At 32.4% G+C, this 66,168-nt stretch overlaps 6 protein-coding genes across 6 annotated transcripts in view; 4 read left to right on the forward strand and 2 right to left on the reverse strand.

The window, feature by feature from the left end:
- The first annotated feature begins 1,630 nt into the window (after nt 1–1,630).
- LOC133205453 (fatty acid-binding protein, adipocyte-like) lies at nt 1,631–7,028 on the forward strand. The gene is made up of 4 exons (XM_061341273.1): nt 1,631–1,779; nt 3,186–3,358; nt 5,153–5,254; nt 6,831–7,028. The coding sequence occupies exons 1-4, from the start codon at nt 1,710–1,712 to the stop codon at nt 6,879–6,881; spliced, it is 396 nt and encodes a 131-aa protein (XP_061197257.1). The 5' UTR covers nt 1,631–1,709; the 3' UTR covers nt 6,882–7,028.
- Nucleotides 7,029–8,683: 1,655 nt separating this feature from the next.
- On the reverse strand, nt 8,684–21,258 carry LOC133171777 (glyoxalase domain-containing protein 4-like). Its single transcript, XM_061306575.1, has 10 exons — nt 21,095–21,258; nt 18,022–18,071; nt 17,741–17,861; nt 16,405–16,543; nt 15,844–15,894; nt 15,374–15,453; nt 15,107–15,193; nt 14,825–14,938; nt 13,894–13,980; nt 8,684–9,183 (listed from the first exon to the last, which is right to left on the reverse strand). The coding sequence occupies exons 1-10, from the start codon at nt 21,182–21,184 to the stop codon at nt 9,118–9,120; spliced, it is 885 nt and encodes a 294-aa protein (XP_061162559.1). The 5' UTR covers nt 21,185–21,258; the 3' UTR covers nt 8,684–9,117.
- Nucleotides 21,259–22,491: 1,233 nt separating this feature from the next.
- On the forward strand, nt 22,492–28,424 carry LOC133204575 (protein phosphatase PTC7 homolog). The gene is made up of 6 exons (XM_061340328.1): nt 22,492–22,776; nt 25,213–25,392; nt 26,744–26,942; nt 27,485–27,608; nt 27,787–27,922; nt 28,228–28,424. The coding sequence occupies exons 1-6, from the start codon at nt 22,554–22,556 to the stop codon at nt 28,302–28,304; spliced, it is 939 nt and encodes a 312-aa protein (XP_061196312.1). The 5' UTR covers nt 22,492–22,553; the 3' UTR covers nt 28,305–28,424.
- An 11,486-nt stretch (nt 28,425–39,910) lies between these two features.
- Nucleotides 39,911–48,949, forward strand: LOC133204530 (cell cycle checkpoint control protein RAD9A-like). The gene is made up of 13 exons (XM_061340278.1): nt 39,911–40,041; nt 41,234–41,304; nt 41,481–41,627; nt 42,385–42,499; nt 43,548–43,647; nt 44,060–44,166; nt 44,712–44,818; nt 45,104–45,168; nt 45,524–45,661; nt 46,160–46,264; nt 47,393–47,612; nt 48,036–48,107; nt 48,798–48,949. Exons 1-13 carry the CDS (start codon nt 40,008–40,010, stop codon nt 48,918–48,920), a joined length of 1,404 nt encoding a protein of 467 aa, XP_061196262.1. The 5' UTR covers nt 39,911–40,007; the 3' UTR covers nt 48,921–48,949.
- Nucleotides 48,950–52,504: 3,555 nt separating this feature from the next.
- On the reverse strand, nt 52,505–58,981 carry LOC133205259 (N-lysine methyltransferase KMT5A-like). Its single transcript, XM_061341030.1, has 8 exons — nt 58,959–58,981; nt 57,255–57,316; nt 57,009–57,079; nt 56,679–56,782; nt 55,656–55,746; nt 55,192–55,251; nt 53,654–53,844; nt 52,505–53,427 (listed from the first exon to the last, which is right to left on the reverse strand). Exons 2-8 carry the CDS (start codon nt 57,313–57,315, stop codon nt 53,214–53,216), a joined length of 792 nt encoding a protein of 263 aa, XP_061197014.1. The 5' UTR covers nt 57,316; nt 58,959–58,981; the 3' UTR covers nt 52,505–53,213.
- Nucleotides 58,982–60,646: 1,665 nt separating this feature from the next.
- LOC133171641 (protein strawberry notch homolog 1-like) overlaps nt 60,647–66,168 on the forward strand; it is a 30,144-nt gene continuing 24,622 nt past the window's right edge. The window contains exons 1-4 of the mRNA XM_061306426.1: nt 60,647–60,749; nt 61,291–61,419; nt 64,650–64,778; nt 65,403–66,168. The exon at nt 65,403–66,168 is cut by the window's right edge and continues 242 nt beyond it. Coding sequence (XP_061162410.1) covers nt 60,732–60,749; nt 61,291–61,419; nt 64,650–64,778; nt 65,403–66,168 — 1,042 coding nt within the window. The 5' untranslated portion in view covers nt 60,647–60,731. The remainder of the gene's footprint in view (nt 60,750–61,290; nt 61,420–64,649; nt 64,779–65,402) is intronic.

The following is a 66,168-nucleotide window of genomic DNA, read 5'->3' on the forward strand; positions in this document are numbered from 1 at the left end:
ACAGAAACGAAAGGACAAACGATGGACACCTTACTATTACATAATTTCTTCTGAATTTTGATTAGATAAAAATTAGTTTTACTGCCCGGGTTTTTGTTTATAGTTCATACATAAATCACAGAGTATTGGGCAAATAGTAATCTAAGCTATTTCCTTTCTCAATGGGTGCAATTATGGATGCAAAATTCGAATATTACATAATCAATTTGGTGGAAAAACTTCGGAACATGTCAGAAGGTTGTGAGATTCCAGTCCTAATCTGGACAGAATTGCATACATATTATTACAAGAAAGAAACGTAATGATGTAAATCTTATACGGTACCAATTTTGATGCACCAGATGAGCATTTCGACAAATTATGTCTCTTCAGTGATGCTCATGCCGAAATGGAAAATCCGAAATATTTAAATCTAAAAAACAAACTGAAGAGATGAAAAATGGGTGCCAAAGACTTTCAACGACTTTATTAGACAAAGTAGACTAAAGCACTTATACTACTGAAATTAATTACGTACTATCCATATTTTCCAATGCATACCTAAAAATTAAGAATGAGAATAACATAAAAAAAATCTTTAAAAAGACCCTCTATGCACTAAAGGAATTTTTGTTTGTTTGTTTGTTTTTTTTTTTTTTTTTTTTTTTTTTTTTTTTTTTTTGGGGGGGGGGGGGTTGAAACTGAGAAAATTAAATTGTACAAAAGTGTAAATATTGAGCTCATCTATTTCATTTTCAACATAAGATGCCTGAGATTTACCCCCAGAAAAAATATTCTCGGATACTGAAGCATTGATGAACAGAAATCACTGTTGTTTACTCAATGTGAATATACATGCAAATAAAGATAACTATTTATCTTGGCCTGTAAAGAATGGTTAAGAATGCTTTAATTGATTACAAATTGAGGAATACGCTGTAAATTTCAATTCATCTTACTTTAGATCAAAGGGCAGTCTAATTGCGTAAAAAATACCTTAGAATCAAGACTTTTTTGTGTGCAGTGCATAGAGGGTTCTTCAATTCATTTTCTTTCAAGTTCGATTTAAGGACAGATGATACAAACAAAAAATGGATGTCTGGATAGGTATATATATTTTTTTTAACTTATTTTGGTTGTAAATAATTAGAATGACAAATTTCTAAAATATTAAGAAATTGCAAACTTTCTACGATGCTTAAAATTCCACCTCTCTGCAACCACCCTTATTAATCTATACAAATTTTTGTCACTTATAATCGCATCATTGCGAAACTTTGAATGAAAAAATAAAAATCTAGGCGGTCAAACTTATTTATTTTTCTTATATAAACATGATTTAAGTTGTTAGTATTAAGATTTTTTGATAAAGGTTTGTTTGTATCATCTGTCCTTAAGTATGTTATATCTTACATGTAATTCAGCAATATCAGCTGATGGGTTAAATTATTCCGCCAGTAGCACACCTCTATCACCTAGTACCACCCCTGACTCTCTCTCCAGTAGCACACCTCTATCACTTAGTACCACCCCTGGCTCTCTCTCCTCTCTATATTCATAGTGAGTGTGGAGTGGACTTGGATACTGCCCTAATGTTATCTTACTGAATGCCAAACAGATTTTACAGCCGGATCCAAAGCTTACATGATGCCTCCAATATACCAGAGCATATCACGTCTCCAACTGAAAGGCTACAGAAGCAGAAGTGTTTTCTTCTTCAGCAAAGGAAAATGGCAAGCTTAGTCGGAAAATGGAGCTTTGTTTCAGCCGATAACATGGAAAATTATATGGAAGCATCTGGTATGATTGTATTGTATATTTAGTTTTCATTTCATTGTATTAAACGGTCATTAATTTTTTAACAGTAAGAAAAAAGTTACTGGATACAAAACTATCTCAGGTAATAGTACTGTTTTTTTAAAACAAGCTTAAAAACTTTTTTTACAATAAAGATTTTAAACTACTGAGAATATTTCGGAAGGGGGTGTTGTCGGAATCTTAACGTGTACTCGAACTTTGTAATTACAGTTCTGATAAAATTACAGTTTTATCCTAACACCATTACCACCGTTCGTTTCTTACTGTCAAAGGATTAATATCTTTTTTGTACTTCAGTGTTATAAAATAACTATCATATTCTATATATGGCATAACTTGTTACAATTAAGGGCTATAGTACTTGTATAGTGCAGCAAACGCATAGTGCTTATAAATACACCCCAACACTTGCTAATACTTTTCCAGTATAATTAATCTTAATGCATTCGATAACAGGCTAATGTGACCTTAACAGGTATTTTGTCATTCACCCAGGGGCACTGTAACTAATATAAACCTTCATGACACAAAAAGGGTCAAGCGGTCAGTCTTCTCCTATTACAGACATTCATTATTGCCAAATCTCTCTCTCCCTCCTCCCCCCCCTCTCTCTCTCTCTCTCGTTGCGTGCTTAAAAACGAAACAAAAATACATCACACATATGTTTCCAAGATAATATATTAATCAATAATTATACATTTATAATGATCACTGCGAATTAGTTAAACATTTACACGGCCCTCTGTGAGAGAACCATCTGTTCATACAATAAATAACGTACACCGCCAGCACGTGTCCTCAGCTTCTCCAATTCCCTTAGCTACTTATTCCTCTCGCTGTGTCCTTACGGTGGACACGATTCTATAAACTGGAGATTTCGCTTTATGAATAATACTTAAATATTGTGCTAAAACCTCGAGTTTTGACACCGATGCTACAAGGTCAAGTCATGATACATGTATATTCACACTCGATCCATATATATAAACACATTCCAGCATATCGGCCAGTTTTGTTTATATTGATAATCTGTAGATTCCATCCAGCGTTCTGCCTCTGTCATACAGTGGAACCAGACGGAGCTCTCTTCTGGAAAGCTTAATTTAACGTATATATGTATCACATGCTGGACAGTTTTGTCAGGAATTTAATTTCATTCATTTATTGATAACAATAACAATAGTAATATATATATATAGAGAGAGAGAGAAAGAGAGTTCCTCGTAAACATTATTGTCTGGAAATTAATACAAGTTTGGAAAAACTGGGAGGGGTCGTCTTCGTGTAGTGTAGAGTCCTGCAAAAACGCTATATAAAGAACCTAGTAATTCATAGAGAATAAATGTTGCCAACTTCTTAAATATATTTTATATTAAATTTGTTTTCAGGTGTACCAGAAAACTTACGAGAAATCGCTCGTACAAATCAGCCAAATATGGAGATCAGCAACAGCGGAGAAACGTGGACAATCAAAACAGTGGTAGGCGAGAAAATGAAAGATTCCACCTTCAGATTAGGCGAGGAATTTGATTCCGTTTCACTCACAGGACAACCTTTGAAGGTCAGATATGATTTGGTCAAATACTTCGTCTGGCTAAATGAATGTACATAAGCTAAATTAATTATATTTGCCATTTGCTTAGTTTCTGTCTGTAGAATCTAAAGATGGTGTAATTGGTATCTTGCATGTTATAGCTAATGGTTTTAAATTGTACCATTTATATACTATACGTATATAATAAAATTAAACCCATCGGATCGATTTCGATGCAAGACAGCTGCGGGCTTTTGTCAACTTTATTATTGCATTTTTTACAAAACGTCGCAGTTTCCTAGGCTTTACCGCAAACTTTATATTACAGACATTGCAAATTTACATCCTAACTTCTCTGTGCTGGAAGCTCGTTAGTAGGGCTTCAATTGCTTAAGGGTCTTTTTAATTTGTTCACAAATTACTAAACGTAGTTTTATAACAATCTAACAAATAACATCGAATTAGCAACCCCCAAAGCATCCACGAATGTTCGCCTACCTTCAGAGAAAACGGGGGGTAATTAAATTTGGTCCTATTTTTTTTTAATTTTTAACCCCTCCCACCTTCCAGTTTATGTCATTTGAGTAACGTGAATTGCTTGTTGCTATCTGTTCTTCACATATAATGTCACGCGATGTTCAAGGACCCACGTGTAGGTCCCTCCGACGTTTGATAATGTTTGAAAAATTTCTTCTTCAACTCATTATAACCAAAGTTTATATTCTATAGGTGAAAGGAAACAAAACATTTAAAATTGATAGTCTTTCCCCTTATGGACCTGAGGTGTGGGATTAAAACCATTAAGACTACTGGACACCTATCACGTATAATGTAAATGATAATGATTAATTTGTCCTCTACTAAAATTATGATTCACCCGCAAGTCAAAGGTTTAGATAGTAGATTTGGACTTCAAGTAAATTGCATGGTCTAAATAAGGGCAGTGGCTCTTGAAGGTCACCTGATTAGCATGAGTTTCCTTGATATGACCAATTCTGCTGGAACTCTCAAACCATGTAATTGATGAGGACTCTATTTTTACTATCATATTCATGAACCTTGTCCCTAGGTTAGGAGTAGAAAAGAGTGCATTTTGAATACCTGATCCACTTAGTCCCAGTTTGAGCTCTGCATGTGGATACACATTTCAAATAATTGGCAAAGACCAAACAGCTTACTGCCACCTTGCATTAAGTCTGCTAAATGCTTAATAGCTAGAAATAAATAAAAATTTCAACTTAAAACTTTATAATAAGTGTTTAATATATGATTAATTAAGCCCCACAATATGGCCTCTGGACCAAGGGGAAATGAATTAAAATTTTGGTAGAGGATAGCTGTTTGTTATGATCATGCAAACATTTTGTATGCTAGAAAACCAGATGCAAAGAAGATTTTCAAAGATGCCATTTCAAAATATGACCAACTTATCCCAAACCTAGGGTCTGAACCCTAGACCAGGGCCATGAAGTTTACAATTCAATCTTAAAGAGTCAAATATTAATGACATTAGTGATGTCAAGGTGGCTGAAGCCATTTTAAAGAGTTGCTGTGTGATTCTCAGTAGCCATGCAGGTCCATTTGCCATCTTGTTTCCTAGTTGGTCTCTTATTTTCAAAACTTTCTATTTTTTATCAAATTTGGTTTTGAATAGAGATACAGATAATCAACAATTTTCATTTTTTGTACAAGTGTACTTGGATATGTTTTAGGGCAATTGATATACTATTGTAAAACTGCATCCTATTAGCTTTATGCTATGCAGGGTCAAAGTATTTCTTCAAGTACATTGTAGTTTCGTAATGTTCTGTTGAATTTTAGTGCACAGTCACATTAAATGGAGAAGAAATGACAGAAACGCAGAGGGCTGGAGATGTTATTGTCACAATCACAAGAAAAATAGAAAATAATCAACTACTGTCAGTGAGTATTAGAAAATAATCATCTACCATCAGGAAGTATAAGAAAATAATCATCTACCATCAGTGAGTATAAGAATATAATCATCTACCATCAGTGAGTATTAGAAACTTATCATCTACCATCAGTGAGTATAAGAAACTAATCATCTACCATCAGTGAGTATTAGAAAATAATCATCTACCATCAGGAAGTATGAGAAAATAATCAACTACCATCAGTGAGTATAAGAAAATAATCATCTACCATCAGGAAGTATAAGAAAATAATCAACTACCATCAGGAAGTATAAGAAAATAATCATCTACCATCAGTGAGTATAAGAAAATAATCATCTACCATCAGTGAGTATTAGAAAATAATCATCTACCATCAGTGAGTATAAGAAAATAATCATCTACCATCAGTGAGTATTAGAAAATAATCATCTACCATCAGGAAGTATAAGAAAATAATCATCTACCATCAGTGAGTATTAGAAAATAATCATCTACCATCAGGAAGTATAAGAAAATAATCATCTACCATCAGTGAGTATTAGAAAATAATCATCTACCATCAGTGAGTATTAGAAAATAATCATCTACCATCAGTGAGTATTAGAAAATAATCAACTACTGCATGGATATTAAAAAATAATCAACTACTTCAGTAAGTATATAAGAAAATAATCATCTACCATCAGGAAGTATAAGAAAATAATCATCTACCATCAGGAAGTATAAGAAAATAATCAACTACTGCATGGATATTAAAAAATAATCAACTACTTCAGGAAGTATAAGAAAATAATCATCTACCATCAGGAAGTATAAGAAAATAATCAACTATACTGCATGGATATTAAAAAATAATCTACTACTTCAGTAAGTCTAAAAAAATAATCAACTATTATCAGGAAGTATAAGAAAATAATCAACTACTGCATGAATATTAAAAAAATAATAAACTACTGCAATGAGTATTAGAAAATAATCAACTATGTTCAGTGATTATAAGAAAATAATCAACTACTGTCAGTGAGTAATAGAAAATAATCAAAAACTGTCACTGAGTATTTGAAAATAATCAATTACTGTCAGTGAGCATTAGAAAATAATCAACTACATGTACTGTCAGTGAGTATAAAAAAACAATCAACTACTGTTGAGTATTAGAAAATAATCAACTACTGTCAGTGAGTATAAAAAAAACAATCAACTACTGTTGAGTATTAGAAAATAATCAACTACTAGCTGTCAGTGAGCATTAGAAAATAACCAACTACTGTCAGTGAGTAATAGAAAAACAACTACTGTCAGTGAGTATTAATACACATTTGTATTGTGCATTCAGCATTTCTTTCTCACAGATCTTAAATCAAATGAATATTTCTAAAAAAGATATTTGGATGAGATGTAGATATGTTGCAATGGATATGTATTGAACAGAAAACTAAAGACCTGAATATGTATTTTTCTGTTAAAGAACTACACTCTCCATATAAATGTTCAAGTCTTTCCTTTAATTAACAATTCGAACATCCTAGCTCTGTATTAGTACATTATTAATTTTGTTTCATTATTTTTTCTTGTTGCAGACTATGACCATTAATGGTGTCTCTGCAGTGGTGAAATTCCAGAGAGCTTAGGCAATAGGCTTCATGTAGACCATATAATTTCTCTGTCATTTTTGCAATCAAAATTTTATGTGGCCATATAGTAGTGACAGTATAGTGATTTTCTCTGCAACTTTTCTGCATAATATACACATAAATAAAATCTGTCATTAAAAAAAATTCCTCTTTTTTTTTTTTAATTTTGTAAGAGTGGGGTAGAATAAATTACTTTTAAAAATACATGTATCTGTCAGTCATTTAAAAAATTGACAGAAACCTGTAGCATATACAATATGTTCTCTCTAGAGCTTTTCAACATTGCTGAAAAAATCCATCTGGATAGTTCTTTAGTTGAAGAGTTATTTAAGGCTTAAGGTCAGATCACCAAGTGGATATGATGCAGTAAAAATGTTCTAGATATAAAATAAACTTGCATGGAAGCAGGATAGATATGACTGAATCAACAAGAATATACAACATAAGGCCATTATCAGTTCAAAATTTGAGTTAATCATTATCACTTGGTAATGTATAAAAAAAAAGTTTATCTTGTCACTTCAAGTCTTTCTTCAACAAAAAAGAAAATTTTTAACAACCACGTTCTGAGTTCAATAATTCTTAATAAACTTTCATTGGAAAGAGAAGAGCTGCCCATCACCAATGATTTTTTAGGCTCCCTATTGCAAGTTTGGTAAAACTTAATTTGCTAAGAAATCAAATATATGAAGAGTTTACACTTTGTACATGAAGAACAATGGAATACAACAGACAAACCAGAAGTCTCTGAAGTGACCATAGCTCTACTGGATTGAATTTGTAACAGTGACTGTTTAAGACAGGAAGTTGCCTTGGGATTTGTACATTTTTTTAGCTTCATATCTGCAAAATTATAATGAACAACTTAAGGTTTTCTAAACTTGTACCATATTACCAGGTACTCAACCAGACAAAAACTATTGGAGGAGTAACAATCAGAAATCAAGAGCAAAAAGAAAAGTTAACAGAATTATTCATGGATGAATTATTTATCTTAATGTACTCTATCCTACTGATGCAAGTTTTAATTAATTGAAATCATACTGAAGTTCAAAACTGTTACAAAACTGAATACCATTTTGAAAAAATTGAACAGATTTAGACTATTACTAGTAACTTTGGCACACTCTTCAAATACATCAAAAACCAAAAAGACAAACAGATCAAAAACCTTATGTATATGCAACTTAAGAAATTTAAAGTTGGTTGACATGATACCAATGTATTAGCTCTTCTGGTCTCTTACAAGTACTGTCTGACATCCAGCATTCACACACAATTTCTACAATTCAAACCAATTTTTTTTTCGTATGCACATTTATTGAATACAAATCAAGTCATCACAAAGTTTTGAATATATTAAATCAAGTCATCACAAAGTTTAGGTGCATGTATAAAAATTGGTATTACTAGGTGGCTAGCCAGTAGAGCTAAGTCATTTCATCTGACTCATTCACTAGATAAATTACTGAAATCTTACTCTTTGTATGATTAAGTAAACAAGAAGCAGTTTTGTTTTGTTTTTTTATGAAGAAAAGATTAATCATCCAGTTTTTTAATGTTTTTTTCTGTATATCACTTTTAATCACGAGAACTTTATTTTCACGTAGTTACGCAAGGCTGTCTGCTCGCGAAAATTTAATTCTCACATAATTCTTTAATTTAATTCTCTCATTATATCAAAATTTTATAATAAAAGATTGTACAAACAATAGTAAAAATTTGTGAAAATTTTGTCTCGCTTATAAGTAACAAATGACTAAATAAGGTGTTGAAAAAATTTTGTGATCTACAGTATAAAAGAACATGTATTAAAAAACAAAATACAAAGAGTATAGATATGACAGACTCATATCTGACAAGAATTATAGTATCAATCACAGTTATTGGCATTATTTTGGTAAATTCATATTTTAAAAAAAGCAAAAAGGTTTACCCGTATAAAAGCTGAAAAAGAAAACTTCAACTGGATAAATCTATAACAATTAATTGTTAAATGTACAACCATTGTGATCATAAACATGCAGTGTAATTCTCCATTTACATGACTGTATTCAAACTAATCTTGGTTATTTGTAAGTTAATTATCTTTAATAACATTATTCCTAACAAGAATACTGGAAGACTAGACAGAAAATTGCAAATCATACTAATCAGCACATATATCTGCAGAGGAATGCCTGCACTTAAAACATTAACTCCAGAGATCGAGTGTTTATATATTTTACTGTTTTTACCCAGCAGCCTTTGATATGCCCTTCTTCTTAAACCATTCCTCACTTTTATCTGCTGCTATAGCCTAAAGATATAAAAAAAATTTGTAATTTAGCAGTTAAATTAGAAACAAATGTCAAGTCAGAGATCAAAGGATACATTTTGTATAATGAGTTCTTGGATCCACATTTAAACATACAAACCACATGACAAAAATAAAACAGTTAGTACGTCTGCTGTAGGCGGTGATAATTTTGTGATCTATTTTCTCATTACTCCATATGGCAAATGACAGAGCTAATTCCGTGTGGAACAACAGTAAATAACAGAACAGATGACATATAAATTGAGTTTTGATTCAATCACAAACATATTCTGCATACACTTTTATTACACATTCACAGTTTAAAGTACATGTGTATATATATATATTCTTTAGTTACTTGGGTGAACAATTCCTCTCTGTTTTCATCTGATATCTTGCAATCCTCATCCTGAGATGTAGGTCGTGATTTAACCTTTAAATATCTTTCAGATTCATCTATTGAACTACAGTTCAAAAACCCAATCTAAATCAAATTTAGATCATAGCATCTTTAGATAAAAGGAGAGGGGAGGATTAAAAACTGTGATCCTTTTGCTCTTCTCCCCTCTTAAGACCTAAGAAATGTTTATTTAGTACATAAACTGTGTGTTTGATTATAAAAGGCAGTGAGCCCTCTGCCACAATTGTATTTTGATACATGTATCCCCTGAATCAAAGCTAAGGCTTCTGAGTGGGGCCAATTTGATCAAATATTGAACATGGATTTTTTTTTTTTTTTGAAAATCTTAACTCATATGCTAGTGCTGAACAGCTATGCATTATAAAAATGAGCAATGAACATTCTTTATTCAAATCCCCTGGGTCGCAGGTGAATACATGACGGAAATTAAAAACAAGTCAAAGGGTAAGCTATTGATTCAAGGAATTTATGTCCAATGCTTAATGACAGAAGTTTATTTGGGATATCAGCCCTTAACAACTTGCAACAATGCACAAATATGTGACCTTGACCTTTGACCCTTTCACCTCAAAGTCAATTGGAGCATAGTGTTTTCATTATAATCAGTATAGAAGTGAATCTGGAAACCATTTTATATCATATCTCAACTTTTGACCTTGAACTTTCACCTTTTTACCTTAAAAATCAACAAAAATTCAACAGGGCTTTTTTGAGTTCAAAAGAGTCAGCACTTTAAGTTTAATTTTAAAGGTTCAAAGACTATACTAACTGACCTTTGACCCTTTCACCTCAGAATCAATTGGAGCATCATGTTTTCATTATTAGACAGTATTGAAGTGAATCTGGAAACCATTTAATACAGCATATGAATTAAGTGATCTTGCCTTTCACCTTTTGACCTCAAAATCAATAAGTGTCTCCTTAAGTCAATAGAGTTATGATATAAACTTTTTTTTGCAAATCTTGAATACTTTTAGAGATATCACCTGAAAAAAAGGTGAACCATTTCATAACATATGAATGTGTGACCTTGGCTGTTGACCTTAAAATGATTAGGGGTCTTTCTTTAGTTTGAAAGAGTCATTACCTTATTAATAAAATTCACATCAAAAGCTGACAGAAAACTAAACATCATTTGGAAACCATTTTATGCAATAAAATTTATGACCTTGACCTTTTCACCTCATAATCAATAGGGATGGGGAGTTATGATACAAAATTCCACTATAAAAGCTTAAGTATTTTTAATGATATCATCTGGAAACTAAAGTGTACCATTTCGTGACCTTAATGTTTCACTTTCTGACCTCAAAATCAATACATGTAGAGGTCTTCTTCAAGTCATAGGGAGTTATGTTATTTCATTTCAGAAACTTAAGGACTTTTAGAGATATCATCTGGAAATGAAAGTGTTAAAGCACAAAGAATGATGAATGGACAGATGGACAGGATCAAATTAGGAAAAGTTGGGGGACAAATCTAAAAAAAATTATGAATTTGGTTTCTGAGCAATAATAAAAGAATGTGTTGGGAATGGCTTTTCATATTTGCACCATGGGTTGTCCAATGAGATGAATGTGAAATCACAAGGTCAAAGAGCATTACCTCGATCAATTTGGTTTTTGTGCAGTAACTTGTAAATGCTTTGAAAAGGCTGGAAAGTTCACATTTACAGTGGGTTGTTGTGATGGTGAGTTTGATAGGGACGAGTTTTGGGATCAATGGGTCAAAAATTACAGCTTCTATTGTTTAAGATAAAGAATTAAGAACTTGATAATGGTGTAGGGTGGGATATTCAAATCAGCACCATGGGTTGCTCTGATTAAACAGAGTCTGGAATTCAAAGAAATTGCCTTCTGTTGCTAAAAATAGACTTGGTGACTGTGTTATAATTTGGTGAGTTTGACTCTATTTGCAGGGTTGTCCCTATAAGAATTAAACTAGCAGGGACACATTGTTGGATACCCAGGGGTGATCTAGTCTTTTACTTATCACCCATGGGCAAACTCATCGTATGTAATTAATATGCACGGGTCAGGTTCCAGGATTCCTCTCCTGACGGGGTTGAGGGGGAATACCAGAATAACAAAGGGATTACTTCATATAGGCAGAGAAATTCCCCGGCCCCGGGTCTTAAGAACAACCCTGTATTTGGCATTTGCAATATATGACCAACCATTAAAGATATATACCACAAACCAATTTTCATATCACCCACATAGAAGAGCTAATTTGTTTTTTTCAATATTTCTTTCAATGGAAATCCAACTTGTAAATTTTATTTTTGTAAAACATTAAAATAGAACTTTAAAAATGTTTCCAGAAATTTTAATTACAGAAACAAAACTTTATACAATTCTAAAATTTTTGAAAAATTATATTGTACTGTAAAGGTACATTTTTACACTTTTCACCAAATTATTTGGCTTGGTCAAACAAAACAGATATTTGAACTTTGAGAAAAAAATTGTTTGTGTTATTTATAGGGATGTCAATTTTATTTGGACAGCTTAGTCGATTAGTCGGAGGCTTTAGTCGAACGATAGTCGAATATTTGTTGAAATTTAAACTAATTTTTCATGTTATTTTCACTATTTGTCTTTCATAGACTAGTTGTACAATATTTAACCTACGCTATCACCATTATACAACGAATTTCTGAATTATTGTACAATAAATACTGTACATCTACATTTATCCAATGCATTTGTTTTCAAAATTAATGTAATATTTACTGCACATTTTATCTATATGCAGGATATCAAACACTTACATTTTTCCTTTCTTTTTATAACGACAGTACATGTACCCGTTAATTAAAGCCATTTCTATGTGTCGTGTCAGTGACCTTTGGTAAACAATTGAAACGTGCCTCTTATAAAAACAGAGAGGGCTTGTGATAAATTTTAATTATGAGATTTTGTACAATACAATACAATCTTAAGAAGACTGCATGATATTAATATCAGAAAGCAACATCATTTAATTACGCTCATAACTGTCCCCCAATTTACTTGTATTTACAATTTTGTAACAGCTTTTTAATTATTCTTTATGAATGGTTGCATTACGTCAGATCTTATGGAATTGCAGGTTGAAACTTTATAATTTGAATCTACAAAATCAAACAATTCTTGAATGTCCTCTCCATTTACAACAATAAGTGGTAGACAATCCTTGATAATCATGTTTCTGATGGCAACATTTTTCTTTCCGGCTCTGCTTTTTTTTTTTTGGCATTTTGCGGAGAACTTACTTAAGAAAAGTTTCACTTGAAGACTGTGTTTACTACATCTATGTTTGACGGATTTGGCATACGATACATCATATATTTGATGTTCCACTGCAGAATACAAGTTCAGTTTCACATAACCTTGATAACGTACTTTTAACTGTTTTTCTATCCTGAAATCTTTTAAAGTATTCCAAAACTGTAGATTTTGGAGGCATATTTGCTGAACATAAATCGACATACAAATAATTTCATTTGAACAGTTAAACAATACCCTGAGTTTTACTTACGAGAACATTGATCTGTATATAAATGAAATGGGCGAATCCAAGTTTATTACCTTGAATTTAAAATTACTTTCAGGTAACACATTTTTAATGAATAACCGACTAAAGAAATTTTAGTCAATAGTCGGGATGATCGAACGATAGTCTAGTACTCGAATATTCGTTGACATCCCTAGTTATTTATCCTTATTATGACTTGCATACAGTTGAACTTAATTACTGTAGATGTACTTTTTTCCGTGTGGGATTAATTTCCAGTCATAATTTTACCGCGGAAATTTGTCACAGTGTACTAAAGATTCATTACAGACATATAACGACAATTCAAGATATCTGCATAATTTTATACTCGCGGATTGAACAGAAATTGTGATTCCGCGGAATTATGACACTGTGGAATAAAGTACATTTACAGTATCTTGAAGATCTTCATCTCAAATATTATAGATAACTAATCTCAATCCAGTGCCAAGTGTGCAGGTATCATTAGATCAAAATAATTATGAGTTTTATACATGAACATGAAAGCTGAAAAAGCTTTTCTTTTAAATTGTATGTATATACAGGGATCCTTCTTTACAAATTGATGTGATGATCAATTTCTTCAGCAAAAGCATTAATATCTGTATATGATTGTCTGGGTACATTTCTGAATAAATTGGCTCACAATTTGGATTCTGCATGATGGCCAACCTAAGGACATTGAACAAAAGTTAAACACCCAAAAATTACCCTTCATTTAAAATAATTGTTTTTATTAAGTTACCAACCTCATTTAATAGTTTGTCAGCTTGTGGGTCCACCTGGGACAGCTCACGAAATGCCTCATCTCCAACAAAACATATCTCATGGCCATCCTAAATTCAGTCAGAAAAGAACTAAGTGCTACTTCAAACATACCAAAAATGCTCTATAATTCCTTATTATGCATCCAGACTCCAGGAATATGTGCAGTAAAGAACAATTTCTGTCCTTGTAAAGTGAATATTTAATAAGATGTCTCCGAAGGGACTGTGTTTCACAATAGTTCAAGGAAAAAACATGTAGATGTTTCTTATACCTCCCTTTTGACCTTTTTATAACATAAGAATTAAAACTGAGTCCAACAATTTTAGGTTAAAATATGGAAGATTCTCACACGTGGATACCATGTGGTATTGAATAAAGTCTTGATTTAAATTTGTAAACTTAAAGAAAAAAAAAAGAGATCACCAACAAATCGTGAAAATGCTTTCTTTACAAAGTAAGACTACTTCTTTATGTAAAGGAGATTAAAAAAAAAGCAGTATGTTTCAGAAATAGCACTTTTAAATAAATAAAGAAATGCTACTGTTTATCACAGTTATACCTGATACAAAGGAACATGGATCCAGATTTTTTTCTACAAATGTGCAAAAACTCCTACAGAATTAGCATATTGAGAATTTGAATTTTTTTTTTCTTTTTTCTTTGTGTATGCTGTTTTCAGTTACAGCAGTAATATCAAGGAATGATGCCAATTTTCATCCTTAATCAAACTGTAATGGTGAGGGGGGTGGGAGCAATCTGATTAAAATCAGATCTTTGTTACGCTCCCAAATTCTGATGGTCACTTTACAGCGACCATCAGAATTTCGGAGCGTAACAAAGATCTGATTTTAATCAGATTGGGGGTGGGGGTATAATTTGGCCCAACAGAGTGAAAAATACTGAGAATGTTACCGGGTCTGCCAAGATGACAACTTCTACTGTAGCTTTCCCCGGAGTGTCCAGACTAATTAATGGAGTCAGAATGGTTTGATTGGCAGCTTTCATTTTGTCTTGGATCTCAGCTAACTGAAATTATAAATCAGAATATTATCAGTATCTTATGCATACCTGCATAGTTCAGCAATTGATTTAAGACAAATACCTTAACCTTTGATTTCACAAACTCAAGTTATTAAAACTGAAATATAATGTATCCAAACTTTCATTTTCATTTTTTTTAATCACTTGATTTACCTGGACCCTTGGACAGGAGAAGGCTATTCGCCCAAAAGCCTTGGCATGATCTACTTTAGCACCAATATCAACAAATTCAAGCTTGCACTATAATGTAAACAAGATAAGTATTTTATGGCTTACAGGGATGGAAATGCATTGATTTTTACCCACAAAATATCTATATTCATGAAAATTACAAAATATTGGTTGATAAGGGGAGATAATGCTTTTCTGTGAAGTCAATATAACACTTATCAGCATTGTTCTTTGTCATAGTACATGTACCTGATTATCACCATATCCTAAAACAGCAGACTTATCATCTTGGGAATAAATTTTCATCTCACATAAGGTTGACCAATAATCTACAATACAAATTTCAGGCTCTCAAAATAAAAATTATTGATTTTAAAGATAATATGAAACATACATTCATGAAAATTTTAAAGATAGAGAGAGAGAAAGGAAAGGAAGAAGAGACTAGCACTTCCTATTTGTTCAAACAGATTGTTCCTTTTTTTTGTATGTGGTACCCATTGAGACTCTACATACCTATTAAAGCCTGGTTACATGTTTTGGGATGCCAATAGATATTTTATGGTAAAAATTTCCAATCCCTAGATTTAAATGTAGTCTGTAATTCATCACTGAATCAAATGTCCCACCCCAACCCCCCATCCCCCACAATTTCAAAGCACAACTAATAATGTCTGGAAAACTGAACTATGCACAGATAGGCAGATGAATGCACTTACCTAAAGATTTCTTCAGGTTTGATGAGGCTAGTGTAACTTTCTTTACTGGATCTGTTCAATATAAGAAAGGTAAGATAATAATTCCAATAGATATATATCAAAGTTTTTTGAACTGAGAGCTTTGACACCTCTAAACAGTATCTCTTAATCTCTCAATAGTCTCATAATAAGACCTATAGCTCTGTTGATATTAACACCCCATCTAAAAAGTGAAACTATTTTCAAATTATTTTGAAGAAACAAAAATTCTATATATAGCACAGATCCCATGACCCAAGATGCAATTGCAAGTCCAACCCATTTTGCTAATATGAACATTTCATCCCAAACCCTTCCCAAGTAATTGCAATGAAACCAAATTTTTTTTTTTATATGCAACAAAGCCACAAGCTTTAATAAGTGACTCTAACAAGCAATGAAATATATACACATTATGTGAATTTCAATTTTAGACTGCTGAGTGATTGAAATTCATTTCAAAAATTGGTCCTTATGCATATTTCTGTATTAAAAAGATACATCAATAATTCCTAAGCAAGGTGAATTGCGGTTTTCAAATACCTCCATCAGACTGTTTGTCTTCTACAAAAAATTTGTGGCCATCAGGTGAAGTGAGCACATTTTTATTTCCTTCCTGTGTGATTGTGTAGTTATTCTGTTTAGCACTGGCCAATACATTTGGGGACTGTATGGTAATTCCCTGTAAATACATTCAAATCACATACAGACTATAGGTATCGTAATCGTGCTCACCTGAAAGTCTGCACCAACAGATGCATATCAAATGAAAACCATTGTTGTGGTCCATAACTGAGCTGAGACATCCATGATTTAAATATACTTAACGCTGCAGATTAATTTTACTTAAAACAAAATTGTCATTCTGAAGAAAAGTTTGTTTTTTTTTATACATAAGGCCAAGATAAATAAATAGTGTGTTTCCTATTCCAACTTGAGAAAAAATAGGGTAGGTAGGTAGGGAAAACATTTTATTTCATTTTAATATTTTATTGGCAAGCACGCTACCATTTCCCCCGGAGAAATCGCTGTCAAAACATTTCTGATTAATGTGTATAGGATATGCATTATCTGAAACATGGAAGTGAGTGAGATTAGGATTTCTAATAGTGAAACTGGAATAGCTAGTTTACTGCTGGGAAAGATATCTGCAGATAAATTTTTTGGGTCGGCTCATATATTTTAGGGTCGTTCGGGGAACCGGAAACGACACAATTTATTTATCTAGGCCTAAGTATAATGATTTCCATATCCACACATTCTTCTCTGGTACCTGTGTTTACCCATCTGTATTAACAATTTCATTATCACTGAGTCAACTTGCATTCATACATGAATACATGTCTATCAATTTTAGTATCTGCAGATGAAGTCTGAACAAAATATCTTGATTTGTTTCTTTGTACCTGAAGTTAAACATAAAATTAAGAAAAATGAGGTCAAGGTAAGGAAATATCAAGGTCAAAAAATGTTGATGCAGTTGAATAACTCTCATTAATATCAGCATATGAAGTTTGATAAAATATCTTGAATGGTTTCTTTGAAACTGAACTACACATGAATTTAAGAAAAGAGAGGTCAAGGTTAAAGGAAAGGTAAAAATGCTGATGCAGTTGAATAACTCTCATCAATATGTATCAGCATATGAAGTTTGATAAAAATATCTTGAATAGTTTCTTTGAAACTGAGCTAAATGCAAACAAGACAGATGGACAGACAGAAGGATGGGAGGACAGATGGATCGAAGATGGACATGACAAACAATATATGCCCCTGCCATAATTATATAGGGCTTAAAAATGCTTGCTTCCTATATTGAACCATTTCAAATCATAATTATTAATCTAAGTTGTACAGTAAGATTAATTTAGTTCATTACCCTGAAATCATTGCCCATTTGGTAGCTTCCGATGCCATAGTTGTAGGTCAGTTCTACCACAAAATGTTTATCCTCTGGACCATATCCCACCATTGATTTGCTCCATTTACCATCATAAGGCCTAAGAACAAGATCCCAATGTCATCAGTACTCACTTGAGTCACCACCTTACTACTCTTCACTATCACATATTTCCTTACGTTAATGAAAAAAATGAGTTTGTTAATTTTCTGAAAATTAACAATATCTTATAAACAGGTGATAGTTTAATAAGTGTTTACCCATTACAGGCTGCATCACATCCTTTCTCAAACTCTTCATGTCTTAAAATCTGAAATTTAAGGATTTAGTAAGTACAGAGGAATAAGGGTATTGAATCTCACACGAACATCATGCAGTATTTATACAACTGACTACTACAGTCATATTAAAGCCAGAATACTCTGTATGTTCCATACAAACTTCTCATGTTTTTTTTATAATTATTTCTTTTTGTTACAATTAACTAACAGGTTTACAACTTAAAAACAATAACTTTTCTGAAAATGGGTCAATTAATGTTAAACTCAAATCAGATCTACAAGTCTTCAATATTAAGAGACCTATACTAACCAGAAGTCTCTGACAAGACTGTAGCTCTACTGGTTGTACTTATAAAGTAAGATAAAAGTAGCACTTGGACTTGAAACTTTGCAACAGCAATAAAAAGAATAATGATCCTTGGTTTAGTCTCTTTTTGTGGCAAGATTTATTGTAATCAGACTGAAGCTGTAGGAGGAGTAGCCTTTTAAAAAAAATTTTGCAGAAATTTCAATTTAAGTAACTATGGCAACATCATTCATCAAAATAAAGAATACAATAACGGCAATTATGTATCTCAGTGTAGTCTACTTGTATGCCAAGTTATACTGAAATCAGACAAAAAGTATAGGAGGAGTAGCATTTTGAAAGAATTTCAAGAAAAAATTCTATTTTTAGTAACCATGGCAACACTGTTCCAATGCTGGCAATGAGAATTATGTATCTTAGTGTAGTCTACTTGTGTGCCAAGTTATACTGAAATCAGACCAAAACTATAGGAGGAGTAGCATTTTGAAAGTATTTCAAGGAAATTTCTAATTTTAGTAACCATGGCAACACTGTTCATCGAAATCAAAAACCAATATAAAGAATTATGTATCTTAGTGTAGTCTACTTGTGCCAAGTTATATTGAAATCAGATCAAAACTGTAGGAGGAGTAGCATTTTGAAAGTATTTCCAAGAAATCTCTTTTTTTAGTTACCATGGCAATACTGTTCATTGAAATCAAAATCCAATATAAAGAATTACCGTATATACTCGCCTATAAGTCGGTTTTTTGGGAGTTGTATTTTGGACCAAAACTCTTTGTCCGACTTATAGGCAAGTAATAAAAAGACTGGTATTTTAGAGAGTCAATTCCTCTAATAAAAGCTTAAAAAATACAACCGACTTATATATGGACTAACTTATAGGCGAGTAAATATGGTATGTATATTTAGTGTAGTTTACTTGTGTGCCAAGTTATACTGAAATTGGACCAAATCTATAGGAGGAGTAGCATTTTGAAAGTATTTCACAGAAATTTCTATTTTTAGTAACCATGGCAACACCATTCATTGAAATAAAAAACTGATATACAGAATTATGTATCTTATTATAGTCTACTTGTGTGCCAAGTTATACTGATATGGAACCAAAACTGTAGGAGGAGTAGCTTTTTGAAAGTATTTCCCAGAAATCTCTATTTTTAGTAACCATGGCAACATTGTTCATTGAAATCAAAAATTGATACACAGAATTATATATCTTAGTGTAGTCTACTTATGTGCCAAGTTATATTGAAATCAGACCAAAACTGTAGGAGGAGTAGCGTTTTGAAAAATTGCTTACAGACAGACGGATGGACGATGGACACCTTACTATCGCATAAGCTCTTTTGATTTCAGTCTCACTTTTACCAAAGGAATTAATCATGAAAAAGTGAGACTGAGATCAAAAGTGAGCTCGTCTAAGTTTTATGGCCCTGAGGACTGGTCTCTGACCAGTAGAGCTAAAAATCAGCTCATTATCCACAAACACAGCCACAAAATGTCCAGAAATCAGAATGAATAGACATTTTTAATGTATATCATAAGGGCAATCAATTTCATGAAAATGGGTCAATCAACCTGAATCTGGAACTTCCTACATTACTACAATAGAAATACATGTACCACTAAGCATGCCCTGCATGCACTTCCTTGAAAATTATTTTTGTCAAAATTTGATCACTATGTAAAAATATAGTTTCACAATTTGTGAATCTATGATTATAACAATGATATATGGAAATAATGAACAGTATTCAAGCTCAAAGTCCATTTAAGCAATACAAATCAGGAGCAGAGCAAACATGGACCTCTAAAAACATCAGAGGTGGGATCAGGTGCCATGGAGGAGTGAGCATCCCCTGTCGATCGGTCACACCCGCCCTGTGCTCCTTGTCATGATTGGGAAAAATGGAAAAATCTGTAGACAATTCCGTGTATAAATAATGCCCTAACAACTCTTACCTTTGGTTAACAAATGTAAATAATTATAGCTTATGAATGAGAATCTATATTTATTAGCAAAATCTATTGTTAATGTTTATTCACAGACAGATAAACTTAGATTGGTAAATAACTATAGTTAAACTATAGTTTACAACCATTAAATATAGTTTTACAGGTGAAAACTATTATAGTTAATGAATGGTTAATTATAGTTTACAGTTCGTTAATTATAGTTTACAATCAATAAATCTAGTTTATCAACTATTGGCTAATTTTTGTGAATTTGGTGTGCCATACCTGGGGGTCAGGATTCTTAATTATCTCCCCTTGAAAGAAGGCATTTCATCTGACCAAACTTACATCCTCTTCACCCAAGGATGATATAGTTGTGGTAAGTTTGGTTGAATTTGGCAGAGGTTTGCAATCTTTAGAAGAAATCAAAAATGTGAAGAGCTTACACACAGACAGACAAACATATGGACAGAAACTAGATGGACACCAGACAAAATCTGATCAGAAAAGCTCATTTGAGATTTCAGCTCAGGTAAGCTAAAAAAAATTATAAAAACTTACTTGTTCATGTTGTTCTAGATAGTATTATATAGAACTTTATATTCTTTTTAGAGAATTGGTCAGATATAGCTAAAGGTATAGCTTACATACACTTCTCTGAAGAGAATAAGCATTAAAGTGCCAGTGTAAAACAGCTTGTTGTACGTCACTGTGGGTGAAAAAGACTCGAGGACATTTAACAGTGTTTAAAATGTGTCATGGCTAATGCAATCTTAGACTACTTACTTGCATTCCTAACACATCTCTGTAGAATTTGGCTGTTTCTGTTCTGTTGCCAATTTTAAAAACAAAGTGAAGAACCCTTCTGGATGACATATTTAATATGTGTCCGTGTCTTATTAGTTATTTGCGTGTAAAACAGCTGTAGAGTCAGGCAATGAGGCATGCACACTGTCTTGTTTACATTAAGGCGGTCCTAGTTAATTTCATTCCATCGAAGATTTGGCACCCAAGCTTCATAACAAATGACCGCGTTCGATGACGCTAAAGATGGCTCTTTTGTGCGACGATTAGTTTAAAAATTAAAAATGTTATTAAAAAAAATATTATGTCCACAAAATACATGTGGTCGATACTTTTTTTTTATTGAAAATTATTTATGATTTTTTGGACTTCAAAAAAAAGAGGATCATATATTTAAAGGTGAACATATTGAGTTTATCTAGTTCATTTTCAACGTAGCATATTTCTCCAGGAAAAATGTTTGAAAACAATGACAAATCTAGATTTAAAAAGTAGTCATATTGCAGAGTTTATTTGATAAAAATTTGTCAGAAAGGACATTTCATTTTAAGAGAATAAAAGTCCATTTATATTTTCTGGTTATTAATGCTGTGCACAAGTTTATTTGTATTTGTGATTGATGTACATTCTTCATCTGATACTTTTTTAAATAAACATTACAATAATACATTTTATTTTAGTATCCTACGTGTCGTTTGCTGATTTTTCTTTGAAAATTAAATTAGGTACATGACTATGATAACCAGTGTCCATGTACTTATTTTAAAAGAAAAAAGAAAATCAGAAAACTGTTATAGTCGTGTACTTATTTTAATTTTCAAAACAAAATCAGTTGCAAGTTAATTTAAGTTATCATGGTTAATAATTGGTTATATACTATCTTAATCCCAAATTAACTTCTTACCACCACTTTTTTCCCTATTCTATGTTATTTTTTTGTGCTTTAACTAACTTAATTATCATTCAAGTATATATACTAGTATATAGGTCCCTGATTTTATTTATTTAATGTATTTAATTACTGTATTTATTTATTTATCTAATGTATTTATTTACTATATTTATTTAGTTCGTTAGTTATATTACATTTTTTACGAACGTTGAACGACGAAGGTCTCGAACGCACTCATCACTCATGAAATGTGGAAGAGTCATTGCTCCTTGTTCTTGTAAACGATCAAAACCTCCTCTCGGATACAATTAACGTTTTTCCTCTGTTAAACAATTTTAGAAAAATAGTCCATAAGTATACACATTTACAAAATGTTTTTTAGGGCTAGGGACTTGCTTTATAGTGGATTACGTCCCTTTGGATGTGTTTTGCGTCACTAAATAAAGATGGAAGCCACCAGGACAGGACATCGCATTTGCTGGTGTTTTTCTCATAAAAACAATGGACATGGTGTGTTTTAAGACGAAATGAATTATTATTAGTATTGTCATGGCCTCAGGATTGCTGGGAAGACTCGCAGGGCTATCCAGAACGTTTTTTGCAGGACTTCACACGGAGTTGCAGTTGAAAACTCGACCCACGGAATCTTTACACTTGGTGACAGGATCATCAGGCTTTTCTAAGACAATTTCTCAATCTCCAACATTTAAACAATGGACTTATGGTGATGATGCATATTTTGTGGCCAAAAATAGAACCGCTGATGTTATAGGTACGGGATTTTACATCATGTCATTGAGATGTATACATTGACCTTTTCAGATTTTTGTGCATCCTTTGTCCATGGTGTCCTTGTATTTCATAACTGATCCTTTTGATATGAACGTATTTGGAAATGTTTGGGGTTAAATTTGATGTGTACAGAAAAACATAAATGTGAGAAAATATCAAGATTTTGGATGGTTGATGAAAAACAGCTGAATCCAATTGTTTATAAACATTCTCCCGAATTTTCTCCACACAGCCAACATTTGAATGTCATACACTGAATTATATTCATTTGAATTTGTGGAATTTCAGAATTTTTTATCAAGATGAATTCTAAGAATAGATCATCTAATTGTTCGAGTTTTAGCAATTTTGGAAAAATCTTTAATATATACTAGATCTATGTAGGTCTACAGTAAACCACTAAATGACCATAAGTGAGTCATAATTGCATTTTTTACATTGAATTTATATATTTCATTGAAAAACCAATTTTTATTAAAACCTATTTTGAGGTCAATTTAAGCTCAATATTTCTATGATTTTTTTCAGTGCATTATGCAGAATTGTTCTAATTAGACTAATTTTCTTGTCTTAAAATGCTAAACAAAATACACTAATCACAGTGAGAATAATTTATGAAATTGTCAAGATAAAATTTTCTAACCTCAAATTACTATGATTTCTTAACAAATTGGAGTTGTAAAATTTTTATTTCACATTTCACATGTGATATCACCTAAATGCCTATTGATAAATTTTTTTGAAAATTAGGTTAAGAAACTGCACAGAATTTCACATATATAAAGCATTGAATCATTATTTTTTGAAAGATGTATATAGTCTCGTAACTGCAACAGTGTGTGCAAACAAATTGAGTAACGCGCATTAGTGCATTATGAAAATTTGTTTGCACACACCGTTGCAGTTATGAGACTTTATCTTTCAAAAAATAATGATTCAATGCTTATATTTACATTTTTTAACTCCTTGCCTTGACTGCAAATCTGATTTATATTTCAAAATCCCTGTATTATCCTTTGGGTAAGTTACAATTAATGGAAGAGCCATTGCAACAGCCTCTGTTTAATGTGAGCATGAATTTTGATTTTCGCTTGCAATTCCATGGCGTTCGACGTTTGTGATGTCAAAATAAAATGCATACTTTAACCTTTTGACCCCCTGTCCGTGTTATAGTATTTTGAATGCCGTAGCTTTCCTAACACTTTATAAGCAAAGTACATGTGGAATGTAAATATTTTATGGTATTTTAGTCCTATAAAATGAACAACAAATAACACTGCAATAATATTTTAGAAAAATGCATTTTTAAATGAAATTATATAGTTGAAAAATAAGATTATATGACTCACTTATGGCCATGAGCCTATAACAACATAAGGCTATTCAACCTGAATCAGAGACATATTAAATAAAAGATTTACAACTGCCATTCACAGGTTTATTCACTATGTTACTGGCCCAGTATTATTCTTAAAATTACTCTCAGGACTTTAAATTTATGGTTTTATATTTTGATCAAAATTTAATTAATATTAATTCTGCTATATGTGGGTGTATGATAATTTGTACAGTTTTAAAACTATACATTGATTTATAAAAGCAAATAGATCCATTTTAAGTTTGATATTTTAATTAAAGCGGTCAATGATTGAAATATGGCTGACCATGGCTGGGTCACTTTTTTGCAGATTCCTCCTTTGTTTTTATATTAAATAAAAAAAACCTTACGAAAATATAACATTCTTAATAATTTTTTGATATGAACAAAAAGGTTTTACTTCATTATCCTTGTTAATATTAAAGGTTAATTGGATTTAAACAGTGCATCAGGTTTAGAAAAGAGCAATGAAAGGTAAAGTTTAACATGGTAATAACAGGCCCATCACAAATTGCGAGATTTCCTTGCAGTTAATCTCTGTTATTCATGTCCCTGCCCTGAATGGAACATAAAACTCAGCAGATTATGTCTAATTTATTTCAAGGGTGCTTTGATTAAGAAAGGATATCATGCTTCTCATCCCATGATGATTCACAATTTCTATTCATTGACAACTTATTTTTCTGTTGTTTTCTGTTCCATGTTTTTCATGTCACTAAATTGGTTTTTGGATATATTCTTCCATTCACATGACATAATATATTGTACACACAACATAATTTTATAAAACTTTTTTTTTCGGTCTATGTGATTATATATTTACAAATTTAGTACTTTGTTGCCTTGTTAACTGTTGAATGATCGAAAAGTAAAAGCTGGGAACCTTCTTCCTCAATTATTGTTGTATTATTAACTAACTATAAACTAAATAACTAACACACCTTAGATTCAGACAGCAGAATGCTTATACCTGGTATATTAAATTCATTTCTAGGTATGACTGTGTTTGTATGTATAAAATTTGATTTTTGCTTTTAGGGGTAGCTGATGGTGTCGGAGGATGGAGAAATTATGGGATAGATCCCTCTGCGTTCCCTAGATCTTTAATGGAAACCTGTGAAAGAATGGTGAGAGAAGGCAGATTTAATGCTCATGCTCCAGCCACTGTCATCGCTGCAAGTTACTATGAACTCCAGGAAATGAAAACACCACTAATAGGTATTGTTGTTTATAAGGAAAGCTTTTAAATTGCCTGTTTTTACCATGTTTACAGGAATTTGAACACCCATTATTCTCCCATTCAAAGAAAACTAGACATATCACTTTGTAGTTTAAAATTATTTAAGAACATATGGTTTGTTTTCTGTTGTGGAAGTCTTTTCCTTAATACATATCAGGACTGCTATTGTCTAAATACACTTTGAATGATTAAATTTTACAATGTTTGATACAATTGCCAAAAAAAAGTAAATTGAACCAAAAAAAAAATAACAAGAAAACTTTGATTAAAAAGTCTGAATTAAACCCCCTCCCCTTCAAATCTGATCCCTTACAGCCCCAAATTTGGTCAGTTTCATGCAACCAGATAAGAATTAAGACTTCACAAAAATACAGAGTTCTAAGCATTGATTATAATTATTGAGTATTTCAATGAATTTGTTGGTCCAGTTTATTAAAAATAGAATAAATGGTATCACTAAATTATTTTGAAAACAATGCTTATCCAATTTTTGCCTGATTTGAATGAAATATTCTCATTCAACATCATAGCTTCAAGCTGTCATTAATATAGGAGTTATAAATGCTACCAATTTCTGAACTACTGTACACAGAGAAATTTTCGCCCCCGTTTTATTTTTGCCTCTTTCACCCTTCTCACAGGTGGGCGAATTTAAAACGGGGCGAATTCAAAGAAGATAGTATAATTTCTTAAACAGAACTGCAATTGGGCGAATTTAAAATGGGGCAAAATTGTTTGCAAGTGTGAAAGGGCGAAAATAAGATTGGGCAAAAATAACCCTGTATACAGTAGTTAGATCAATTTTGTTTGAAAGATTTGAGGTGTCAAAGGTCAACTGTGTCATGGATCTCCCATCAATTTATCATACAGGTCAAATAATCCAATATTTTAAGTACTTTCACGCACTTTATATGAATAATTTATACAGATAAAATATAAACAATAAACTGTCTTTGTTTGTTTATATGGAGATGATCCAATGAATGGTTGCAATCATTGCAGAAAAAATAACATCACTTACACAGGTTATGTATTTTTTTCTGCAATATTGCATTTTTTTTTATCTCCATGTAAATATAAAAAGCAATATATTGTTTAAATGAAGGCACCAACAAAAAAAATTCATAAAATTTTATTACCTTTCATATCGAAACAAATTTCAAAGGTGAAATAACTGTAACAGTGACTGAGCATTTTTTTCCAAAGAGACTGTCAAAAACTCAGACTTTTAGAGTACAATTTCAATGAGACATTTCTGGTTTAATAATATGGTATGTCTGTTTCTTTATTTAAAATTACTTGCAAAGTTTTGAAAACTTTACAATGTAGGTAGCAGTACAGCTTGTATTGTGGCGCTGCATAAAAAGGAAAGACGAATATACACAGCTAATCTAGGAGATAGCGGGTTCCTCCTAATCAGAGATGACAAGGTTGTTCATCGCTCACAGGAGCAGCAGCATTACTTCAATACTCCCTTCCAGCTTGCAGTGGCCCCACCTAGCCAGGCGGGGCTTGTCTTGAGTGACAGGTGGGTGGGTGTAAACTGATCTACGAAAACTTAATCTGCAGCTAGAAAAAATAGGAGTTGTCAGTGTCACCAAAATGGGGTTTCAACCGTTTCATTTTAACACTCAATTTCTTCTTTTTGCATGAGACTTGAGGGTTTCATTTGTAAAACCATAGCTTCTGCAATAAAAGAAAAAAAAATATTTTTAGTGCCAAGTATTATTTTTTATCAAAAAAAAATGAGAGACTTGGTAATATAAAAGTAATGTCATTGGCCTTTTGGGTATGTCAGCAGTGCTACAAAGATTTCCATGAAGATTTTCTGAAAATGTACAAGGCTTTTGTGAGCTCAAAATTTTACTACAATACACAAAATTAAAAGTTTTGAAAATATGTTGAGGGCACCTTATGAAAATGAGGTGTTCCAGTGTAAGGTCATTTGTCATGAAAAGACAACTTTGTTTTCTTGAGCAGATTGGTCCATCTGCCTTTTATTTAGAATTTATTGTAATATCAATTTAATATAATATTGAAGTGTGTGTGTTTTTTTTTTTAAATTTCCAGCCCAGACATGGCAGAAAGTTCATCATTTGATGTAGAAGAAGGGGACATAATTTTACTAGGAACAGATGGTCTATTTGACAATATGAATGAAGACATGATTTTAGACTGCTTAAGTAAAATGAAGGTATGATTCACTGTTAAATCATAAAATCATTGTTTTGTCTCCTTTCACTGATAACTGGAAGAAAAAAAATTAATTTATCATACTTGGAAGTTTTGTTCAAAGTTGCTCAAGTTTACCATTAGCAACAAAGAGAAAAATGATCTGGAGCTGTGTATCAGGGTATTTGATTTCATTATAGGATCATAGAGACTCTGAAGTCAATGTTCAGCGGACGGCACATCATATAGCAGAGGAAGCGTATCAACTGTCATTTGATCAAGATTACTTGTCACCTTTTGCTTTGTCGGCACAGCAAAGAGGAATAGATCTCAAGGGTATGTTTTACTGCAGAGATTTTATTGCATCATTTGTATTATATATCTGATCTGTGTTATCACACCATCTTTGTTTTATAACTTAAGAGTCAAGTTAAAGTTTTTTGTCACATACAATTTAATGTATTCCTATTTTGCTGAAATGTATCCTTCAGAAATATTGATTGATTAAAATATTCATAATGCTAGGCCTGTTTTTCATGAAAGTAAAAACTCCAATATCATAGAGTTTAGTTCAGTTGATTGCAATTTAAATATGCGGGGAATACACAGTCCTATTTTAATTGAAAAGGTTACTTTTGCAGGAGGGAAACCAGATGACATCACCGTGTTACTAGCTCGTGTGTCGTCCTGTTCTAACGATCAGAATGTGGAAATATGAAATAATTCTTCACTGAATGTGAGACTGTGATTTTTTAGCTCTGATGGTCCAGATGAGCTTATGCATTGGTAAAGTGTTTTTTTTTCTGTTTGTCTGTATGTTGGTAGTCAGTTTTTGAAAATACAATTTTTGTTTGAATTGACAGAAACCTGTCACAAAACTTGATTATCTGTTATAGATACTTAATTCCATGCATCAAACTTTTATCATGTTGAATGATGTTGCCACTATTATTGAAAATAGAATGAAAAAAAATTCTGCTGAACACATTGTAATATTTTGTTCATTTAACAGAGTGTTTTTATTTTCATACAAAAATCATATAAAGGGAAATTTTATAAACCTCTGACACATGTTTTCTCCCATTGTTTTAATTTTAGAATTCTCAGAATCCTCTTGTTGAAAGCATTTCTTCTTTATCGTTTCCATGCTGAAGTTATTTTCCCCACCATATCATTTTATTCAGATCAACCATTTCATCATGAAATCTTTCAATCCACATTTCATTTTGCTAAAGGTGACAGAGAGCTACGTTCTGATATATTTGACTGTATAATATATGTACAGCTACATTTTTGCTGCAGATTATTTTCACTGTGTTCAACTGTGATTGAAGATGTGCTGCAATTATATTAACTTGATATACTTCTAAGGATAAATGTATGTAAGAAAAAAAAGGGCATATTCATAGCAGATAGAGAATGGATTTTGTTTCAAAAATCTAAAGAAAAGAAACTTGAGGGAATTGAAAATTTGTAGGTGGTACTCGGAAATTTTCACCAAATGCATTCAAAATGTTTTAAACTAGCCCTATTAAAGTTTTTTTTCTTCTTTTCAATGTTAGATTTAGACTTCTAAATTTATGCACCTATGAATAAGACACACAAGATGTAAACAATCATGAGTCATTTATAGTTTTCTTGTAATCTGAGTTGACAAGATTTAGGTAGTCATTTAGGTTTTGTCTTTTCTTTAAGCTTAGACATTACCTATATGATAATTGAGAGAACAAATATTTTACAGAATGAAAGTAGAAAAGTGATAGGTAAAAATTTAGTTGCATGCACTGATGATTTTTTTTATCAAGAATGGTGGTAATCACCAATAATACAAAATTCACTAATGACATAATGTATTATTTTAGTGGATGACTCTCCATCAATTAATGATGAATTCTAGGGTTGTCAGTGAGAAGCTTGTTTACGGTGTACTAGTCTCTAGGTCAGATAACAGAATACCGATATTGTTACCCTAGCTGTTACCCAGGAAAACATACATCTTAATTATTTACTTAATTTTTTTTAATATTAAAATGAATAATTAACAGACAAATCAAAGTTCCAAGTAGACATTAACAAGTAATTACTGGTACAATTAGAATTATGGCCTACTGTTCAAAAACTTAAAAGGGAAAGTTTTCACAGAAAATTAAAGTGCTTCAGGGATCCCACCACCCAAATTTAAATTTTGGAAATTTCTAAAATAATTAAAAAATTTACAAACAGATAATTGTACCAGGTGACTTATACATGTGGTTCAATAAAGTGAATTATTTATGTATACATACCCCTTTATTATAAAACAATAGAAAATGTATTTCTTTGTCTGTATGAAGACTGCAGTAAAAGGGATAAGTATCTGTATCCAATGTACTTATACAGCAGGCATAAAATGAAGAAGCCACTTTTTTTCTGATTGAGTAACAGGGTACTAACATTATAGGTACTGGTGATTGCCTGATTGGTTCCAAGATTTTCATAGATTTCTGATCAATTTGAGAACCCTATTAAATTTGTATCATTTTTTAATCATTGATTGATTGATGAAATAATACTCATTCTGAAGTTTACTATCAATATTGGATGATCTATTGCTTTCAATCAGTGACATGCTGTATTTTGTGTTATTAGTGGACATTGTAACATTGGTGATTTATAAATTACAACACAATTATATGTATATCAAAAATGCAAAGAAAGACACACGTTTGTGTTAAATTGTATATTTGGGGGAATTTAAATCATTTGTAATACATGTACATTGATAAATGAGCCATATCATAAACAAAGCCTCATCTATGTATGAATTGATATATATATGTATTATGTATGGAACTTAAGTGTGGCATTACCTGTGATTTTCATGTTTGGTTGCATGAAATCAGTGAGGGGAAGATGTGAATTATTGTTTTATTATTTTAAACATTAACATTTTTTTTTTGTTGACTTTATTCATAGCAAAATGTTTAAAAGCCTAGAATAGAATCAGAAGTTTTTGTTGCTGTTTTATGAAGGAAGGGAATCCATAACCAGGACAAAAATGCAGTTTGGATGCTACGAGTTGTGTCTACTTTTGTTAAAACAAAATGTATTTAGATATTCTGTTGTTTAGGATTGTGTTTTGTGTATGTTTCTGTGAAATGTTTTTTTTAAATGCCTTTTGTAATGCAGCATTTCTAATTTTGTACATGCATGCTCTTTTTTTTTTTCTTTTGGTTGTTCAGATCGAAGTATGTAGGTTTGGACAAGTATTACATATAGCTTTAATGTGGTAAAAGATATGAGAATTTTAAATAAGACTGAAAACTCTTGACAAAACAATCCTAGTCATCCTAAGGATTCCCCATTCTTCCATCTTTTCTCTTTGCAGTCTTTTTTTTAAAGAGATAAAAGTATCCATTCAAGACTTAAGAATATGCATCACCAGTAAATACGTATACATTGTACACTTAAAAAGTGTTAAATATAAAACCAACCTTTTAGAAGATCTTAATTTTTACCAAGAGACATATTTCTCAGTGTTTGGGATGCTAACTAGCTTGTTCTACAATGCCAAAATATTTTGTTTTCTATGAAAAGGCATTGACCTTGCCATCTTGGCATTATTATGATAGGTTGAAATTAATGCTTCTCTCGACTTGTCAATAACATTCAGTCTAGCATATATAATTAAATCAAGGAAGAAAAATTAATGGATACAAGGCAAAAAAGTTTTTTTTAAATGTCAGAAACTTTTCCATTAAATAATTGACTTGTAAGCTTTCTCTGCAGTACATGTATATTTATTGGTTTGCTGTGCACCACTTCAATATTGAAATATAAATTGATCATTGTCCAAGGCAAGTAGTCTATTTTGAGTTCATCATTTTTAATCATTGGTTATAGAATATGATTGAATAGCCTATTGATTGTAGCAATGTGTCAATGAAGCACATATTTATAAGTAAATAAACCACTGCCACAAAGTTACTTCGGAATGAAAATGTCAGATTTAATTTACATGAAAATTGTATATGAATATATTAAAAAAAAAAAAAAATAAAGAAAAGAGAAAAAAGTTAATATAGAGTGATCACCTGTTAAATATATATAATGATAATTAAAGTAATTAATGTATGATATTGAATTGCTTGCATAATAATAATTATTAAATGTTTCAAATATAGGTCCAATATTATATTTAAACAAGTGAGCTTGACATTTGTTGCATTGCTTCTCTTGTCAGAACTCTTCTTTAGAAGAAAACAGGAAGGGTAGGCCAAAGACTGAATGAGAGCAAGGAAGATTTCTGTAGCGGTATTGATTTTTTTTTCTGTGTTTTTGATTGTTCTCAACTGGACACTGCTTGTTTAAAACAAGTTTCTACAGAGAGTTGTTGCCAAATTTTGTAAAATGGTGACCTTGAAACATTTTAAATACCTAGTACACTTGGCAATCAAGTTTGTTGTTAAAAAGGTGCATAAAGTCGAGACCAGTACTGGTACTATACTACCCTTACCTCAGGTACAATGAAGAAGTAAAGAAAAAAACTATATACATAAGATAACCACCAAAACAATTGTTTCAAATTGTCTTTAAAATTATATAAACATGATAGAGATTATGAAAAGAACAGGGCAAGTGCATAGAAGTGAAATTTGTTCCAAAATAATTCCAAAAACAAAAAATAAGACAACATACCAAAAAAAATCAATGCATTGAATGTTCTGCATAATCTCTTAGTAAAAAAAAAAAAGGGGAACAATTTTCTGTTGAAAGGCCAGAAATGGTTAGGTGGAATGGTTTTACTTCAGCCATAGTTTGATGTTTACAACTAAAATCTGTATAGACATGTAGTTAATAAGTACAGTTCTTCAAAAACTTCAAAAGAGTATATACTAGATGAAAGGAGACAAGTCCTTAGTATTAGGATTAATCGTACCAAAAATACTTCCAAGAATTAAATATTTGATATAGTAATGCTTTGTGGTTCTCAAATTAATATATATATATATATATATATATATATATATATATATATATATATATATATATATATATATATATATATTATATAATTTTAGAATAGTTAACAAATTTAAAAACTGAGTTATGAAAATTTTATACATTCTCAAACCACGTACCGGGTATTTTTTCCGAACTTTGCGACTACTTGAAATTGATTTCTATGTTCCAACAATTGATGCAACTCAAAGTGGGCTATTTGTCACAAAAATGTGCATATGTATTGTAAAAATAGTATGATATGTGTATTTTATTTGTATAATCTGGTAGAACTGATACATTCCTGTACATATTGTATATATAAAGTATGAGAGTTTATTGAGGGACTACTGTACAAGTCTGAGGTCTGCTGTAGACTTTATATAAGGAACTGTGCATTTGTCAGGTTAACAACCATACATGTGCCATTGCATTATGCTTTTTTTTTTTACATGTAACTTAGAGATGATTAAATCATTCAATTGATCTTAATCTTACACATGGTTTTTTAATTTATTTGTAAGAGAATATGAATGTTTAAGTACAACTGCATGTATATGTGTGAGTTTTATTGTGTCAGTATGTTTTTGTTTTGTTTTCAGTTTGTATTTTATGGTATTAGCGCTTTCGAGACATTTTATATTAAACACTGCAGCGCTATACAATTAATGTATATAATGATGATAATTATAACCATTTCAAATATTTTACTTTGATATTTGTGATATTCTTAACAGTAAGAAATTGTACACATTATTTTGATTTGAGAATAATCAAGTTTTAAAATATTTTTTTCCACTTGATTTTGATAAAGAAATATCAATTGTCATCACAAATTGACTTGGCAGGTATGATTGAACCCAGTTGATGCCTTTCTATTCAAACCTGTGTATTTGATATACATTCAACTCACTCGCAAATTCAATGGATAAACACTGCTCTGTCATGTGAGTTTGTGACAAACAGTAATTGTAATGGCAAATGGAAACATTTAAAAAGATGATATGTAAAGTTTCTTCAGATATTATATAATCTTACTAGGAGGAAGTATTGTCCATTGTTTTATTCTGCTTACCTAAAAGAACTAGTCAAAACTTACTGTCTTATGAGGAAATAACAACTGTGTATTTGTCTCTATGTATGGTTGGAAAGTTACAAATAAATCCAGGAATTCTTTATCCACTTATTTATTTATCTTGGCTAAGAAAGAATTGATTTTTGTTGCGTTTAGGGCAAGAGTATTTTGTGTCACTTGACGCAAAGGATCATCAAAGGATGTTGAGTGCCTGTCCGTCTCTCTAATGTGGGTTGTGCATCGTCTTGTTGAAAAAAAAAATCTTTTTTTGCCAATGATCCAGTTTTGGAAAAATGCATCTTTAGGTAAAGGGGATTGAGTTTTTTTTCAATGTAAGGTCATATTGCAATCAGAAGGAGGAACAATATGAACTTGTATAAATGTGTTATGACAGGCATTTACAAAGGTATAGAATCACACATCGTGGGAAACCCACGACCAATCTTGCATAAGCGTATGTGAGATTAGTCGTGGGTTCCCGACGATGAGAATCACAGGGACAAAATAGAACTTATACATGTATAATTATATGTTTCCTTATTTGTTAAAGTTCTCTGTGAATAGCTATAGTAGAATACAAAAATCCCATTTCATCACCTTTCTAGGCCAGCCGTATTTTTTAGCTCAAGTGAGCTTTTCTGATCACTTGTTGTCCATTGTCCGTCCGTCTGTCAATTTTTCACATTTTCGACTTCTCAAGAACCACTGGGCCAATTTTAACCAAACTTGGTACAAAGTATCCTTGGGTGAAGGGGAGTTTAAATTGTTAAAATAAAGGGCCAAGTCTCCTTACAAGGGGAGACAATCAAGAAAAGACAAAAATAGGATGGGGTCATTAAAAAATCTTCTTCTTAGGAACCACTGGGCCAAAAAAGCTGAAACTTATGTGGAAGCATCCTGGGATAGTGTAAATTCTAAATTGTAAAAATCATGACCCCAGGGGTAGGACGGGTCACAGTAGGGAATCCAAGTTTTACATTGAAATATATAGGAAAAATCTTTAAAAATCTTCTTCAACAAGTTTTACATTGAAATATATAGGAAAAATCTTCTCAAGAACCACTGGACCAGAATAGCTGAAACTTATGTGGAAGCATCCTGGGGTAGTGTAGATTCTAAATTGTTCAAATCATGACCCCCGGGGGTAGGGCGGAGCCACAATAGGGAATCCAAGTTTTACATTGAAATATATAGGAAAAATCTTTAAAAATCTTCTTCTCAAGAACCACTGGACAAGAATAGCTGATACTTATGTGGAAGCATCCTGGGGTAGTGTAGATTCTAAATTGTTCAAATCATGACCCCCGGGGATAGGGCGGGGCCACAATAGGTATTACAAGGGGGAAATCTGGTAAAGAACAGCATGGCCAAAGTTACTCAGGTGAGCGATGTGGCCCATGGGCCTCTTCTTACTTCATGTTCTTTTTCATATCAACTTTTACCAACATCTGTTGGGTTAATTCAACACCGGGGGGGGGGGGGGGGGGTAGACAAAGTCTGTGGTCTTTTTAGGCAATAACAGCACTGAAGATTGCTCTTTTAACTTAATAGACAAAGAAAAATTAATGTACAGGCATCTGTATACATGTATACAGATAGCAGAATCTCATTTTGGTTCTGAAGGTGATGGGGCAATAATAAATACTGAAATAAAGCTAGAAAATAATGCGAGGGGGCTCAATGATATTGCAATTAAAAAGGGAAGGATTGAAAATTCCATACAAAATCTATAATGCAGAAGACTCTTCTCCCCCTCCCCAAACAACAACAACAGGGTCATGATAAGAGGTGTGCCAGCATTCTCGGGTAGTGGTGATTAATAACCCCACCCCCCGAAAATAGAGGTTTGCTCTATATGTATAAAAAAAATCTTTATAACAAAAACCATACATAGAAGTTTATAAATAAATATTTTATACACACCTGGAGCAAGTCCCTGTGCACCCTCCCACTACCACCATATATTACAATCACAACCCTCCATCCCCCACCCCATCATGTATTACAAGCCTAGAAAGAGCCTCAGGATATGAAATCATGTGTGCAAGTCAACTTCTCAGAAGTTGTTTGTGTGTTTCTCAATCACATTTTTATAATGGTAGTGCATATTATAACATCAGTGTATATAACGTACATGCAATTTTGTTCTATTTTGTTCTAAAGTTTCTTTTTCTGATTTTTAACTTTTTTTTTATTATGGTTATTTTTTCTACGATTTTTAAATCGTCAAAATAACGTATAGAATGTCTTTTTTACACTCATTTGCGATTTTAAATGCGTTGGTGCGATCATGCCAAAAATCCTTTCCAGTCTAGACAATAATAAATTTCACTGATGATTTTGCAATGCAACCAATGGCAACAGCTTTGAGGGATGGATCTTAAATTTTACAATTCAATTTGTTTATTTTAACAATTAACATGATTAAGGGCCCTCGAGGGAATTACAGAATATATGAAGATATCGTGCATTTTACACCTCACATGAAATTCAAAGAGTATATGAACGTACTATATTTAGCCCCCCCCCCTTTCCACACACACACACACACACACCCTCACACCCTCACACACACACACACACACACACAAAGGAAGTACCAATATACATGAAAAGGGCGAACACAAGAAGATTATGGAGCACAAGATTAATATATACATGTATTAAATATTTGTACCTATCTTCAAATATTTGTACCTATCTTCAAATGAATTGAAATGAATTGGAGATAGCTTTAATTCAATTATACCTATCTTTAATTCATTTGTAGGTAGGTACAATTGTGTTGAAGATAGGTATAACTAAATTGAAGATAGGTATAAATACTAAGAATTGAAGATAAGTATAATTGATATAAAGATAGGTGCAAATGAATTGAACCTAGTCTAGGTATAACTGATTTAAACCTATCTTCAAATCCTTTGAGGAGCTGTATTAATTGTACCTATCTTTAACTGAATTGTACCTCTTCAAATGGTTTAGAGATAGTATAATTCAATTGAACCTATATCTGTTATTAAATTACACCTATCTTTAATGGAATTAAAGATAGGTATAATTCCGTCGAACATATGTTCAATATTTAAATATAGGTTTATTTAATTACATCGCGACTTTAATTCATTTAAACCTATCTTTAATTCAATTATACCTATCTTAATTAATTTGAAAATATGTTCAATTATTTGAAGATATGTAAAATATATTTGAAGCTAGGTTCATGCAAATATTTGAATATATGTTAATGTGGCGTTCCATATATAGAAGATAGTACACGGAATTGGTTACTATGGTGGAGTAGAAGTGGTAAAATTTTTTGTTTTGTTTCGTTTGGGTCTTTCTTATCGAACGTCAATTGTTACCTAAAGACACGTCCATTTTGTCGCAATACTTTTAAGACACCTCACTCTCTGCGACTAGCAACATTAGTTTTGTTGAAATGGAGATTTTATGAAGTTAGAAGAGAGAGTTAGAGAGACTCCCCGCTTCTGTAAAACTAATGCATTGCAAGGAATATATACATAATTATGAATTTATCCTGTTTATTGAAGTTATCACATGTACCAGTCGTGGCGTCTCCATATGAGTGAAAAATTCTCGAGAGGGACGTTCAACAACATACAAACAAACAAAAATGTACCAGTCGAGCACGTGTTTATTCGGTGTTTATGTAGACTGACAATCTGATTGGCTATTGTATTTATAGAATACCTGTTTTACAGGTATTCGAATGAACAATTTCGTTGACAGAGTTTTTTCCCCTTTCTGGAGAAATGTCATTATGTGACAATCAACGTTCAAAAGAAAGCCCAAAATGTCCCATTCAAACGGAAAATTTTACCACTTCAATGCGCTTCATTGTTAGTTCTGTCACCACCTGTCAGATAATTATGACTATACTTGTCAAATGTTTCTGTCAGCTTGTAAGATATTTATGTCACCTTGTCAGGTCTTTATGTTGATTTGTCAGACAATAATCATGGCCAGGAACTCAGTATCTTAATATATAAGTATGTTAATGCCACTAACTGTCATCTACTTGTCTCAAGTCGCTATACGTGTCCAATGTAAACACAATCATCTAGCTGACAAGTCGATCGGCATAATTTTTTGACAAGTAGATATAATTGCCTGATAATTTGACATTATGGCGGCATATTTCTGCCACGTACCATTTGTCAGGTGTTTTTGTCAACTTGTCAGATGTATGTTTGACTTCTGAGATGTTTATGTCGACTTTTCTGATTAGTTTGTCAACTTGTCAGATCTTTATGTCGACTTGTCAGATAATAACCATCATGACTAAGAACTGTTTCTTGTTATTAAAGCATGTTAATGCCACTAAGTGATATTTACTTATTATAACATCTGACAAGTCAACATAATTTTCTGACGAATCAACATAATTTTCTGACGAGACATGGCCGTAGGAACCGGGGGGGGGGGGGGGCGTGCCCCCCATTAATTTTGCCGATATATAGATTACTATAGGAAACATAGATACTGTATACTTGTGCTCCCTCAATAAAAACGACTGATGACCTTTTGTTTTATTTTGCTTGTCAAGGAATTTTTGGTGTTGACGACCTTTTTTGCTTGTCAGAAAAATTTTGGTAGTGTCCCCTCAACTGTCACCTGAAAATGTATGGCTGTGCCCCCCCCCCCCCCAACTGAATTTGCTTCCTATGGGCCTGCGAGAAGACATTATTTTCTGACGAATCGACATTATTTTCTGACGAATCGACATAACTTTCTGACAAGTCAACATAATTATCTGACAAGTTGACATAACTATATGACAAGTCGACATAATTATTCAAGGTCAACTTGTCTGATTTATGTTGACTTTTATGGTGTTCCTTTGGGGCCACTCGCACCTTCGCCTTTAGGGCAAAGATGCGAGAGTGCGAAGTTGCGAAGGCGAAAGTGCGAAGTTGCGAAAGTGCGATATTAGCATCTCCCCTTCGCACCCTCGCCTTCGCGCTTCGCCGTCGCATCTTCGCACTTTCGCATATTCGCCCTAAAGGCGAGAGTGCGAAGGTGCGAGTAGCCCCAACGGAACACCACAGACTTTTCAAATAATTATGTAAACTTGTCAGATAAGTATGTTGACTTGTCAGATGATTATGTCAACATGTCAGATCCTTATGTTGACACTTCAGAGAAAAAAATTGTCACCTTGATGACACAAACTGGGTAAAGTCACGTTTTCAAGTTAAAATTCTATACACGTGAATTAGTGACATGTCAACATAAAGATCTGACAAGTTGATATACAATGTAATTTTGATAAGTCAACAAAAACATCTGACAAGTGATGGTAGAAGTATGCCAAAATAAGACATTAATTTTTTCAAGTCAACAATTATCTGGCAGGTTGAAATAATTATCTGGCAAGTTGACATAATTATCTGATGAGTCGATATAACATCAGCCGAGTTGACATAACATGTTATAAGTCAACATATAACTATCTGACAAGTCGACTTTTCAGATGTTATAAATCAACTTATCAGATGTTATGTCGACTTGTCAGATTACGTTGACATGTCAGATAATGATGTTGACCTGTCAGATAATTCTCAGATATCTATGTCAACTTGTCAGAGCTAGAAGTATTGTCAGAAAAATCTATTATCAACTGGATTGCACAAACTTGGCATTGAAACTTTTTCATGTTGATTTTTTTAACACGTGAATAAGTGACAAAGTCAATAAAATAGATCTGACAAGTTGACATAATGATCTGACAAGTTGGCGTGATAAACTGACAAGTTGACCTAATTATCTGACATACAGTAACCGAACTATGCTACCATATAGATCATGATGAAATGTAAAGATAATGAACAGTAATCATTCCCAAAGTCCATTTAAACAATACAAATAACGAGCAGACTGTCAGAGCCAAGACGGACCTCTGAAAAAAAAAAGATGGGTTTTGGTGCCTTGGAAAAGTAAGATACATAATATCTTCAAACATTTTTTTTTCTTTTTGATGTCTAGATTTATTAAAATTCAACTCGTTTGATTTCAAAATTTCATCTTGTTTTAAAATCATGTATGAAGATGTTGCTGCAACTCGCAAAACCAAACGTAGCTGCAAAACTGTAGCGTTATGGTTTTATATTTTAGTCTTTGACCATAACGTTATGGTCAAAGACTCAACTATAAAACCACAACGCTACAGTTTTGCAGCTATGTAAGCAAGAACCTGGAAGTTAGGTTTTAGAGTACGACTTCTCTAATGAACGAGCTATCTTGATACCAATACAGCACCTCGATCCCGATGCTAATACAGACGATAGTACAGAGAGACTTTTGGGAGGGAAAAGCAACAATATTAAAGTGTTCCTTTAGATTAAAATGAAGTGTATTATTCCTGGTGTAAACATCAAAGGTACTTATTATAATAATTTTCAGTGTCTGGTGTAATTCATCAAGACTTTGACTGAGTCAGTAAACATGGCCAACTGGCCAGGGTAGTCTCTTTCATTTGAGAAGTAGCCATATGAATGAGCAATGTATTTTACAGCAATTCGAAGACATCAAGGCAGAGTGTATACTAAGGATTTATTATCTAGCATTCTGTAACAACGACCATGTATAACTTGGATCTTCTTACACTATATGCATTGCAATCACAACATTTGTTCATTTATAACTTGCAAGAAAAGATACTAAATAATTGCTCTAAAAGGCATTGATGACAAGCGGTAAATATAGTACTGACGACTCTTGACTCTCTAAATTTTCTATGGATATTTTTCATACTGCTGTACAGAAGCTCTACAAAAACTTCATACTAGCATTGAAATACATTCACACAGTCATAAATGTATCAACAATGTTACCTATAATATGATAAATCAAGAACTTCGATCTCTGACTCCTGATTGTTCCAGATTGCAATTTTGTAATATGTTGACGGTGCGACCGTTAAGACGAGTGCAGATACCTATTCAGTTTTAATTTACATCCGTCTTCTCAAAAAGCATGTGACATTTGGTATGTCTAGACCCTGACTTCACAAGCGACGAGATACAATTCACAAAGCATTATGGGACCACAGGTTACTGTGGAAAAAAATTCATTTGGATCAATGTGCAAAGTCCGAATTTTCTCTTTGCCCAGGCATTGCTTTAAGAGCTCGCAGTGACAAGCGTCACTTTGCGCCGCTCACTGCACTCTCTATTAATGTTCTTAATTTCACCAAATAGAATCACATCCGACTTCTTAGGCATATTTTCTATGCCATAGTAAATGCACATACTTAAATATATCAACAATGTTACATATAATAATGTCAACTGTCCAAAAGCAGTAAAATTTAGTACTAAAGATATAAATGTAGAAACCAAAAACCAGACACTGATTCATCGAACTGCTCAATTTAGTTAAAAAATGCCATCATTTTTAATATTTTGATATTTTCATACTTAAGTGAATTAAGTTCAACATATTTAATGTGCCTGAAAAGTTTGAACCAAATCTGTTAAGCAGTGTCAGCAGTATGTTCTAGATTTACCGCATGCCACTGCATTGATTTTGTAAATTCTTTTAAATTTTATCCATATCTTTCTTTTTAATAGTTTTTGGAAGAGCAATTCATTCATTGTCAAAAATTGGAGAGGAATTATACATAGAACCTCTTGCTCATGGGGTATGTATTGCAAAATTAAATCCTTTAAAAAAACAATGCTTTTTGCTTTTATTTATGAGAAAACTTTATTGTAAACATTATATCATATATATTCACTTATGTTTACTCCCTGGTTTCCATTGGGACCCACTCTCAGTTATTGTTTTTTATTATAATTTTATCTCTATCTGTTACAGTTGGCCTTAAGGACAGTCAACTCATCAAGGTCAGCATATGCTTGTTTCCTGTTTTTCCCAACATTTTTCCAGCACTATGATGATGGGACACCAGAAATTTCTTCTCAGGATAGCGAGGACTCCATCAGGTGCAAAATTGCCATGAAGGTCTTTGATTTAGATTTTACCATAAATTTTAATATTAAGGCAATTACCAGTATCACTATATAACAAGCACAGTTTTTCTTTTGTATGTTTATAAGACCACATCATGCACTCCTTGATTTCATGAATATCACAGCATTTTATACACTGGTGTTAATTTTTGACATAAAGAATACATGTACTTTGTTTCACTAAGAATATTAAAGTATGCTATTAAGAATAAATATATCTAAGATATTTAATATTGTGTGTTTATTATTAAGAATAAAGTTCATAAGCAGTGCATTTAATAGTGTTTTATATATACCGGTATACAAATGATAAATTTATATAGTACTGGTAACGATGTTACTTATACAAAATGTATTTCAGGTACCATTGAACATATTGTGAAAAAGGATGATTTAAGATCTATAGAAAAACCATCCGAGTAACCGGTTACTCGATCGGAAAAGTAAGCGAGTAACCGGTTACTAAAAATCGTCCGATTTGACAACACTAGTATTTTTATATGTCATTAGTAAATTTGTCCAAATAATGTCATTAAAAAAGATTTTATCTTCTCTAAGCTGCATGCCCAATCTAGCTGAATCAGTTTTTTAAAATACTGTTTGGAGCAATCATATTTTTAAGAAAACTGCAATGCAATGATACAAAAAGGAAGATAACTGTTGCTTAAGTTTCTCAGTTTAATAAAGTAATGTTAAGAGAACTGAAATTATATGCTTGTTTGTTCAGTATATTTTTAACTTTTTTTCAGTCTTGTTTGATTGTCTTCAAATCAATGTCCAATGTGGAGAAGACCGTTGAGAAGTGCCAAATTACTCTAAATATGCAAAAGGCAAGACTCATCTTCAAACTGTATTGCAAACATGGTATGTTAAAGGCTCTAAATTTTTCCAAATGATAATTTTAGTTTAAAATACCTGTACGAATACAGAAGCCGTACAAGTAAGCCTTATATGTATTGTATTTGATCTTATATAAGAATCTAGATGACTGTGGTTATCAGTTCTCGATCAGTTGTATTTAAATATTCTAATGAATACCAAAATGTTTTATATGAAATCCAATTTTGATTTTCTCTAGCCAAAATAATACTGAGTTGGCTTATTGCTGTTTATTTTATATGTAGTAGTTCATCATGAGCTGCATGCATTGATAGTATTTTGAAAACTTTCAAAATTTTGATCTCTTCGGCTAATTAGTATAATCTAAATGAACCATTTTTATATGGCGTAGACTCAGATTTGATAACATCATGGCCTTTACAGTTATTCTATAAGAGGGCTGGGACGATACAACTTTTTCTATATTGATATGTGTCACGATATTTGAGCCACGACACAATATGTATCACAATATGTTGAATTGGTTATATGGGTTTTTTTTTTTAATTGAAATGAAGAAAACATTTCTTCACAAATAAGAATGATTTATTCAAAGGAGTTGCATATCTGTTGTAAAACAAAATTATTTTACATAATTGGTGTTAATTAATCATTATGTATTTCATATTTATATTTATATTTAGCATATTTATTTTACATATTAAACCCAAAATATTAAGTAAACAAAGAAAAACATAAGTCAGAATTTTTTTGCGATATTTCTTCATACGCATCGATATGCGTATCGTCCTCACACAGAATCGAAATTATCAATAACTCGATATATCGTCCCAGCCCTACTCTGTAAGGGCCATGATGTCATCAAATCTGAGTCTACATACCATTTTAGGTAAATTAAAACTCCAAATTGAGGTTTAACATGTAGTAATTAAAAAATGTTGTACTATTTGCATGTGAATTTAAAAACCATTGAATACAAACTTTTTTTTCTTTCAAACCATTAATTGTGGATAAGGATATACCAACATGTTTAAACTTTCAAGAGAGTCAGACACAAAGGCTTTTTTTTCAGGAATTGTGAAGACACACAATTTAGCTTTCATAGAATGTGAAACATTACAGGCAGTGTTCTCAAAAGATATGTGTCCAAATCAGCTGACAGCACAACCAAGGTAGGCTTTCTGTGTGTGGCTATTTTGAGGGAATTTCATTGCCACAGTTTGACTAAATGTGTAATACATGTATAGATCTCAAGGTGACCTGTATAAAATCTCCTGGAGAAGCTTTTTGCTAAGTTAACTTTTCTGGTATGCTGTACCAAATTTTCATAATTGTTTCAACTAAATCCAATCATTTTCTGTTTCTAATATTGTTTATTTAGGCTGTATTTACATTATAGAAACTGTTATTACTGTAAGCTAAACATCACATGTATCCATTACAATCTTTAAACCTCAAGTAGCAGATCAGAAATATTTAACTTGTTTGTTTTTTCTCAGTATTAATCAAAATTTTCAAAAAAATTCTCACCCACATGTAAAAGTATTTTAATTGCTAGATTTCATTACCGGTACTCTGTTATAGACTGCTGTGTGATACAGTGGTGAACTTCCAGTCAAATCAGGAGGAGGTCACTCTGATTGTCTCCCCTGAGAAGATTTCATTAAAGAATTATACTGATGATGAGCCAGGTGAGAGTATTCATAGCATAAAGTCAAAGTTGTTGGAGACATTAATTTAATTTAATTATAATTTGTATGAAAAATGTATAAGCTTTAGACATGAGTTGCTAGAGTTATGCTTGTTGCCTGACATCAAGGATCTTTTCTGAAACCTTGGTCACTCACATGGGCCAATGATGTACTTTTCATATTGTTCACATTTCTGACATAGTACTGCATAGGGTAATCCTAGGACTAATTTAAGTTTCAGAAAGTGTTTGTGAGAAAATGACCAGATAATACATGAATATATCATCCCTTGTTCAAATAAATGTAAATTATGGTAAAGGAGAAGTATTAATAATTATTTTGAAATAGTTTATATTTAGTCCATGAGAAGATAAAAATTTATACTTTCTTGATTGAATACACAAATGACAAAGTGTCAGTCATAGTCTTGTTTTCAGGTATTCAATTTAACCAATTCTTACAATGTCAAGTAAGTCTTCTCTAAGAGTAAAACAAATGCAGCAGCCACAGTAAACTAGATTGTATTAAAATCTTATGAATTTCAGACCCTACAAAAGTAGTCCATACTGTCCTAAATCTAGATCCAGATGAATTTGAGAATTGTCAGATAGGAGTCGATACAGATATCACCTTCTGTCTAAAGGAGTTCAGGGTATGATGGCTGGTATAATGATCTCTGCATGCAGATTTGTCTTGATTTAATTCAAGAGAAATTTATTTTCATGCTAAAATCATGAGAAGCCACTTTTAAGAACTTTTAAATGAAGTAAATCATATATCTTTGTACAAATATACTTTGCAAACAAAAAAAAAATTAAAAACAACAACAACAAAAAAAAAACAAACAAACCAAAACTGCAGTCCATTAGAATAAGAATTAACAAAGAAAGCATGTTAGGGCAATGTTTTTGAATCACAATTCTTTTATTCCTCACAGGCAGTCCTTGCATTTGCAGAAATCACAGCTATGCCAATAAATATCAAGTTTGAAACCTCAGGAAGGTAATTTATTACATATCCTTTGTGTGTGTATATATATTTCAGTTTTTAAACATAAAACGTAAAACATTCAATGAAATGTAAGCATAAACACTGAAGTTTTAACAGGATAAATAAATGTTGTACCCATCTCTTATCTGCAACTCCTCCTATACAACTGAATAAAATTTAATGAGACTTTCAAATAATCTTTATTATGAAGTGCCAATGTGCACATTATATTTTATGTTCTGATTGGACAGATATTTGGGGTTTTATGTAGCAAAAAATGGACTTTGCCATTGTACTCATATGGGAGTGGGGGGTTTCATTCTGTGAGCTCAGTGCCCATAGTACCTCTAGTTTATTAATATTTCAGACCAGTGGTGTTCAGTATTGATGCTGACAGTGCTTTTGAAGCTAATTTTGTGCTGGCAACTTTGGCAGAATCTCACTCACAGTCGGGAAATTTCACTTCCCATACAACACAACAAACACTGCAGAATGGAGCATGCAGGTCAGATTAAGTTTCACTTTAATTTCACAAGGATTGTATTCTTCTTTGTTCTTTGAAGTAATGTTATGTTTATTGACTACAGTGGTTACATATTTTTGGAGCTTGCATAAAGTAAGTGCATATTAAGTATAACAAAACACAGAACAAATTTAATATATTACATAATCTTTGTTAAAATTGAGGCCCCCCGAGGCTAGGATAGGGTTACAATAAGAGGTCAGCATTAAATATTTGAATTAAAGGAAATATTTTAAGAAATCTATGAAAGAACAAAACTGTGTAAGTGTCCACAGGTAGTGTAGATTAACAATTTGTGAAAGCTGTAGCCTCTGATGGGGGGGGGGGGGGGGGGGGGGGGTAAGAGTACTAACTTAATAAAGATAAAAGGTGAGCATTGTGGCCTGTGGGCCTTTTCTTACAGCTGTAGTGTGAGGTTGAAGACAAATCAAGTTAAAACTTTTATGCTCTGATTACATAGTGTAATATATAATTATACAGCTCTGCTTTGAGGTCCCATTCAAGAAGAACAAAAAAGTCACAAAGAGGTCAACATCATATGAACCAATCAAACAACAGCAGTGACTCGCATCTTAATGGGCACAGGTACTAACGAAGCTGTCAATCAAATGAAAAGAACTAATAATTAAAGATCAATATTTTTTGTAAGAGCAGACCAATTAATTTTTGTTATGTCATTTCAATATGTACCATTTCCATTTTCATTAACCATGCAAAATTTGAATTTTTAACTTTGAAATTTCTTATTTAATACTCAACCAATGTTACAACAAAAACGTGACTTTAAGTAGGGCTGGGCAAAAATACCAATATTCCAGTATATTGCGGCACGATGACAAAAAATATGATATTGCAATACATTTTTGTAGTACCGATATACCGGCAAAATGCTTGGACTCAGATTTCTATAATAAAAAAAATAAAGTATATGTTGTCAGAATCATTTGCGATCGTGCCAAACAGTAAGGCAAAAGCTGTTGCAGTGGGTGCATTTTGATGCATAACTGTATATAAATCAACAAAAAACTTTTTCTTCATCATTTATCATAGTTATTTACATTCTACGTGTAAATGGAGGTTATTAAGATAAGAAAATACCACTTTAATTTTCGTTGAAAATATTGCAATACATATCTCAGTACAGTTAGAAATATTGCAATATATTCCAATACGAAATCTCTAGGCAATACCCAGCCCTAACTTTAAGTTTATCATCTGGACAGAGAACATGCAAGTATTTTTTATCAAAAGGATGAACATTACAAGTGACACCCAATCCTAGTCAAACTTTGATGTGCATTACCTACTGTACATTATATTTAATCCTGCTTTCTCCAGTCATTAAATGTCAACGGAGATATAAATAAATAATCCAAAAGAAGCAAAGATAATGAGAGTAGAAATGGTAGTGATTAGATGACTAAGATGGCAATTTTATGGACACTGACACATCAGACTAACTTATCCCTTCACCTCAAAAAGTTACATACTGAATAGGTGGAGATAAAATACTGGATAAAATTGTTTGACATATATACTCTCTGTTGAACAACAGTATTATAATATGTAAAATTTATACAACCCAATCATTAATATAAAAGTATATACATGTATTGAAGAGATGAAAGAGAAAAAGTTGTCTCTCAGGAGAACATTGTGGCCAATGAGTTTATTGTTTAAATTCATTTTTTGTTTTTGTACATCACTGTACAGAAGTGATCAAGTGAAATCATTCCCAAAAGAAGATTTTGATGATGAGATACAAGTACCCAACATATTAAAAGCTGCTGGAAATTCATCAACTGAGAAAAATGACGCAGACAGAGTATTCCATGCAGAAAGTGTGTTTGCCAGACACAGCAATCAAACCATGTCACAACAATCTACATCGAGTAGTTATAGAAGTCCTGTCATACCTAACCAATTACACAAGGTCAGAATTGTCTTTACTGTGAGAATAAAATAGTAAATTTTCTCCTTTTCTCAAGATCACAAAGCTACATTATCCAATGTAAGTATCCAAGCATATGTTTGTAAACTTTTTTTTACGTCAACTCACACCTCCAAAATCTTGATCGGTCAAGACTGAAAATCACTTGTGTTAGATAAGCATTACATGTATGACATATAAGGAGAGAATAAGCCATATCTAAAAGAATGTGGCAGAGTAAATTAACATCACGTATCTATACTAGTATCAGCTTTAATATAGTTTATGGCATAACCTTTGTCTTAGTGTGGGATCACATAAAAGGATTTCAGAAACATTTTTGAAGAGAGAGAGATGCAACTCAGATGAGCAGATGAGCATTGACCACGGGCCTCTTGTTTATATATTTTCTCCATTCTTTTTTAGAGCATCCTTGAAGATGTTGATATGGATGATGAAGAAGATGAGCCAGTTCCTGGAACTCCACCAAAGAAAAAAGTAAGAGGTTTTTCCTCTAGAGTCTGTAATCTTGTGAGGAAAAGTAAATCTTAGATTGAGTGTTATGTAATCTATTATTGTTTTATAATGCTATGATTAGACACTTTCATACATAAGTTTGTCTCTTTATCTAATGCTCTACTCCTACAGTTTAAGTCTGATTTCAATAAATCTTCATACCATGAATTTTAAACAATTATTTTCAAAGTTTATTGATTAGTTATGATTGATTCCCAACACCACTGTACATGTGTATATACAATGTACAGTTAAAACTATCTAATCCAATACACACTTGGATGCAGATTTTGTGTCAAAATAGACATGGTGTTGGATTTCACAGTGTATAGAGAATAAAGATGATAGTAAAAGTGGAATAAAAATAAAGATCGGAATTCACAGCAAAATGGATTGCACAGGTGTCAAATTAGTTTTTATATGGTTGTAAAATTGTCATCATTTAACAAGAGACTTGACATACTTTATTGTAATTTTAGTAAGTATATGAACTTATTTTTTCATATAATCATTGCAGGCCTGATACCAGTATTTCTTAAACCTATTATTTACATACGTAATGTATATTTTAAAGGGGGCTAAAAATAATGCAGGTCAAACATGGTACATGATATTGAGAAATTTTATATGCACCCGATTCTTTTATAAGTATTTGTTTTGTTTTACTTTCAGTTTCGGTCCATGTTTTTTGGCATGTCACAGGCCAGCAGTACAGCCTCCCAGGGTACTCAGGGAACCAGGATCCCCCCAAATCCCCAAGTTCTGGTGGAAGACACTGATGAAGAGGATGATTGAAATTGTTATGTCATTAACTTTGTTTTAATAAAATATTTGTTATACATGATTACAGATTAAAGTATCGTCTGTGTTATGAATAGTAGCATTTACATATTTAACTTAAATTGATAGAATTTATCCTTAGGAAAATTGAAAATTTTCATTCAGGTGAGCCTAACAGTCCATTAACCTCATTCAAAATCTTGGAGGATAGTATAAGATCGATAGGTTTTGGAGACACTGATAATAGGTCAAGATGTAATGTGTCACAGCTTTGCAAAAATTTCTTCTACACTTTTATGAGAACTGTTGTGCATCACAAATATTTTCCCAGAGTCACTTTTATAATACTGTAATATTCTGTTATGAAGAGCTTGAACTCCCTACATATTAAACACCATCTTAGTTTATCACTATTTACTAATATTGCTAGTATTCTTGTAACAGAGACATGTATGTGCCTCTGCTGGGGATTGAACCTGGGGCCTCTGGCTTGCCAGTCCAGTGCTCTACCAATTGAGCTAAAGGGTTAACCCACTAGCTCAAGCTTGTAGGAAGCCGTGTATCTGACACTACCACATTCTTACAGCTTGCACACAAACTGTCGGGTGTTTCACCCTCACACATTCCAAAAAACCTGAAGGTATTTATAAGTTACCAAATTGAAATGAACAAGTCAGTGAAACGTACAAATGTTAATCAGATGCAGCATTCAGACCATGCATTAGACTAGGTATCCATGGATACACCAAATGTGCCTGTTTGTTTGGTATACTTCTTGTTATGTACAGGGAACTCACTTCAATACATACTGACTTTGACTTTGCTTGTGCAAATTAACAGACAGCTAGATAATCAGACATGATTGGAGATTACCATCCTCCACCCCTACCAAAAAAAAAAAAAACAACAACAACAACATTGTTGCAAAGAGGAGGGATAATATTCATCAGGTGTCTCTTCCCCAACTTTTCTTCAGTTTGCAATCTTGTTAAAGTATTTTATGCTGAAGAATCCATCAAATAAGTATAATATTGACTGAATTATAAAAAAAACATTTTTGCAAAACAATTTCAGATCCAAACAAATCTCTTTTTCTTCACTTTTTATGTACAGATCACCATGTAAAGTGAAACACAATTCAACAGTCATCTAGCTGACAATAGAGATGTACAAACAATGATCTCCCATGATTTTCCAATGGCAAAATTCATTTTGTGTTTTTATACTTTTATTTAATGTTTTACACTACCAACATACAAGAGGCTCATGGGCCACTACATTCACCTGAGTGACCTTGGTCCTGCTGTTCTGTAATCCCCCCCCCCCTTTATTCCAATGAAAAATTAATTTTGAACCAATATTGTGGCTTCACCTTAGTCCCATGGATTTATTATGAAAATGAACTTGAGTCCACACAGCCTGGGGATATGACTTGAATGGGCTTCCTGTTATACATGTGTAAATTTGATTCCCTGTTTTAAAAAAAAAATATGAATCTACACATCTTTGAAATATTGATACATCAATATGATTTAGTGTGGTCTTGACTCTCTTGGAAATTTTTTTTTTTAATTTCAATTTCACACAACACACCAGTAAAAAGAGCCCAAGAGCCTTAATGCTCACCTGAGTATAATAAACCTTGTAAAGGATCCACAGAATACACACTTGCATTTACACTTTGTCTGAAAGCTCATCTTTTCTGGTCCAGTGGTTTTTGAAATTTTTAAATTTTCACTATTTCATAATTATCTCCCCTGAAAAAAAGGTGGCCCTTCATTTGAATTTCTTTTACCCAACTATACTCTGTGCCAAGTTTGACTGAAATTCACAGTGGTTCTGGAGAAGGATATGAACTGAAATTCACACAGTGGTTCTGGAGAAGAAGATGAACTTGTGAAAAGTTTACAACGTGACAACAATCAAGGACAGATTTTGATCATTAAAAGCTCGTTATAGCCTTTGGTTCAGGTGAGCTAACAAAATTATTTTACTACCTAGTGGATCACTAAATAACCAGAGGTTTCTGATAAGATTCCACCTCTGTAGAGACTTAAAACAGTCCTAGGGAATTGGAACACATATACATTGACATTCCTCTCTGAATTTTCTGTTGTCAACATATTTACATGTACTCTCAAAGCAGAGAGGAGCATCTATGTGAATAAAGTTGTACTAAAATTAGACAAAAAAATGCCTAAGACTAGCAATATTTTGCTACAATTTTGACCAACTTATTCTGTAAAACAGGAACACGTATACCAAAAGTCTCTGATGAGATGGTACCTTTATAGGTTGCAACCCATAGTGCTCTATTGAAATAACTACTACTGAAATGATAATTTCAATAGTGGTGAGAATGCATTTCAAAACTAAACACACATGCAACCACTATTGAAATACCAAACCACTATTGATATAATTATTTCAATAGTGGTTTAGAAGGCATTTCAAAACCAAACACACATTGCAACCACTATTGAAATCACATCCACTATTGAATTAGTTATTTTTTGAAGTTCCTAAATCTCAAAGTACATGTACTCTAATGCCAACTTTATAAATGCAAGCTTCAAGTAATTATGTTATAGAATCGGATGTTTCCTCCTTGATCTTATTTGGGAAAGTTAAAGTTCAAATACATGTACATGTAGTTATAAAAACATTTGTAATGTTGGAAAAAAAGGACTAAAATGTATGTTTCATTTTATCTCAAAAAATGCTTTACACTGAAACATGAACATTTCCTTTTTTCTCCTTCAAAGTTGTAAAAATAACTGAAAAACAGCCATTAAAATGGCCCACTTCTCACTAATTTTCCAACAATTTCAGTGCTCTCAACCTAACATTTATCTACACACTCTCTCCTATAACATCCATGCCAACATTCATGGACAAACCTACATAACCATTATAGTTAATTAAGCAATGCTACTACTATGAAAGAGCACTTCCAAGGAACTTTGTCAAGGCATTATTACAATATGGGTGTTATTTCAATAGTGGTTGCAATAAAGTGTTGTTTTTGAAATGCATTCTCAACCACTATTGAAACAATAATTTCAATAGTTGTTATTTAAAAGTGGTTGCAATAAAGTGTTGTTTTTGAAATGCATTCTCAACCACTATTGAAACAATAATTTCAATAGTTGTTATTTAAAAGTGGTTGCAATAAAGTATTGTTCTTGAAATGCATTCTCAACCGCTATTGAAACAACAAGTTCAATAGTTGTTATTTAAAAGTGGTTGCCATAAAGTGTTGTTTTTGAAATGCATTCTCAACCACTATTGAAACAATAAGTTCAATAGTTGTTATTTCAATAGTGGTTGCAATAAAGTGTTGTTTTTGAAATGCATTCTCAACCACTATTTTTGAAACAATAATTTCAATAGTTGTTATTTAAAAGTGGTTGCAATATAGTGTTGTTTTTTTTTAAATACATTCTCAACCACTATTGAAACAATAATTTCAATAGTGGTTGTTATTTCAAAAGTGGTTGCAACAGTGCAGTACTTACATGTATTTACATTTGAACGTGAAACACATTCATAGAAAAAAGACAGGCAGAGACAGCAGGTTAAATAATGCAAGTCAAAGCTTTTCTCAAACAAAATACTTTTATTGGAAAGAAATCAAAAACATTGAAGTCCAAGTCCCAACCAAATATTTCTTTAGTATTTTAATCTTGATATCTTGAATCCTCAGATATCCTAAAGTTTTTTCTCACTTCTACATTGATGGAGTTCAAGATAAATAGGTTTGACTGCAGTATTTTGAAACAATGAAATTATAATTCATCTATTTTTAATATAAAGCAATTTTTGAGAATTGTTAAAGATAGGTGAAAAAAACCAGGGCTCTCGTAACATGTTAGGGATTAGGGCCAGGGCCATTAAAATTGGTAAAATGAGCAACCTTTTCTTTTTTTTTAAGGAAAATCATTAAAAATAAACACATTTTGGGTTTCTGGTAGTTGTTAACAAATAAAATTTTGCTGTGTAATACCCAGAAACATAAGTAGCAAATTCCAGAAAAGTTAAAACAGAAAGATGATTGGAAAAAAGAAAATTCTAGCCGTCTTTTCTTAATCCTGCCATTTCTTGATGATGGTGAAACATGTACATGTATATATAACAGATATCAGTTTATTCACCGTGACAACATGCAAACACAACTGTCAGAATAACAATAGTATTACATACTGCTACTTAAATCATGGACAGAATCTTAACAAAACAATTTTAATGGAATTCAAATTACATTTTAAGGAAAAATTCATTACACAACCATACTCTATATAATCATTGCTAAAATTTTAACCAAGGATGAGATTCTAGGGATTCCTTTTTCCTGTCCCCATAATCATATAAGAGTTCCTCTCCTATAGAAATGTCTCTGGAGGCCACAAGCATGAGATAAGGGCGGTCATTAATCTCTGTCAGCTTTGTGTGACAGTTTCCTGCTGTTTTACTGTGGTTTATGAGACGTCCTAATCTTCCACTTTCAGCTGTGGCATCAATGCTAAAATGAAGACAAAAGTTTCATGCATTAATTTTTTTTCTTTCTTTTTTTTATTTTAACAGATTTGACACTCACAACAGGCCCTTGGGCTACAACTCTGACCATAGCTTTTTCTGACAAATAATTGTTATATTTACATTTTTTTTTTTTTGCTTGTGAAAAAGTATCTTGATATGTTTCCTTCCACAAAGTCTTGTCTTGTATTTTAGCAAATCAGAAAAATTACCAGTAGTGTCTGTTTTTGTGAACAAAGTAGTACATGTAGCACCCAAATTTTGGATTTTCAGAATACTCCTTTTCTCGTTGTTTTGCTGTGGAAAGGTCTATAAGGTCCCCTGCATATTCCACTACAAAATCCCCTCGTAAAAACTTCCTGGTGGCAATAACTCCTCTGCCTTTTTCTCCTAAAGTAGCAACCTACAAAGAATTTCAAAACCAGTTACTTTATTAAGAGTATGTCAATGTGCACACTCTATCTGAAATCACTCAAAGCTAATATATACCACTCTCTTTTTTTAACATTTGAAAACAATTGTTCCTTAATAATAGATCAATCATACTCTAACTCTGATAGAGATGATGAACAACCTGTACCCAGGATTTTCATATTTCACAACAAATCAGGGAGACTTGATCCTCCCACATGTACTCTTAACGCCTACTTACACTCTCACCCGTAAGAGGCCACTCATGGGAGAATGTCAAACTGGCCACTTAATATAGGTGGCCTCTGATTCAGGGTTTCAAGTCGATGAGTAAACTTGGAGTATTATGCTATTCTTACACACACCTAGTTCCGCAATTTTGACATGTTAGCAAATTATATGTTATAAAATTCAAATGTAACCCATTTTAATCAGTTTACATAGACTTCTCAAAAAGTCCATGTTACTATCAAGTGCAATTTCCTTGATGTTTGGTTGAATTCTTCAAGACATGTACATACACTATGTGTACATCTTATTGACTTTTGCTGAAAAATACATCATAATACAAATTTTATTGAAATGTTTATATACATGTACTAGCATAAGTGTTAATTAAAGACGGCCATCTGATCATGGTGACAACCTCAAGCAGTTTGTTATGAGCTAAATAAAATTTATATCATGAACATATTCTTAAACTGTCTTTTGTATATAAAGATTAGTTTAAAACCTTTTAATGAATCTATCTCAAAGCAAGCAAAATTCAAAATAAACAAGTAATTATGTATGTCATTATCAGACCAGTTGTTTATGTATGGCTTTGTCCATACAAGATCAGATCTTGCATGTATCTGAATCTATACACTTTGAGAGGAATCTTTAAGCTCGATCTCTTCTGGATCAGTGGTTCTGGAGAAGAAGATTTTCATATCACCCTACTTTTGCCTTTCTTTGATTGTTAGTCTTTAGATGGGGTGGGGTCATTTAAAATGTTCCTTCATTTGAAAGAAAATAACTTCTATAACCATCACCAAGTACACTTTGTGCCTCAATTGGTTGAAATTGGTCCAGTGGTTCCAGAGAAGAAGTCACGAATGTAAAAGTTAAAGACAGAAAGAAGGAAAAAGAAAAACTTCAGACAGATGGTCAAAGGACATCTTATCATCACATTTAAGCTCTTATGGTCGAAAAATGTTACAGAACTTGAACTTCCTCACTCCTGAATTGAAAAATTCAGGAATTGCTTCATGGACACTATTTTGCATGTGTAAAGTAAATTGTAAAATACATGTGTAAAGTGCCTTTATGTACTGAGCCATAGAAATTTCTACATTACCTCTAATCCTTCCTCCACATTATTTAGTATCTTCTCTTCAAGTTCTGCCCTTTTTTCTTTCTTGAAAATTGAAATTGAGAGAATATCTCATTTTTCTTCAATTGGTGCAATTAACACAAACTAGTAAATTATAAAAGCATATATATTGTTGGTTAATTGTTCAGAATTCACTGAAATTAAACAAAACAAAGGTGGTCACCAAAGTCACACAAATATTTTCAACAGTAATTTTCTCCCAAGATTTAAATTAATTAAGTGGCCCCATTGTTTTTGAGGGAAAAAAAGTTAAGATTTTTTCAGTAGATTTCTATGTATATACTGTATATATCAATTCTTCAAATGGAATGAAAAGTTATGACATGTGAGAAATCTTAAAGTAGATTGAGATTATAAACGTAGATTAGCAAAATTAGCACAAATCCAAATTAATATCCCCCACAAATAACAATTTCTTCATTCCATACCTCTATTTCTGACTTAGGTTTGCGACAACTTCTACGTACTGGAAAATAATCAGTCAATAACTTGTTGTCTAGGCCAGTTTCTATCAATTTTCTAAAGGACAAATAAAAACTGTTCATTAATATGTTTAACTCATGATAAAATATTTTTAGAATACAAAATAAATTTATGCTTTCTCCCATGATATACTAAAATGAAATTGTAATTAAATACTGTAAAATCACATATTTTTGTGGGGTCCAATTTTTAGGTTTGATGAAAAAACAAGCATTCTGAGAGTACTGCATTAGCAATACTAGTCCCCTACCGGCAAGTGTAATCTGGTTCCCGTTAAGAATTGAAAATGCCATAATTCTGTCAAAAATCAATGAAGCGGAACGAAATGCAAATTTGATCTATAACTAATCAAGGTAAAGTCACATACAAAAAATCAGCTCAATATCTGAAAGCGTTTAGAAGAAAATTGCGGAAAACCAAGTGGGACAGACAGACAGAGGGACAGACAGACAGACGGACGGACAGACTCAGAGGAAACCTATAGTCCCCTCCGGTTTCACCAGTAGGGGACTAATAATGGTTCGTGGGGATTTTATTTCATGGATGAAGAAGTGCTTATTTGTTATTTGAAATTTTACATTTCATGGAGGACATGAATTAATGGGTCTCTTCTTACCAAGAACACAACAAAAATTAACCCCCCACAAAAATTAGTGATTTCACAGTATAACAAATAATCATGTCTAGAACATAAACTTTATCTTTCTATACAGACTCACCTAGTGAATTAATTTGGTTGGCATTTGGGTGTATTATCATAAGACAATGTGTCACCTAACTTTAAAATCCACAAATTAACAAAATCTTTTACCTCAGACTCAAATTTTTATTTCGCAAGAAAGCCTGTCTAGGCCTGCACTGCATTATCACACATTATATTGAATCCTGGTATACTCCAACACATTTTCTCCCTTTTCTATTACAATATATTTGGTTTTGACACTTGTTCTGTTCAACACACATCTTACTTTTTTCTATTCATCCTGGCCCTTGGTGAATTGACAGTTAGGACTGGTTTGCCTGTCTTGTTGATTCCTTTCCTATCATTACAGGGTGTTCCATTAGAAGTCAACTGAAATAATTCAAAGCAGAACAGTAGTACTTTGCATTCACAAAATAGAATTCAACTAATTATTTTTTCATTTTTTCTTCATCAGATTTTTTCTTCATTTTATCTGTTTGATACTTGACCATTTAATTTGAAACATTGCATTTTGTCAAGTTTGCCAAAGTTGCTTTAAAAACCAGATTTAAAGTATTAACAAATCACTTTTAAAAATACTGATAACAAAACTTACATTCATTTCCACTTTACATGGGGTGAAACACTTGGAATCAGATGTATCATTTTCCACACAATTCTTCTTTCCTTTAAAATTGCATCAACCATTTAGATAAATATATCAACCATTTAAGGATTTATCTTATTTTAAATGTGCAATATCTTAGTATATATGAGATACTGATGTTACACAGTTATTATCATTTTTACCATGCTACACTCTGAATGTTGTTATCAATTAATAAATGAAAATATCATATACCTGGACTGGTAAAGTAGGCTGTGATTTTAGATGAATCTGTTTTGTCATTGGAGTTCTCCATTCTAAGTAATAGAAATTTAAATTGGGTACACATAAACATCTCTTCCTGCTCATCCAGATTTTCTGAAAATCTAAGTTACTGTAAAATGGTTCATGAGGCAAAAATATGGCAATAAGACAGGTTTACTTGTCTGTGACCAGATAGTATCTGTTGAAGTGTTCAGGGGCTCTGGGTTCAAAAGCTGGTCTGCTCTTATATTTCTTCCTTTCTGTTACAGTTCATGTTGTGCCATGTCCTAGAATGTGATGTAGAAAATGCAATGGACCAGCCCATGATTTTATTATCGAACCCAGGCCCCCTTGATCTTAGGTGACAGGTGCTTTACCTGGCAAACTATCCAGTCACAAGCAAATGAATTTGTTTGACCACCATATTCCTCCGTCCCAGCGTTTTTTTTTTTTTTTTTTTTTTTTGTCCTTATACATGTATAACTGGTACCAAGAAAAAGTACCATTCCCAATGCAGAAAAACATTAATTTTTCTTTTGCCCCGGTAGGACTTTGATAAGTAAGTCCAGGGGAGGTGAAAAGCACCAAATGTAACAGTAACAAAGAGAATGCAATAGACCATGACAAGTGCTCGGGTAGGGACATTTTAGCAGAATTTCTGAGTGTACATTGTGAATGGATATTTTAGCTAAAGAAAAATTGGTTACCTGTAAACTAAAAGTTCAATGGACAATATAGCCAAGTTTGTTTTTTTTTTTTCAGTAGATAATTTTAATTCTTTTTAAATAATCAATGTAAAGTCATCAAAAATTGATCCATGGTCATCACGTTAATGACTACGTTTCTGACTCTTTTGGAGGTTTTGATGCTGAAGACTGGAATTCACTTAAATTAAACTCACTAATTCTTCTCAAAATCCTACTTCCACGTCCCGTTGGTGAGAAGGGGGCAGCAGACTTAGTGTGGCTTACTGTAGAGATAAATATGAATTCGACTTAACTCTCCAGTCCCGCTAAATGTCTACATCCTATTTTAAATTCCTTTAAAACGTCTTATATATCTTCCACTAAAACGTCCACAAATTTTCCTCTTAAATGTTCCTTTCTTTGCTTTAATGTCCTGTCAATCTGCTAAAATGTCCAACACCAAGGTGTTCTTAAGCAGCTGGGCTATCTGGCTAGGAGCTAAATCTGACTGACACACAAAAACCTGCCTGAGATAAAAAAAAAAATGCTGATGTCTGGAGGAAAGGACATTAAGAGGGAGGAATGGGGGGGGGGGTGTCGGTGGCCAGATAGCTTTGTTCCTCAGTAGACCACATGGGCCCATATTCAAATGCTGGTCTGGTTTTCTGCATTTTCTCCCTTCATGCTACATTCCAAATACCTGTCTTTTCACATGAATATCCCCTTCTATTTCGCTGAAACATGTAAATCTTGCAGAATATAAGATTACAAACAGTCGTGTGATGCTTTTACCAGGGACGCTATACTATCAACCAGGTTTATAGCTATCTATGTACTGATGTAGGTCCCTGATATTTCACATACTGTCTAAACAATAACATGCAAAAAGAAAAAACAATCGTAGAGAAGGAAAAACATAACAAAATTTCATTTATGTTATCTAGATATTTGTTTGAAACTAAATAAAATGTAGAGTATGTATGAGAATAATATATTCTTGTGTTCAAACCTTTTCCTATGTTTTCAACTTCAAGTCCGCGAAAGCTTCTGCTACACATAACGCTATTCTGATTGGTCAGTTTCGGGGAGGTATAATGTGCTGATAGTATAATGTCCTGGTTAATTAATAACATGATCACATTTGAACCGTTGTAAAGTGCCAGAACAATTTTCTTTTAACTGATTGTAATCCAGATACTTATTTTCTATAAGATTCATGAGAGAAAAAGTTAAAAAAAATTATTTTGTTTCTTTGACAGGGGTATAATGTCCTTATTTTGGGATACATAATGACCGGATGGCTTAAAGAAAACAATGTTTAAAAATATATAAAATTGATATAAAAATCAGTCAAATAAAAAGAACTTATTTTTATTTTTATTTTTTCCCTTCTACTTTTTTTTTTTAAATTTTTATATATATCTTATTTTATTTTTATTTATGAATCAACTAGATTTGTGAGCTCTGCAGCTCACGGGTCTGAAAACCCAGAAAGCAAAAATACGGTTTACGCAGGCAGACTATAATTTTTGATATACTAATTTGAATGGAGAGAAAAACGGAAAACAGATTTTTACATAGGAGACAGAATCGGTGAATAATAATTAAAATTTTGATTCTTCAACTAACCTCTTATTTGACTTATTTAATGAATGAGTTCGGATAATTATTTTAGTGCAGATGAAAATGAAATATAAACAAGAAATGCAGAAGAGACACTGATATAACTTTAGCATACATGTATATGGAAAACTTGTTGACCAGGAACGGATCCAAGCGTGTCCGGGAAGAACAGGTTAGATTGAAAGAAGTATAAATAATCAAATCATTTTAACTATCATAAATTAAATTCATACATGCTTGCCTCCCCCCCCCCCCGTAATGAAAGCAATGATTATATTTGTTTAATAGTAAAAGTCGCTAGTTTTACAAGATAAATAAGTTACTTATAGATTTAAATGAAATTAAAATAATTCTACATGCAAATTTAAAAAGAAGAAGAATACATGGCGGCAAAATAGCGAATCATACCAGACAAAAAGAATTCCAGAAGAAATTCCCGATACAAGATATTTTTTTTTCTCCTTCATCTGTACAAAAATTTGAGGTATTGTCGTAGTCGAAGCTGTTATTGTTGCCGATAATATGGAAAAAGAAAAATCAAACTTTCCACTGAGAAAGTTTTTTTGCAAAAAGCCAGCATAACTTATAAGTGGTTAAGAGAGACATAAATAACATTATTAGTCTATGTGAATCTGGGAATTTTAACCTCCAATGTATATGGTAAATTAACTTTTATCGAAAATTATCTTAATATAAAAATTACAAAGCATTCGTATAAAAAACAGTTCTAATCCGGGATGTTCGAGTTTATATACCAGTAAAAAGGCTTTGTTTGCCTTTGTTTGTTTGTTAGTTTGTTTTTTTTTTTTTTTTTTTTTTTGTGTGTTTGTTTGTTTGTTTGTTTTTGTTTTCGTTTTTTTTTCTTTGTTTTTTTGTTTGTTTGTTTGTTTGTTTGTTTTTTTTTTTTTTTTTTTTTGGTTTTGTTTTGTTTTCTTGTTTGTTTCTTTGTTTTAAATCCCAGGAGTACATTCTGTACTTTGATTCTATATCGCACCAGTCGGAATATCTCATTCTTTTTCCATACTGAAATGTGTTGTAATGAAAATACCCGAGAAGGTACGATTACTTAGCACACGTCAGAGACGGAATTCTGGGAAATTTATATGATGGTGGATTGCGAAAATGCGTTGAAACGGTCTGCGAACTTCTCTTGCTAGTGATGGCAAATGAATCGAATGTAAGAGGAGAATTTCCTTTTAAGTAAATTTTGTGTCAAAATCCATTAATTTACTTTGGATTATTCAGAGGTTTAATCACAATATGCCCATAATAAAAGCTAGAATTTTGTTTTTAATTTTTCTCACCGGTCAACCTTCCTCGTTCATGATCAAAAGTTCATTTAACAAAGTAAGAAGGGACAGGTAAAAGGGAAATTGGAGGAAGGTATAGAAAGGGAGGGAGAGCATGAGGAAGTAGGACGAAAGATGGACGGGGAAGGAAGCCCTGCCCACTCCTTAACTGAACATGTATTCTGTAAAGATTTTCATGAAAGTAAAAGTACATGATATTGGTTGTTTAAAGAGCTAAGGAAAAGTAATATCTGACATTAGTAATTTTAATTTTCTGTGTCATAATGGAGATGAAAATAGGATCTGACATTAGTAATGTTCATTTTCTGTGTCAATGGAGATGAAAATAAGGATTTGCAAGTGTACTTGAAGAACAGAACAGAATATTTATTGAAGAAGAATGAATTTTACATTTATTGCTATTTTCAGAACGATTTCACAGACATATTATCAGCTGCATTAGATGAATCGGGCATCACAGGAGATTTTGAAGATGAATTTGATGAAACAAGCTCGTTTTCTCACCACTCTGTGTATCCAGGACAATCTCAACCAATTGTATGTATAAACAATTACAATCTACAGGCCTTTTTAGTCTTATCAACAACATACTGAAAGGTTGATGTAAATATTCTTTTTCTCAGAAACTGGGAAAATTTATTGAAAGAAATCTGAATTTTAGCGAAATTGTTCCAAGTTACATTTACTATTCGGTCGCTAAATGCATGGTTTGACACTAACCGTAACCCGCTAGCATACATGCCAACTTTTGAAAATTTCCTTGGGGGAGATTGCGCGTTATGACATTTTCCAAAGTTCTAAATTTGCGGCATTTTGTCGTGAAAATAAGTATTTTTGTTTTTTTTAAATATCAGTCTAATACCTTCAGTGATTCATTTTGAAAATGGTTATCATGGGTCCAAAGGACCCCTCTTAATGACAACAATGAGTCCCGTGCCAAAATCAATGCGTCCAAATCCAAGGGTACCGTATATTAGATGTTACAGAGGAAATTCTGGTGAAATAAAAAAGGGTATTGCACGAAAGTGCAAATGTTTTACTGTAGTTGTGAGTGATTTATACTTTTAGTCTTTTACTATCAATTGTCCAAGTAAGAATACACGATTTTGTGTCATAAAAATAATATATTGTCCACTGTGCACTTTGGTTCTATTTTTAGATCGTACATACGATCTCACACATTGTATCAGTCATAAAATGCACAGAAGCAGAATGAAGTAAAAAAAATTAAGAAGTAATAATGACAAATAGTCAGAAATAAAAATTATTAAATTTTATACTTCTTAGCTTGTAAGGAAAAAACGAAAAGAAAAAACCAATGATACAGGTTACAGCTTAAATACAAAGGTATAGTATTCGCTTCAGAAACGTTCCACGGTATAGACATAATCAGTGATAATCGAACTATGCTATCTAACTTTCAAATATTTTCTGATAATTGCTTTTAACTGCAGTTGTGAAACCTGACCTGTTGTTGGCAACCTTATTCCTGTTAAAATCGTTCATGCATATCGCTTAGCACGTGGATATGATGCAATCGGTCAAGTTTTGAATCAGGTTATACTGAAATAATTTAAAATAGTACATGTCCTTCTATAAATTTATTGCGTCCATTGGGATGCACATTTATTGAAATAATGCGTCCTGAGCAAAATTTGTGCGTAATTTACGCAGGACGCACACCAAAATGAATCACTGTACCATGTATCATATATTATCACTACTTCATAGTGTTTTCTCTATCAACTTCAACAAAAACACAATATTATTTGAAATTTAAAAAAGAAAATTTTAATCAAAATTATTTAATATGATAATATAAAGATAAACATTACCCCCCTGCCATATGCAATGTCATACACATACAGATTATTACATGGATAAGGATGTTAAACTTAATTACAAATAATCTATTTTGCAAGTTACTAAAAGAGTTCATGCAGTTACTGTTTTTGTCTATTGGTAAATTACACATTTTATAAAGCTACTAAGTCACAGACAAATAATTTGTAATTTTTTTTAAATCAAAGGGAATACTAAAAAGAAGTCACTTTTAATGTTTTCATACAAAGTCTGTAAAAGGCATGGTACGTCTTCTCCTTTCTAACTTTTTGTGAACCACTCCTGGAATTCTGCTTAAAAAATCTAACGGTTTTTACTTGCAGACCATAGTGCCTATGTTGCATCTTTTCAAATTGGATTTTGGCAGTGTCTTTTCCATGATCAATGACGTAGTTCATAATTATAGTGAGAAATGCTGTATTTCCTAAACTTGAAAACCTTTTATTTACAGCTTATACATATATTGTCAAATTTTGCGTAAAGTGTGAACTCGTCACAAGTTTGTATCCTGTTGTGTGTATTTCTAAAATTTCCACATCTGGCATGATTGTCTAGGTTAATATACACTGTTAATGAGAATTGGGAGCAATAAATACCACAGTAATGACTGGTAGCACAGTTGACACCTTGTTGATTACCTGTTATCAGCGGCAATTAACAGATATCTACCGATAAACATTCAAACTGCCATCTTTTTTTCACACAGAAATGTGGTATTATTCAAAGCAGATCGGTAAAAAATCTGGAATTCCTAAAAATCGGTAGAAATGGGATTAAAAATTATATTGGTAGACAAGCGGTAGGTAGGGTTAAAAATTGGTAGACTCCCAAAAAAATCGGGAAAGTTGGCATGTATGCGCTAGCCCGGGACAATTGAAAATTGAGGTCGGACTACCAAACAAGTCATCATGCTTGTCCTGCGATGCTACTGGAAATTTAAATACCACACACTCGCATAAAGCAATTGTGTAGATTAATTTTAAAAAGTACAAATCAGTTTTTGTTAGCGAGGTGTAATAACGTTTGAATCATCGTCAGATAACTGTCAACTTTGTTACTGCCCAATGTTGTTTTGGTGCGACCTATCAAATATCTTTGAATTAAAGTGTGGTTTTCAAAATAAAATGTGGAATCTTTCAATATGGAAAAATGTCTTTACTTACATTTGTAAAGTAGCATAGTTTTGCCCCAAAATACAAGCCAGAATGCAGGATTTGGCATTTTATTTTCAAAAAGTTGTGGGTTAATTGACCCCCGTCTACCCCCACAAGCAGTACCCTATCATAAAAATGGACAATCACCAGTCCAAATTTACTCCTTCACAAAAATGATAGCTAATTTTTATTTCTAGTTGCAAAATAATTATTTTGGTCACAAATGTGACCGTTTTAGTCGCAATTTGGAGCACAGTGAAAGCAGACATTTTCTTCTGTCTTGAAGTTTTTCATCCAGTCTAACAAAGAGCTATCACAAAGTTCTGAGAATTTTCAGTATCGATCAGATGTATACTGATTATTATGTTGATATGTAGAAAGAATAGTCATGCATGACTTTTTTGCATTGAGAAAATTAAAAATTAAAGGACAGGTACTTGAATATTTGAATAATCCAAAAGTATACAGCAGCTGAGAAGTCATTCAAAATATAGATTTATATACTACTGAGAGCTTGTGAATTTCAGATATGTTCTGCTTTTTATTATTTTGACGTGGAAAGAAACATAGTGAAGTAATCTAATGAAAGAAGAAATAAATAACTTCCTGCTTACTAAAAGTTTCCAGGTGTTGATAAAAACTTGCCTTTAATTTTTACAATAGTGGCATATGATCTGATAGTTGAGAACCATACATTTCAAATATGGAAAAGTTTCTTTGTTGACATGCCAACTTGGGAACTCATTAAATTTTTTATTCTCTTTGAAATAGATATCCAATCATGTATTTAATGGAGGGATGCCACAGACAATTCCTATTCCACAACAAATTGGAGGCATCAACTCCACAGCATTCAATCACCCTATTCCACAACCAGGAACCCCTTTTCCAAGTAACCAGGTAGTAATTTAATAATCCCTATGTTTATTCTTATTCTCACATTAATTTGCAAGTGTGTTTGTGAATTCAAGTTTTTCACAAAGAGTCATAAAAATTTCGTGAAGACTGTCAGACATTTAAACTGAGTTCAAAATCTTGTTAGTTCAAACAAACATCTTTCATCCCAGATACTTTATTTGGATTATACCATGTTGGTCATATGGAATAATTTGCTCAAAGAATTTAATGAACCAGGTGACCTTTTATCCTCAGGCTGAGAGGACCAGTAGTGTCGGACTCTGTACTCACAGACCCTCAAATAAAAGTGGGGCTACAACTTTAAAAACAAAAAGCAGGGCTACAATTTGTATTAAAGCTTGATATCAAGTATCAGCAAACTATAGATTGTTGGAAGCTTTAAGTTTATTGCCATTTTAGAGGTTTTTGTTATTATATTTCATTGTTTGGTAGAGAAATGTGACAAAAGTGAGTAATATGACCCATGAGCTTCTCATTTTTCAAGATTTTTCTGTTTATTAAAGCAAGACAGAAAGTCTGCCTGCTATGCATAGAATTTACAGCTGTTTATGAGAGTCCCAGTAATTTGAGCCATATGTTTTAACCTTATGACAATTTTTTTTTCAGCTCATAACCCAAGTTTCCAAAGTTCAGAATAATCCATCTTCCTTACTGCATCGATCAGCATCCAGCCCAGCCATTATACGCATCCCAGCATCATCCCTCCAAAAACAGGGAGAATCTCCTCTCCAAAGCCAGATCAAATTACAGACATCTCAAAACCAAAATAACTCCACTGGAGGTCCTAGAATCATCAAGATCACAAGACTTGGTGGACAAGGATCCAGCACAATTAAAGTACCTGTGACAGGAAATATTCCTCTAAGTGGGATTGTTAACAAAGCAACTGGAGGAGCAGTGAAGATTGGAAACTATGTTACTAAAAGCTCTTCAGTGCCAACAATTAATTTAAATGATCTTTCTGGAAGGACCAATGGCTCAGGTGTACCTGTGAGTGATGCACCAAAATCTGGACCAGAATCCATTAATTGGGCTAGTCTGGTCAAGAAAGATCCAAACACAGGTGCTTGCACAATTAACTTGGCAAATCTTGCAGCAGCAAGTGGTAAGAAAATCATAATTACTACAACAACAGGCAATCAAATGACAGGGAGTGTAATCAGCCAGTCAGCTGGCACAGGTGAACAGATTCTTTCTTCAGGTTTGGGAACAAACTCGCCGATTCCTACAAACTTAGGGAGTGTGAGAATGACACAATCACCTTCTGTGTTGCCAAGAAGTGATATTCTGTCTGCTCAAACTATGAGACCAAGAGGTGGGGAACTGCCAGCTCCTCATTCTCCAGGTATGGGCAGTGTTCAGCTCAGTTCCT

Source organism: Saccostrea echinata, unplaced genomic scaffold (assembly GCF_033153115.1).
Source record: "Saccostrea echinata isolate AGI-Se365-2 ecotype Australia unplaced genomic scaffold, CSIRO_AGI_Sech_v1 ptg000054l, whole genome shotgun sequence".
In the NCBI taxonomy this organism is placed as follows: Eukaryota; Metazoa; Mollusca; class Bivalvia; order Ostreida; family Ostreidae; genus Saccostrea; species Saccostrea echinata.

Coding starts and splice junctions, on each gene's coding strand:
- LOC133204530 (XM_061340278.1), top strand. CDS start 40,008: ATGAAGTGTATTATTCCTGGTGTAAACATCAAAG. Junction 41,305..41,480: donor TAGAACCTCTTGCTCATGGG/GTATGTATTGCA, acceptor TATCTGTTACAG/TTGGCCTTAAGGACAGTCAA. Junction 47,613..48,035: donor TACCTAACCAATTACACAAG/GTCAGAATTGTC, acceptor ATTCTTTTTTAG/AGCATCCTTGAAGATGTTGA.
- LOC133205259 (XM_061341030.1), bottom strand. CDS start 57,315: ATGGAGAACTCCAATGACAAAACAGATTCATCTAAAATCACAGCCTAC. Junction 55,252..55,655: donor AACCTAAGTCAGAAATAGAG/GTATGGAATGAA, acceptor TCAATTTTCAAG/AAAGAAAAAAGGGCAGAACT. Junction 53,845..55,191: donor ATGTGGAGGAAGGATTAGAG/GTAATGTAGAAA, acceptor AATTCTTTGTAG/GTTGCTACTTTAGGAGAAAA.
- LOC133205453 (XM_061341273.1), top strand. CDS start 1,710: ATGGCAAGCTTAGTCGGAAAATGGAGCTTTGTTTCAGCCGATAACATG. Junction 1,780..3,185: donor AAATTATATGGAAGCATCTG/GTATGATTGTAT, acceptor ATTTGTTTTCAG/GTGTACCAGAAAACTTACGA. Junction 5,255..6,830: donor AAAATAATCAACTACTGTCA/GTGAGTATTAGA, acceptor TTCTTGTTGCAG/ACTATGACCATTAATGGTGT.
- LOC133171777 (XM_061306575.1), bottom strand. CDS start 21,184: ATGTCATCCAGAAGGGTTCTTCACTTTGTTTTTAAAATTGGCAACAGA. Junction 18,072..21,094: donor GAGATGTGTTAGGAATGCAA/GTAAGTAGTCTA, acceptor CTTAAATTTCAG/ATTTTAAGACATGAAGAGTT. Junction 16,544..17,740: donor AAATGGGCAATGATTTCAGG/GTAATGAACTAA, acceptor ATGTATTTACAG/GGAATTACCATACAGTCCCC.
- LOC133204575 (XM_061340328.1), top strand. CDS start 22,554: ATGGCCTCAGGATTGCTGGGAAGACTCGCAGGGCTATCCAGAACGTTT. Junction 22,777..25,212: donor TAGAACCGCTGATGTTATAG/GTACGGGATTTT, acceptor TTTTGCTTTTAG/GGGTAGCTGATGGTGTCGGA. Junction 26,943..27,484: donor GGGCTTGTCTTGAGTGACAG/GTGGGTGGGTGT, acceptor TTAAATTTCCAG/CCCAGACATGGCAGAAAGTT.